The 72089-nt window shown below is 39.0% G+C and overlaps 5 protein-coding genes across 12 annotated transcripts in view; 2 read left to right on the top strand and 3 right to left on the bottom strand.

Moving 5' to 3' along the window:
• The window catches only part of ptenb (phosphatase and tensin homolog B), a 27781-nt gene extending 21904 nt beyond the window's left edge, over positions 1-5877 (bottom strand). Inside the window, exons 1-2 of one of the 2 annotated variants that reach the window (XM_077201214.1) lie at positions 5173-5877; positions 444-528 (exon numbers count right to left, since the gene is read on the bottom strand). In XM_077201214.1, the coding sequence (XP_077057329.1) occupies positions 444-528; positions 5173-5251 (164 nt within the window). In that variant the 5' untranslated portion in view covers positions 5252-5877. The remainder of the gene's footprint in view (positions 1-443; positions 529-5172) is intronic. The other variant, XM_077201215.1, reaches the window with a different exon arrangement.
• A 22242-nt stretch (positions 5878-28119) lies between these two features.
• Positions 28120-34601, top strand: atad1b (ATPase family AAA domain containing 1b). Its single transcript, XM_077201181.1, has 10 exons — positions 28120-28306; positions 29434-29621; positions 29813-29911; positions 30067-30187; positions 30276-30476; positions 31892-31998; positions 32102-32191; positions 32319-32369; positions 32447-32571; positions 33278-34601. The coding sequence occupies exons 2-10, from the start codon at positions 29448-29450 to the stop codon at positions 33396-33398; spliced, it is 1089 nt and encodes a 362-aa protein (XP_077057296.1). The 5' UTR covers positions 28120-28306; positions 29434-29447; the 3' UTR covers positions 33399-34601.
• Positions 34413-43190, bottom strand: papss2b (3'-phosphoadenosine 5'-phosphosulfate synthase 2b). The gene is made up of 12 exons (XM_077201180.1): positions 42975-43190; positions 41623-41737; positions 41143-41378; positions 40896-41034; positions 40316-40434; positions 40062-40175; positions 39656-39767; positions 38481-38686; positions 38244-38379; positions 37892-38160; positions 37536-37765; positions 34413-35361 (listed from the first exon to the last, which is right to left on the bottom strand). Exons 1-12 carry the CDS (start codon positions 42999-43001, stop codon positions 35220-35222), a joined length of 1845 nt encoding a protein of 614 aa, XP_077057295.1. The 5' UTR covers positions 43002-43190; the 3' UTR covers positions 34413-35219.
• Positions 43191-45042: 1852 nt separating this feature from the next.
• minpp1b (multiple inositol-polyphosphate phosphatase 1b) lies at positions 45043-49938 on the bottom strand. Its single transcript, XM_077201179.1, has 5 exons — positions 49218-49938; positions 47168-47362; positions 46938-47035; positions 46587-46717; positions 45043-46466 (listed from the first exon to the last, which is right to left on the bottom strand). The coding sequence occupies exons 1-5, from the start codon at positions 49789-49791 to the stop codon at positions 46088-46090; spliced, it is 1377 nt and encodes a 458-aa protein (XP_077057294.1). The 5' UTR covers positions 49792-49938; the 3' UTR covers positions 45043-46087.
• Positions 49939-53798: 3860 nt separating this feature from the next.
• LOC143710188 (protein IFIT1 homolog B-like) lies at positions 53799-70582 on the top strand. Of its 7 annotated transcripts, none has more exons than XM_077201175.1 (4): positions 53799-53937; positions 57856-58028; positions 67063-69595; positions 69773-70582. In XM_077201175.1, exon 3 carries the CDS (start codon positions 67184-67186, stop codon positions 68495-68497), a length of 1314 nt encoding a protein of 437 aa, XP_077057290.1. In that variant the 5' UTR covers positions 53799-53937; positions 57856-58028; positions 67063-67183; the 3' UTR covers positions 68498-69595; positions 69773-70582. The 7 variants fall into 7 exon arrangements, with proteins under 7 accessions (XP_077057290.1, XP_077057288.1, XP_077057287.1 ...); XM_077201174.1 differs by having other exon boundaries at positions 53801-53937; positions 57856-58077; XM_077201176.1 differs by lacking the exon at positions 69773-70582 and adding an exon at positions 66200-66479 and having other exon boundaries at positions 53801-53937; positions 57856-58077; positions 67063-68898.
• The last annotated feature ends 1507 nt before the right edge of the window (positions 70583-72089 follow it).

Genomic DNA, 72089 nt, shown 5'->3' with positions numbered 1-72089 from the left:
AGACAAATGTCACCGAGCAAATATGGATGACTAGAATAAAATGTCTAATGAACTCAATTGTTGTGACGAATTTATACAAAACCATTATTTAAACCTGAAAAGACTTTTTCTGCACAGACAAGGCTAATATTTACTCTCAACCGATTTACATCACAAATGAATTTATTCAAGACTGTGGAAAGGCATATTTGAATGACACACTGCCTACCATTAGTTCCACATCTTAAAACGTCAATAAATGTGACCACCACATTGCAAACTCATAAAGCAGTGCAAGAGGTTTAAGATACATGGTGGGACAGGCTTAGTCCAACACAGCTGTAAATATCAGCATTAGCTTTTTTTTGCTACAGCATGGGTTGTAAATGTTAAAAGTGACTCACAGACATGGAAAGGTTATACTGACTAAATCTCCAGAGACAAAACACAAAGTGAATACTTACCTCACGACGTCGTCTATGTTATTTCTGTAGACACCCTCAAGTCTTTCAGCCGGAAAACCCATTGCTATAATATTGGGGTATATATCTGGACAACAACGTTAAGGAAATCTAGAGAAGTCTTACTAGGGAAACTGATGTGGACAAGAAAAAAAACGGGGAAAAAAAACATACAATCATCTGACTAAACATGAACCTATTTATAAAGTCCACTGGCTACTTGTCTTACACATTTATAACAACCAGTTAAATTAATAAATTGTATCCAAAACTCTGAGGCTATTTTAGTGAACAATGCAGCAAAATGATGCCACGAGGAGCAAGGAAAATAACAAATATCAAACTCTGGTTTCAGCTGAGAATTTCAGCATTTCCACTAAAGCAGCGCTTTACTTTTTAGTTGTGCAATGAGAGCTCAGATAACAGAATTCTGGGTAATATAGAACAGATGGTTCTCGCTGTAAGAGACCAATGCATAGACCTCTAACCCAGAGGGCCACACAGGGGCACTAAATAAATCACACTGTGCCTCAGCCCAGTCTGGAATCACTTTCCTTCCTCACTTTTCCACAACGAGTGCATCACTTATTCAGTCTGACATACACGTTCAGATCTTTATTAATAAAGACAATCTAATAAGACCCTGATACAGCAGATGAATTACATACCTGATAGTAGCAGAGAAATTCTAATAATATCTATCAAGAAGAGACTCATATTTGTTATATTAATTTCAAAATGTAACTTTGGAAATGCAACTAAAATATTAGTTGTTAGATCATTCATGATCACCATCCGAATTTGTATCTTTCTTTTTTTTACAATTTCTCTCCAATAATAAAATCAATCGATGATTTCTGACAGAATGCTCTTTAAAAACAAACATCTGGTCTGGAGTAGATTACAGTAAGAAACGTCTTCCTGTGTTCTCGGATGCTGTAGCATGTGGTTCTCACTCCTGGGGCCGTATTCACAAAGAATTGTAAGGCTAAAAGTAGCTCCTAACTGGCGAATTTAGGAGCAACTCCTAAAAATAATGGGCGTGTCACTCCTAACTTTAGGACTCCTAATTTTTTTCACTAAGAGTAATTCACGAAGCATTTTAGCCCTAAAGTAGCACCTAAGTCTGGGACGGCTTAAAAGAAGTCGAGAGGACTCCTAACTCACTAAGACCTATTCACAAAGGATTGTAACGCATACCACCGCCTCTCGCAGTCGTCCGGGGTCCGCCACACAAGCGGGAATGCTGCATTGATCTGCAAACAAATCCTCTCCCATGTCTCATGCTTAGTTTTACTTGATATCCCAGTGTCGAATTTCCCTTTTATTTTTTATTTTTTTTCAGCACCAACTGGACCAGCAGCGTCCAGCGTCCAGTTGGGGTTTCTTTTCCGTTTTGGCGAGTTCATAATCCATCGTCATTCAACTATTACATTACTTCAATAGGAGCAACATTTCCTTGCTTTAAGTAGTCTATTTAGGCTATGGAAGCTTGTTTCCGCCATAGAATGAAAAATAAAAAAGGTAATTGCGACTTTTTATCTCACAATTGCGACTTTATTTCTCACAATTCTGACTTCATATCTCGCAATTGTGAGATAAAAAGTTGCAATTATTTTTTATTTATTTTTATTCAGTGGCGGAAACAAGCTTCCATACTAATAGGATGTCAATTAACCAAGCAATTGTTAATGCAAGTGTCGTTTTTCATTATTAGGCAAGTGGTGGTTTCATTAGGGTATTAGGCTACCTTAATTTAATTTAATTTGATGCACCACTTTTCTCTCTCTCTCTGGCTTTTTAGAATTACACTTCACTGGGGCCTGCACAAACATGTCATTATATATGCATTTCGATGACATTACTATTATTATTTTGTGTAGGACACAGACATATTTAGATGTCGTAATTCCATGATTTGTTGCGTCTGTGTTATGTTCCGCATGATGGCCCTGTCATCTAACAACCAATCACCGTGATCATTGCGAGGAAACTCGTGCATGAGAATTGACGTTATCCATAGCAACGAAGACTCACCCTTAGTTTAGGAGTTGTCATTTTTCCTTACTAAGAGTAGGTCTGAAAGGCATTGTGAAAAACTTTTAAGAGAAAACTCCTGGCTAAAATATTTTAGTGTGATTTAGGAGTACTCCTAGTGGTAAAATAAAATTCTTTGTGAATACGGCCCCTGATCTGGCAAACTTGACATTTCAGCAAACAAGAAGAAACATTTTGGATTTGAGCTCAGAAAGGTCTTTAAAAGGCAGTGTTTTAAAATATATATAATGTCCAAATGTCCAATATCCATTAGGTTATAAACAGTAAAATAGTTAGGATGCTAAGAGATTTACATACCCATGACACAGATAATATTATGCATGTTAACTTGTACAATGTGCTATGGGTCTGCATTTTTAATGGTCCAGAAGCCAAAAGGCTTCTTTGAACCAAAGTCTGAAATCCACTGAACAGAAATGCAGGTGTTTAGTAAACATCAGATCTTGTCAAATTCAAGCAATTAGGATATTCATCAATATCACCAATGTGTTTCTCCCTTTTAAAAAGCTTGCTATATACATTTTCAGACCAAAATATGTAGAAACATGCACAACAAAGACGTCTAGCTTACAAAGTTATGTGCACAAAATTATCGAAATTCAAATCAGCATGACCTTTTTCGATCACAGTGAATCTGACCAGATCTCTTAATATACATGCCATGCATAATTGTAAACCAGCTAAAAACAAAATGCACTGAATAAGGAATGCCATGACTGAGTGAGTCTATAGAAATGTAATGTCAATCTATTATTTCAAATGTGTAAGTAATCATTAGGCTATTTAATTATATATTTTTTAATGAAAATTATATATCTATTATAAATGTATAAATGGGTCAGTTGCAGTGGAGTCAGTGAAAATCCTGGCTGGGCAAATAGAAGTTATTTAAAAAATCCTTATTGTTGAGCTCTGTGTACATTTAAATGCAATAGCTGTGCAGCGATCCTAAGGGCAGGTTCTCAACCCAGAGATGCTTTGTGCCGATTTTAATCTAATCTAGATACATTTAAATAAGTCATTGAAAAAAAATGTGTACGTTTAGGTTTAAGTCTGGTAAACATATTTAACGTCTTGCGATCATACACGTTTTATTTTATCAGAGTTGTGGACGGTGTTGCTTTATCAGTAATTATCAATACATTGGGACTGAAGTCATTCATCATATCTATTCTTTGAACAATCCTGTGGGAATTTAGAGGCCTGCACTCCACTTCAACCACGTGTGCGTGCGTGTGTGTGTGTGTGTGTGTGTGTGTGTTAAACGCAATGAGTGCATTCGCATAGCATAATGCAACGCAATGTGTCAATAAAGTGGGACCCAAACACTATCTGAGCGGAGGTGCAAATCAATGTCCATGCAATAAATGCATTCAGTTTACTCATGTAATACATTAAAGCTTAAGCAAAGTAGCATTCTTGTTTAGTGTAAATACACTTAACATTACAGCATTCTTGAAAAAAAACATGCACCAAAGCATGCCAGATTGTTATAGTGCTATAGAAATAATTGCACCTTTTGAATGATTTTATTCTGGCCTCTAACTGTCCTTCCAGCCATATTTCTTAATTTCTTAATGTTTTACACCTGCCTTTCTTGTATATAAAAGGACAACAATGAATAGGACTAGAACTGAACGTTAACGAGCATCTCCAATAACACCGAATCCCGCTTAGATAAAACAAGCTACTAAACCACTTATGCTTTGCACTTCAAAACACCAAATCACAGCCATCACAAAACCAACAATGTATCTGTGCTTTAAAGTCACAGATGACATTGACATATGGCACATAACAGTGAGCAGGCATCAATGACGTTTCTAAAATAAAGCGCAACAGAGGGAGTCTTCTTTAACAGGACTGCACGAATCCCTTCCTGTGATTGCAAAAAAAAGAAAAGAAAAAGACATACTTCACATACAAAAGCGTTTCCTTTTGTTCGCAAGCGGACTGTTTTTTTCTCAATCAAACTAACCCAAGTTGAGCGCGAGATCTATTTTCTGCGAGCAGCTGATGCAATGGCTCTTTGTGTGACACTGCTTGTGCATTTCATCTAACGTTAATCCATCGCATTATATAAGCCAGCAAGACCTCTACGCGACGCATCTTTTGTTTTAAACCCCCAAACTGCAGTTTTCGTTCGAGAAGATTTTAGTTGAAATTAACGCGTTTTGTGAGCAGGATTAACAGATTTGCCGTCAATCGATATATCAGATTACGTAAGAAAGGGGGCAAATGACATCTTACAACCTCGCTGGTGTTGCTTTGATTGTAGTCTACACATGCAACTTGCGGACATGCCTAGAAAAATTGTACTAATGAAATATGTGCGCGTGCAGTCTGTTGATTTTCTGCCTACTCGATAACTTGGTTAAATTGACAACTGACATGAATCTAAAAGGCGCTGACTTAGACTTGATCCAGTTACAAAAACCAATAGATCTAGATCATGTCAAGCTCCAGTTGCCGAGTAGGTGCCAGTACCAATAGTTTGTGCAAAGCAACAAAAAAATCATTTATCATAAAATTTATACTCATTTCCCCTGTATCTTCTGGTGAAAAGTCAGAGATTTCTCGATTTGGATCAAGATGCAAGCCGTTACCTTCATTGCAGACACTGGTTTCTACACAATGGACAGAACAGGGACATTTGATTGATCAAAGAGGATACAAGTTAAGTCCAGGTCAAACCCATCTTCCTGGTATCTCCTTTTGTTTCGACTGACAAATTCCTTTATGATCGCAGCCATTGCTGTGAAAGGAGTCTTGAAGGTGTTTAGTGTGAGAGGGAGTATTGTTGCTTTCCGACGATACGTCGTCTTTATGATCTGCTGGTTTCGCAGTCCCACTGCTAGCTAGAATGGAGTCTGCTGTGGCTCTCTCATCAAGGGCCTCGCTCCAAACCACCACAGGCCCGGCTTCCAAAATGCCCTCCTCGGCTCAGACGAGCCCCGGGTGAAACAATAAGCAACTTCCCACGTCTCGAATTGCAGGATTTCTAGAGCACGACAAGTCTCTGGTCGCACCGTAGCCGCCGTGATTGAGTGCAAAGGCGGAGAGAGGATCCTCTCCGGGCGCTTCACGGTTGTCAGAACCCCGCTCGCACTCAGCTCGCGCTCCGTCTAGCCGCTAGCTTCAACGGCTAGCTCACTAGCTCGTCTACACATCCTTAAAAAATAAAAGCCATCGAACATACAACAATCCACAATGCTCAGGTCCCAACACATATATGAAAGGTGACAGCCTCCACCAAGAAATTAAAAACTCGACTTTTTAAATGTCGCGTAGGGGCGGTCTCCAGTCAGGTCCTTTTCATTCACTTCTCCCCTGTTAAACTCTCAAACTTCCATCATGGCTTCCCATTGAAAAAAGGTGAGGTTCAGACAACATATTCATCCGCTGTGACAAATAGTTCCATTAATGCAGCATTTTATAATTATGCCAATGCCTTTCCTGTATTTCAGAATATAAATACACAAATTATTAGGTACACACCAGTTATGGCATTAAATTAATAAATACGTTAAATATTTCTTATGGGTACAGGGTACAGCAAGCGGAAGAATACAGACAAAGCAGAATCGGACTACTTTTTGTTCCAGGGTCACGTGTGTACAGAAATGAGGGAAGTTTTCAATATTTTATATCGGATTTCAATTCAGTAATGTAGTTATTACGCACCAGCATTCTCGTTTCCTTTGAAATAATTATTTATTGGTTTGGCACATCATGACTTAAAAGAACAACCTGTAGCTGTATTTTTAAAACACTAATGTATAGGGGGAAAATATAAAAATGCGTCTAGTTACCCCCCTCACCATTGCCTCTACTACCCTGCAATAGAAGGCAGGAAATAACTGAAATGCTTACGCCAGCAGAAAAGTAAGTTACTGCATAAAGGCACAAGCACATAATTTGGCAATTATAAATTGAATTATAGAAATTAATTGCGCCAACGTAAGATGCAAATTTAATGTAGCATGTTCCAATTGTGCATTTTGCCCCCAAGGACGGAACGGAGGTGGAAAGTTCTAGCTCCGTTTCACATGGCAAATCGTTATTGTACAGCGCCATCTGTCAGAAAAATCTTGAATGAAAGTCCATGGATATCAAGCTACAATGGCATATTTTTCTTTTCCAGTTCAACTCTTTTTTAAATGGTTTCAAAAGAGCTTCTTACGGAAATGTTAAGTAGCATAAAAAACCTGTATAGATAGCAAGAATTTCCCATTTTTTAATAAAAATAAAAAGAGATCAGTTATTTTAAATAATTAATTTGCTCTCGTATTTTATAGGCCTATGGATGTAGTGAATCTTACAATGTATGAAAACCACTTTTCCCCCTTTTTTTTAAAGATGTTGCGGTATATTAACATTCTCTTCTTACAATAACAGCAACAAAACTGTCAAATTTATTCTCATATTTTGGGTTTATATTTGTATAGTAGCCATTTTGGTGCTGTTTCTGATTTATTTAGACTATGTTTTATTTATTCTCCCTCTGTGTTGGTGCGCAGAGTGACGATGGTTATGTATCTTGAACGTTTGTAACCTAGCTACTGTTTTGTGCATCATGTCACCGTAAAACCGGACTTTGCCTGTCAATGAATATCATCCTCATATGCACCCACATTTTATGTAATTTAGGCTACTTAACCATTCTTCCAACGTAGGTTACTGAAGAGAAAATAAGTTATACTAAAAATAATTCGTATATTTATAAAAGTTCACAATGTTATTGCATAAGAAATAGCCTATAACACAACACCATTAAATAAATGTGTTTTTATTAAATAAACATCTTATCAGTGTTTTTGACCCCAAATGACGTTTTCTGAAATGAAAAGATGGTTTCCCTTCATATAAATGGCATGAAACTTGATGTTGGTTGATATTTGCTAGTTCTACAGACAAAAAAAGGAATTGTAATGCTATCTAGTTGTTAGCTTGAGGGGGAAAGTCCCTCTCAGGCTGTTCTTCCGAAACCCCACAATGTTATTTTGTAACATAATAATCTCTTTTATTTTTAAACAAATGTAATATCATTCACTTTATTAGTGTTTTTACTCTACATTTGTGCAGTGTTGGGGGATTTAAGGTAGCCTATATTTTACATTTATATAAATACAAATATTTTTTTAAATAGGATGAATGGGGAAATTTGTCAAATAAAAAAAAAAGAAATCAGCCAAAACACAGAACACAAATACAAGTGACAACTAGCCTGGAAAACCCAGAAGAACTTCCGGCAAATTTAGATTTGCTCTGCAAGTAAGTCTGGCGAAGAGCCCATTCAAGCTCATTTCCAATCTTTCCAAATCGAGGCACCAATCTCAAACGTTGAGGCGGACTTTACAAGATGACAATTGATCGGATTGGTTTTAAGGTCTATCCAATTGCGCCCAGAGGCATTTAAACGACGTCCGTTGGTGACGCCCCTTTGGAAGTTGTCAATTAACCTTCCCCAGACACTAACTCAGTTACGATTGAGAAGGGTCTGGTTTTAACCAGGCTAAGTGACAACCCTATAGCACATCCACCAGTCTAGTGGAACAAGTTAGTGCGCACACATTAGTGAGTAGGCTAGTGAACACACACACACACACAGCAAACCGTGACACACCCGGAGCAGTGGGCTGCCATTTTGCTGTGGTGCCCAGGGAGTGATTAGGGGTTTGGTGCCTGGCTCAAAGGTGAGTTGTCGGAAGGTGCGTTCAAGTCATCTCGTATATATCGTAATTACGAGTTGAATGCACTTGAACGCCAACACAATGTCGTAAATACCAGTGGGGAGCTGGGGATTTTCTTTAAGCCCCGATCTGTACGAGTTGGGGGCGTGTCAGTGAGAAACATGGCGGAATCAATGGATGCAACGTCTGTAACGTTAGTTGACGTAAATTATAATTGAATTTCAATGTTTACTCGTCCTAGAAACTGTTATTTATCATGATCATCTTTAATCTTATTACAAGCAGCAAGTTAATGAATTACAACAAAACATGCTAACAGTTTAAACATTGGCTTCATAAGTTTATTAAAAACATAAAAAGAAAAACACACCTGATGCGCATTCTTTGTTCTTCATTTCCTATCAGCAGAGTTAACAAACCTTGCTGTATTTTCGTGTAATTAATTAAAAGAAGGTACACCGCCATCTTGCTCTGACCAAACACACCTCACGTCGTAAACACGACATCCCACCTCGTACGTACGAACTTCCCAGGAGGACACGAACGCACCAAGTGGTGGTGACGTTGAAGTCGTGGGACTGTGGTGTGCTTCGTTTTATAGCCTACCTTTAGCTTTTTACGTCTGGCAACAGCATTTTGGCATCAAGATTCATAAAAGTTCTGTTCATCTGTGAAAATGATCTTGATGGACAAAATGTGTGTAAGTATCATAAACTTTTGCTGATCACAGAGCTTTTTTTTTTTTTTTGAAGTATCCTATTGGGTTTTTGTCGAGGGAACCAGTGTGATCTTAACTGTCGGTTAGCCTACAAAGAGACATTGTACCTGCACAACTCTATTCATAGATGCCACCTACGTCACTAGAAATAGAACGCCGCCATATTGACGACCGATCTCGCCCAGTATGGCCGCCCAAACTGCCCATTTGAATGAGAGAGAAAGACAGAGATACATGGATAAAATTTTAATTTTAGGCTCCGATCCTTATTTGTTACCCCCTGTTTTCTTTTGTCCTTTATTATCTGCCCCAGACTTGCCCCAATTTGCCTTCCATGATATATATATTTATCTTGTACATAAACCCTCCCCATACAGTGGGGATCGCTTGATGGCTTTCAAGAGTACATACGCGTATCAATATGCTGTTGCTGAATGGGTAACAAAAGTGCGGCACCTGGCCACCAAGGATTTATATCTAATCATGGGGAATGTAGGTATTATAAAAAAAAATTAAAATGTATGATTTTGGCGGTAGTTTGCTCTGACTAGGTAGTGAGTTGTTAGCTAGCTAAGTGGCTAACAGCTGGTAGCTTGCCAGCTGTTAGTCACGGCTCACGGCTAGCTGTCATTAATCTGGATTAGGCCTGTCGCGATAGTCAATAAATCAATTAATTGAACGATAAAAAAAATGAGCTCAATAATTTTTCCGGCCCCGATAATTTCCATTTGCATGCTTGTTTGTTTTCCTCGTCTCTCTCTCTCTCTACCAAAGAGACTGGATGACAACCCTGTTTAAGACATAACCGACATATTTTACGTGAATACCCTCCAAAACAGACATTTAACCATAATGTTGTGTGTATTTGTCCATTCAGACACGAAACAGAGCTCAATTCATTACTCGCGCACTGTATAGGGGTCTATGGCTGCACGCTTCGGGTCGGGTGTGTGCGCACAGAAATATGAGACATGATACAATATGAGACATTTCTTCTATCATTTTCTATTGGTATAGAATAAAATACCAGTACGGGGTTCCTCTTTCGGCTGTTGTTGCAGCCAACTGCACAACATATTGCAGGCATTACTGAGACCGTTGGTCGTCAAGATAGCGGCGCAAAGCTACAGTGACGTCATGTGACCCGAACGAATAGAACCCTTTTGCGTCAATGGCACAATTACGTCACCGCGTTAGCTGGAGGCAAAACAAAGTGAAAACTGGAGGCGGCCAATACAAACCAGCACAGATTCAGCTATATAATAAGGATTTTAAATTATTATTATTTTTATTAAATGTCACAACATTCTTGCACCCATGTGTTTCTGGGTGCAAGAATCACCTACAGGATCCAATTTGAAATGTCATCGCATAATGTTTTCTAAATTATTGTGATTATTTGTGAATGATCTATGATTGTATACATTGTTGTGACTGATTGTGATAGACTTTTTGAAGAACCTGGTAAGAAAGAATAATCAAATACATAGTTAATTAATATAATGTTAATACATAAAAAATATTTTTATTTCTAGAAAATATTCACATCATTAAAATTGCACTGTAATGTCACTTTACATTATCGTCTTCTGGCCTTGGCGCTGGTCAGGACCGCGCAATGTAACATTGCCACAAGTCATGACCATTCATCACATAGTTATAGGCATCTAAAGATTTATATGCCCTCAGTTTGTCTTTATGCTCGGTTTTTCTATCAGGTAGGTAGGTGTAGAAGGCAGGCCACTCAACCGAGGTAACGTTAATACTGTCAGATCGTCCATCCATTGACTGAGCGTGTATGGCTCGGCCAATCTGGTTCCGTCCGTTAAAATTAAATTTTGCAAACAACAATCGCGGTCCTGGACAGTGAATGACCTTGCACATTAAGATAAAATCAGATTTTCTCCAGTCATTGTTAAAAAACAAGCTAACAAAACTTGCAAACTAGCGTAAGTGAAGCGCCAGAGGGATCGTTCTGCCTCCACCTAAGCTCCGCCCACATAAAAACATCATCATGTTTACAACTGAAAAGGGGTCTATAGAGCAAGATGAATTGCACTTTGGCAATTGTGGTATTTATGTGTGCTGAAAAAAAGGGAGAAATATTGAATATTGACACGGTCATGGCTAGGGAAAAGAGGCCGACTTGGCATGCCAATTTTGCAAATGGAGCTTGAGGTAAGTAATTTTGAGTTTTAGCGCCATGCCGCATTAATCAATACACCATTTCATATTTCATTTTAATTAGGGATGCACAATATATCGGCCTCCATTTTAGTAAATTTAGAAAATTTTATTAAATATCTTCACGATATCTTAAAGCTGATAAACAATATATAAAGCTTCAAGCCCAGATGTTTCCAAGCAACACAGCAGTAATGACTTTATGAACTTTTTACTTGCAAGATTGATAATATCAGGGAGAAAATTATAACTATGCAACTGTCTACAGTATCGCATCAGACAGTGCAGTGTAGTCTCACTGACGAAAAATTTGATTCTTTCATTGCTATAGGAGAGGGTGAATTTTATAAATTCATTAAATTATCTAAATCGACAACATGTATGTTAGACCCTATACTGACTAAACTATTGAAAGAGATGCTTCCTGAGGTCATAGATCCTCTTCTTAATATCATTAATTCAACTTTGTCATTAGGATACGTATCAAAAACCTTTAAGCTGGCTACGATTAAACCGCTTGTTAAAAAAACGCAACTTGATCCTACAGAATTAGTCAATTACAGGCCAATCTCAAATCTACCTTTTCTGTCAAAGATACTAGAAAAGGCAGTATCTTCACAACTATGTTCTTTTTTAGAAAGAAATGGTATCTGTGAGAATTTTCAATCAGGATTTAGACCGTATCATTGTACTGAGATCGCTCTCATTAGAGTCACAAATGATTTGCTCTTATCATCCGATCGTGGTTGTATCTCTCTATTAGTGCTACTCAATCTTAGTGCTGCATTTGACACTATCAACCACAACATTCTTTTAAATAGATTAGAAAATTATGTTGGCAGTAGTGGAATTGCACTAGCATGGTTTAAATCATACTTATCTGACCGTTATCAGTTTTTAGCAATAAATGAAGAGATGTCTTATCGGTCAAAAGTTCAGTATGGTGTACCACAAGGTTCAGTACTAGGACTGTTGCTGTTCACTCTGTACATGCTACCCTTAGGAGATATCATTAGGAAGCATGGCATTCATTTTCACTGTTATGCTGATGATACTCAGCTCTATATTTCTTCACGCCCTGACAAAACTTACCAATCCACAAAATTAACGTAATGCATAGCTGATATAAAATACTGGATGACTAGTAATATCCTACTACTTAATTCTGAAAAAAACAGACAATCTAATTATTGGACAAAAAACTTCCACACGTAATTACTTAGAATACTGTCTAACCCTTGATGGCTGCTCTGTCAAGTTTTTGTCGTCGGTTAGGAACATGGGTGTGCTCTTTGATACCAATCTTTCATTTGAAAGTCACGTGTTTAGTATCTGTAAATTTGCATTTTTTCATCTTAAAAATATATCAAAATTACATCATATGCTCTCAATGAAAAATGCAGAACAATTGGTTCATGCGTTCATGACATCAAGGCTAGATTGTTGTAATGCTCTACTGGGTGGTTGCCCTGCACGTTTAATACATAAACTACAGTTGGTCCAAAATGCAGCCGCTAGAGTTCTTACCAGAACCAGGAAGTATGACCATATTAGCCCTGTTCTGTCAACACTGCATTGGCTCCCTATTAAACATCGTATACATTTTAAAATATTGCTGATTACTTACAAAGCACTAAATGGTTTAGCTCCCCTGTACTCGAGCGAGATCTTAACGCATTATAATCCTTCAAGTCTATTGTGATCTCAAAATTCTGGCCAATTGATAATACCTAGAATATCTAAATCGACTGCTGGCGGTAGATCCTTTTCCTATTTAGCACCAAAACTTTGGAACAATCTTCCTAACATGGTCCAGGAAGCAGACACAGTCTGTCAGTTCAAATATAGACTAAAAACATATGTCTTTGGCTTAGCATACACATAACACATTATAGACTTCTATAATTCAATGTTAGGTTGCATAGTTTTGATCAGCCGGAACCGGGAATACTTCCCATAAATCCTAATGTACTTTGTACATCATAAGAAGGATGGCGTCTACGCTAATATTAGTCTCTCTGTTTATCCCGAGGTTTACCATAAACCACCGGATCCAGGCCATATCCAGATTTGATGAAGGACCATCGCATGGACATGATGACAATGCATCGCTGAAGTGCCAGCCTCATCAACACGGTGAAGGCCTCATGGACACCTCAACAAACTTGTCTCCATACCGGCGTGATGACTCCGACCCCCAACCAGAATAAACTGGATAATTATTGTGAAAGTTCTGATCCCATCTGACTTCTGACCTATAATGCTGCCTAAATCATAATCGTACACTGTTCGTTCATTGGCCAAAAGGAGGACTGGCCCCCTGACTGAGCCTGGGTTCTCCCAAGGTTTTTTCTCCATTCTGTCATTTAATTCTGTATTTAACAATACTATCACATCATTACTTTCCTGTTATCTCTGTAAAGCTGCTTTGAAACAATCTGTATTGTAAAAAGCGCTTTATAAATAAAGGTGACTTGACTTGACGTATCAGAAGACAATGAGCACGCTGCTCAACCTTCAAATACTTAGGCAGCATTTGCCTTAGCAGTGCAGCGCACTTTCAGAAACCCTCCACCTTCCCCAGCTCCACCTGTATAGATCTGCTACGGGAAATTCATGTACGCTATATTGTACAGCAGCAGCATGTCTTACTTGCTTACAGCAGTGTGTCGTGTATGTATTGGCAGAAGCAAGTCCCGTACTTGCTCTGCCACACTAGCAGCAATAACCTACAGCAGCGTCAGCAATGAAAGCAGCAGCAGCAGCAGCATAGCACATATATTCCGCCAAGACCAAACATATAACATTGTCATGCCCATTATCATGCCAATCAATCCGAGTTGTCATGACAGAACTGTGTTTCCTTGTGCCATGTGCTCCTCTGTCTATTGTCTAACCCCACCCGTCTTGTTACCTGATTACTGGTTAATTTGCCCCACATGTCCTCCCTAATTACTTGCCTTGTTTGCCCCCTATTTATTCTCCTTGTGTTCAAAGTCCTGTGTCAGATTGTCATCGAATATACCTCTCATATCTTGCCCTGCTTGTTCCTGGTTTGCCTTTATGCAGTTGCCAGTCATGTTTTGCCCCACTGAGTAGTTTTAGTTTGTTTTTTGTTTTATTTTATAACTAATAAAAGCCCATTACTTCTGCATTACTGAGTCTTCGCTTCATCCCTCAACACCAAATTTGACAGAACGATTTGGCCAGAAGAGGACTCAGCAGAGAATGGGCATCTTCCCATCTCCCAGCCCTGGCCCCTCCGCTCGTCAGTCAATGGAGCATTATGGCAAGCTCCTTTTTCTTCACCAAGGGGCATCTACAGTAAAGGAGTTTGCCCGCCAGTTTGTCATTGCTGCGGAGGGGCTCAAAATTAACACATCGCTTAAAGACATTTTTAATAGCGGCCTAACTGAGCCTGTCAGCGCCTGGGAGATGGGAATGCAGGGGATTTTTTCCTTATGGCAGATTGTGGGATATGTCTACCACAGTGGTGAAGAAGGTGGCCTTCCTCCCCTTGGGGCTCCCCCTTCTGCCTGCTGACTGCCAAGTCCCCGGTCCTCCGACGACCACTACGAGAAGGAGGAAGAATGGGTCCTCCTCATCTGCCATCTGCCCAGAGTGGCTGAGCCCACTGCAGCCTTTCCAGTGACGGCTGTGACCACTGCAGTCTCTCCTGAGGTGCCTGTGATTTCTGCAGCCCCCTAGAGGTGGCTAAAGATGCTGCAGCTTCCCCAGAGGCGGTTCCTCATGCATTGCCTCAATCAAGAAAGAGAAGGAAGTCTTCTTCCGTCACACCAAGTCTGATGGTCCCAGAGCTCCATAGTCCGGTGGTCAGGGAGAACCCAACTTCGGTGGTCCCAAGTCTGGTGGTCCCGGAGGACCTGACTGTGGTGCTCCCAAGCCTGTTTGTCCCAGAGCTGCCCGCTATCTCTGTCAAGGCCACAGAGTTCATTCCTGAGCTGCGCATTCTTCCTGGAGTCCTGGTGACTGGCCATTCTCCATTGCAGTGGATTGCCCGGGCAAATGATACGAATGTCAGGGTGACTTGTTGGTTCCTCGCCCTCCAAGATTTCCATTTTAAGGTGCAACATCGGACCGGGGCAGCAAATGGAAATGAGTGTCCAGAGTGCACTTCAGCATGGCCCTGTAATAACTTCTCATCATTCAATCAGCAGCCAGGAACAAGTGCTGATCGGCCACACCTGTGCTTCATTAATAAGAGAGAATATAAGCAGAACAAGAGAAGGAAAGGTTGAGCTAGTTCTCCACTGCAGGAAATGCTAATAGTGTGTTATCTTTGTCTCAAGTGAGGATTAACCGATCAGCACTGGCCTTTTACTGGAAGTAAAACAATAAAATTTAAATAAATCTGTATTATGCAGGCCACACAAGTAATTTGGTGAGGTTAATGTGTAAATAAAGACTACGCGCCTGCGCACATATATATTCAAATGCTCATACCTAGACTAAACACATATGCATGTGCACGCCATCACCGTTTTCATAGATTCACTTTTTTAAATTTTACACGGAGATGATAACGTTTTTCAAAATATTTCAAAACTTGCACCTTGGAAAATATTTCAAAATTTGTGTTCTCGAGTCACCAAACACCGTTGTTGTGCAAATGAACGGCCAGAACACATTAAAAGTTTTCTGTTTTCAGTTAAAACAGTGTCGTGTAAGCGGCCCCAAAGTTAATAACTAATGATCTTTGCAACGGAAGTGAATCAAAACTAACTTTAGCTGGACAATAACTTTATTCTAGAGCTGCTGTAAAGCCAAAATAATCTCTGTTACTTTAATTTCCTATTATCACTGTAAAGCTGCTTTGAAACAATCTTGTTAAAAGTGCTATATAAATAAAGGTGACTTCACTTGACTGGCCTTCTAACACTGGAAAGCCACAGACCTTTTTTTCACCTTCATCACCTCATCAACCCTTGAGCACAGTACTTCCCACCTTAAGACTTTCTTTTGTTCAGTAAATACCCTCCGGGGATGTGTGCACTGTATTAGTTTGGTCTGTGTCCTCATTCAACCCGCCACACTCTGTTAACAAGAACAGTGCAGGGACAAAATCATTGAGAAACTCCTTATGTGGCAAGTATTGAAAAGCACAGGAAGTAAACATGAGTAAACTTGAAGATGAACAGTGGCAACACTATTATAACAGTGCATAACAGTAAAAGTCTCAGATTGATAAATTAAAGGGGAACTTGGCAACTATTTCAACTTAATAAAACCGTTTATAAATCATTTGGAGGGTTAAATAACCTGTTCTGGTGAGAATGTTGACTTTCCCCACTCCCCCAAGCGTTCCCAGGCAGAAAACCAACCTTGCAACATCGGGACTAACGTTCCGTTAAGTTGGAAATTTGAAGTCTACATTGGAATACTTGATCACTCGAGCGTCACTTAACAGCGTCATCAGCAGCGCTCAAAGGATATGCCCTTCTGTTGTTGAAGTTTGGATACTTAAGAAATTCATAATAAATAATAATAAAGCAAGATACCCTGTTGAAATATGTGAGATGTGTGGATTATATAAAATAAAGTATAAAGTATAAATTAAAATGATTGTGATCGATGTGAAGGGGGAGGAGAATTGATATGTGCGTCACGTTTAGTCGATAAAACACTTCCGCATAGGATACACCTGTGTACCCTCGCTTATGACTCCTCTGGAAGCATCCTCACTCCTCGTTCCTCGACTCCTCGTGGTGCAATTAGAGAATTGAGATGTCCTACATGATGGCTGAGCTCGATCGGTTTCAGGGTCATAGGATGGAGGACGGAGGAGAGAGCAGATGAGGAGGGATATTGAGAAGCACCCGCGGCCTTCCAAGCTGCAGCCTTTGAATTGGGATAGCCTTTGTCGCGCAGCTGTGACGCAATCGGCCTTCAAATGCGGCCAATCGGCCTTCAAATACGTCCTTCGGAGGATGCAGCCTTCACATTGGGACACAGCCCTAGTGACTGTTCAGTAGCCTTATGGCCTGTATAAAAACTGTTCTATATTTTGCATGACAGAATGATTTTTAGTGAGTATGATAAACAATGTTTATGAAACAATTAAAGCGGGATTGTACTGCTGATTTGAAAGTTTTTTTTTTTTTTGAGAACGACATTTTCCCATTCAAGTAGCATTACTGAAAATACTAAAGTAGTAAACTAAATAACTATAAGTGCCAAGATGGCCGCCTAGTGAATTGACGCCTTGAAAAGGGACTTCATCATGTAGACTTTTTATCAAGTCATCACAGTTAAAGGCTATAGTTCATGCTCTTGCACACACTTCTCTACTTCGGTGGAAAATTACATTAACATTTCCTTTATATTAAAAGCGGCATTATGGAAATGTTATCTTTGCTCAGTTTGGATTGACAACAGGTTTTTCCTGTTTGGGGTGAGAGGACAGCTGCTTGCATGATGATTCCTTAACTAATGTTTATTTCCTATAAATATAAAAAAAACTGGAACTCACTACAAGGGTATTTTTGTTTGCAAAATAAAAAAGTGAGGCAAAACTGGCTCTGTATATAAAGTTTCTGTTAAAGTTTTTTTTTTCCTAACCACATACTGTATAGCTTTTTATTAATAATGATAATTTTGCTTTTCTTTTGCAGGTAATTGTGAAAAGATGTTATTAAAAGATTTCAACAGACAATATCACTCACCCTCTCAATATCACTGACTTATTTTACAATAAAATGGATGGTTGATGCTATTGATCCAACAAGAAAAAAATAATAAAGTTGAGGCACAAAAACAGGTATGCAGTTTAATTTCTTTTTTTGATTTCCAGGCATAGAAAAGCAATGTAATTTATCTGTTTAGATGAGGGTCTAAGACTCCAAATATTATACCAAGGAAGGGTTTGGTGAGTTCTGTCAGTTTGTACAAGAACTTCTAAGGTTAAATACAAATATGTGTTGTCCTGCAAAGTTCTGAAATATACCATTAGGTATAAATTGTGCTAAATGAATACAATAACTATAAAATGATCTTTAAAAATCATTATCCAGTAATGATTCAGATTTTTTTTTTAACTAATTACTCAAAGTGTTGGGATCCTCAAATGTAGCCCCTTTTTATTTGATTATTTTCCTTGTCATATCATTCCATTATTTGCCACATGTTTATTACATATAATACAAGTTTTAAAGACTTGTATTTTTTACAGTCATACTTAAGGCTAAGTTTTTTTTCTGTTAATTATGTTTATGCTTCAAATGAGAGATGTTTTGCAAAGTAATTATACATCGCAAAAATTTACTAATGGCGATTAGCCAAATATAATAGTAAAGATGTACGCTCGTATGTGACATTACATTGTTAGAACAGTAGCTGTTAGTATACTAACGGTAGGTATCTGTCATTAACGTAAGTACAAGCACAAGCCTCGGTCACTGTGTGTAATCGATATCAAAGATACAGCTATTCATTTAGCTGACACTATAAGTGAAAGCGACCAGCTGTATTTTTTAACTTACTCTGCAGTACACGTCCATAACGCTAAAATATGTGATGTGAAAGATTACATGTCATTCTATTATTTTTGGCTGTAGAACTTACATGATAAACAAGTAGGTTACAAAATGTTCCAAGTGGGACACATTATTCACATCATAGGCTACAATGTGCTTTTCATTGGTGTTATGGACGTTAGAAAAAGTTATTTTACCGTGGAATTGCGCCTATATTGCTTCCAATTCGATGACCCACCTCCTCCATATGAGCTAACGTAATGTTACTTTGTACGAACATGCATAACTTTGTTCGACTATCATGAATATTTGAAATGTCCATTTACATCAAGTACAAGTCAGCCAAACATAGATGAATCTCACCTGTCCAGAAATTCTTCTCCGTTTTCAGCCGTCTCCATCTTTCAAAGGCATCTCCTATACAGATCCTTGTTTTATTTCGGACTTCGTCACGAAGTATTTCGGATTCATAACGAGTTTATCAATTTATCTGATTCGCAACATTAGACTTTTTTTTATCCGATTCCGACACGTTTGTAGACTTCTATAATTCAATGTTAGGCTGCATATATTAGGTCAGCCGGAACCGGGAACACTTCCCATAAATCCTAAACTTGTTACATTATAAGAAGGATGGCGTCTACTCTAATATTAGTCTCTCTGTTTATCCTGAGGTTTACCGCAGTCAGCCGGATCCAGGCCGTATCCGGATCTGATGAAGGACCTGTGCCTGGACACGACGACAACGCAGTCCTGAAGTGTCAACTAGTCTCTCCCCTGTAAAGGCCTCCTTCCCTTCCCTTTGCCTCTGTACAGATAAAACGTTGCCGGGATAATTCCGGTTCACGTGGCTATGCGAAAGCGATAAAAAATTCTGTATAAGAAATTTTTCAAGGCTTGTACCTTGGAACCTATTTCATGGTTTGCGTTCTCGAGCCACCAGGCACTGTTTTGTGCGGGTGAGTGGCCGGATCGCATTAAGGGTTTTCTGTCAGAACGGTGTCGTGTTAGCGGCCCCTAAGTTAATAACTAATGATCGTTGCGACGGATGTGAATCAATCAAAACTAACTTGAGCTAGACAATAACTTTATTCTAGAGCTGCTGTAAAGCCAAAACAATCTCTATTACTTTAATTTCCTAAATAAATTAAGGTGACTTGACTGGACTTGTTAAGAGAATGTGTGTCCACAGATTACATGGCATGACATTGCAGGTCTGGATGAAGTCAAAACTGAACTGAAGGACACTGTTATACTTCCGATCCAGAAGAAGCATCTGTTTGAAGGATCCAAAAAGCTAACAACTGTGAACATTTTCCTATAAAGTGTTTCTAAGCTCAACTCCAAACTTTATTCTGAGGTGGTTTGCCTATCATCTTCTCAGGTGTGTTGCTGTATGGGCCTCCAGGCTGTGTGAAAACTCTTATAGCCAAAGCTAACGCCAAAGATGCTGGATTCCGCTTCATCAACCTGCAGCCTTCCACTCTCAAATAGTACGGAGAGTCCCAGAAACTAGCCGCAGCCGGCCATCTCTGGCCATCAAGCTACAGCCCTATGTTATCTTCATCGATGAGATTGGTAAATGGTTATGTTGATTTTTATGCTTAGCATTTCCGTCATCCACCCCTAATATTGACATTCCAGTAGTTAGTAATTTTATGCTTTGCTTTTGCTGTTCACTGCAATTAGCTGCTCAACTCTGACTGACGGAGTGACATTTTGCTCCAAAAAAGCTGCTTCTTCCCGGTAGCTGCCAGAACTGATGGTAGTGAGGAACTGCCCCACATTTGATTCTCATTGTTTTCAAATTAAAACAATATTTTTACAAAATGAAATAATTTCTTTGCATTACTGCAAATTTGTTATTGTCTCAATAGCTAAATAAAATAATTAGAACAACAAATAAGAAAATGTGTATGTTCATGAAAATAAGATATTTTGAACATTTTGTCCAAACAAACAGGGACATTTAAGCAGGATGTAACATACTTTGTATTAATTATTTTGAAAAGGAAACCGGATATTAAGTGTGGTTCACTCAATCGAACCACTACAACTGTTGTTGGTCATTTAAAAAACAACAACAACTGGTACTTCCATATCCTTTTTCTAAAAAGTTCTACTTACTGTATCACTTGAGAGGTTCTTTGCCAAAAAACAAGCATATCCGACTTGCCTGGTTTCAGACAGGAGCGATGCTTCGAAACAATATTACCACTAGTGCTAAAAGCTCTCTCTGATGCAGAGCTTGTTGCTTGTATGTTTGTATTTCTGTGCTAGTTTGCATGGCCTAGGGGAGTTTATTTTGTGAAACTTCCACCATTTCAGTGGATCTTCTCCGTGGTCTACACATGGCATGTAAATGTAATCATTGAGTTTAGCAGCCACTGTTTCTCTAAACTGAATCAGCAGGTTTTTCACATCCAGGCTATCCTTCTCCATCGCTGCAGTGCTTTTGGCTTCAGGCTGCTGCTGGTGAATTTCCTGAAACAAATAAAAAATGCACATGTTTTAGAAATCTGTTACATGGAATTCTTACCAGTTAAGTAAACACTGTGGTTTCACTCACTATCAACTCAGAGATAACTCGTTCCTTTAAGGTCTGGGTCTCTTCTGCAGAGTATTGTGTTTGGAACCTTGGGTCTAGGAATGTAGACATGTTTAGAAGGTCCTGCGAGAATTCATATTTCATATTCAGAATTTATGATTTCAGTGATTTGGTCAGGCCAGTGTCCTCTTTCTCTTCAGCCAGAACTGAGGTGTTCAACAGATGCAGAGCAGGCTTCACGCAAGATATGCTCACATAGCGTTCACCTGACAGGCTATCTGTGAAGTCCTGGGCTGGACTGAGTGCCTTGTTCACAGATTTCAGGACCTCCACGTCTTGCCATGAGGGCAGTAGGTGTCTACTTAGCAGTCTGCAGAGAGAACCTTGGACAAAGCATTTTTCTGCTCCAGGACTCTTGCTATCATTTTCTGAGTGGAACCCCTTCGTGTTGAGTAGTCTGTCACCATGGCATGCTCTGGGAGGTTGCCTATACAGCAACATAGTGTTGGCCCAGATCAGGCCCACATCTGGTACTTGTGGAATCCACTCTCTTCGTCCACCTATGGGAGACGTGGCCCACAATTTTCCTGAATATTCCAGTAGCCCTGTTGATGCATTGTGCATTATCTTTCAGAGCATTTCCTGTGAATAAGACAAAACATTTACTTACTACAATGACATTGCAAAGCATTTAATGTTCACACTCTGATTACATGCCCAGTTCCATACTAATAGCTTAAATAAGTAATACAAAATAACAACAAACACAGTTAATATTCATATCATGTTACCACTCTAAGCCTAATGAATGATAGTGCAGTAGTAGATTATAGTAGTAATTATGTTTCATGCTAATAATTACCCCTAAATGAAAAAGGCCACTCTTGATATGCTTTGTGGCACACATAATTCTACACTGTATTTAAAATTGTTATTCTTAAATCGACAGTACAACTACCCCAAAACGCCATGGTTAATTGCTGTCCTCTTAAAAGTACAATAGTATAAAATATTTGCTGCAGCCAAAAGATGAAATCAATTTAACTTACCGATGGCCAGAAGAAGTCTATGCCCACTGGAACCTAGACCACTGATCAAGCTCCACCGCTTTGACAACGTTAGTGTAGTTGTCTGTTGTGATAGCGACCTGACGCTCCTCACAGAGGTCCCATGCAGCCAGTGCCTCTCTCAAGCCTAAGGTTATGTCCTCTCTCGTGTGGTTGTCGGGGAATTAGGATGTTTGCGGCTTTTCAGTTAAAACTCCTCATTGACAAAGTGCACAGTTATGCTAATATAGGGTTCAGTCGTCCAACTTGACCACAGGTTGAAAAGAACGTCACCGTAGCCATTTCCAGTTCAACCTCGCCACGGCATTTGTAGTAAAGCTCAGGGATTGCACAAAATCAACACAAATATTTGTGTTACTGAGCAAAAAATGAAGCTTCTGCCATGGCTGTTCCAGTTTCCTGACCTGAACCTTACAGAAAATGAGTGGGCTGAACTGAAGAGAAGAAGCGCCAACATGGAGCAGGGAATCTAAAGGATCTGGAGAGATTCTGTATTAAGGAATAGTCTCTGATCTCATGTCAGGTGTTCCAACCCCATCAGGCATTATAGAAGAATACTCAGAGCTATTATCTTGGGGAAAGGACATTGCAATAATTGGGTGCCAATAATTGTGGCCAATGTGAACTAGAGAAAAAGAATTAACTTTCAATTGCTTTACCTTAATAATGGGTAAGAATTTTGTGATTTTTTTTAAAATTAAAGATCAAAAGGATAAACACCCTTGAGCTGCCTTTGCTTAAGGGTGGATATATTAGTGCAGGGTTGTTAAGGTCTTCATGCAGAGACATGATCCTCTGTTGTGACATCTCACTGTCTGAAGCACTGTACTAGAGGGTCCCTGTAGAGCTCCTTGTCCTCTGCGCTCAGGAAGCCAAAATACAGGACCTTATACACAGGCAACATTCTCTTTGTTGCAATGCTCACATCATATCCAGAGAGCCAGCGATGGGGCACAAACCTTAGAGGATTGGAAGCAGGGATGTGCATAATGATACAATTCCTAAGGAGCTCCCTGGTTTCTGCTTCCTTCTATTTTGCAGACATCTTTTCGTTCTTTCTTTGTTGATGATGAACACAAACTTTCTTCTAAGAGCAACAAAATACCCTTTTACGGCATTGGTCCTGGCTTTTGTTCACACAGGGCGCGTTCGGGACTGATCCCGGCAATGTTACTAGGTCCCCATCCCAGCATCGATCCCAGGATGTGTTTGCGTTCACACAGAAGGCACGATTTTTGCAGGCAATTCACAGAAATTTAAGCAGAAATTCATATAAACATGCGATTAGTCGACTAATTGCTTAAATAAATTAGGCTACTAGTTGACTAGAAAAATCTTTAGTCTGAGGCAACTCTAATCAATAGGCTACATTTAACTAGTTGACATTAACTCAACTAATTTAATGTAAAGAGCTGGGTTAGTAATTAAATAATTAGTTAATGAACTAATAAAATAATAAAACAAAGATTAAATTAACATGCTAACTATATATTTATATATTGCTTGTTCCACCAAAGGACTGTTTTTAAGGTGACAATCCGTTATACATGTGAACATTGTACAGTCTCTTGAAGATTGTTGTATTGTAGGCTATCTTTGTGACAGTTTGACTCTGTGTTTTCCCCTTTTTTAGTGTTTTGGTTTAGTCCTGTTCCTCAGTTTTCCCGACACTCATCTGTCTCCATATCAACCTTCATTAGTTCATCTGCACCACCTGTGTCCGTTCTCGTCTATGTTATGACGTGTGTTGTGACTCCTACGTTTAGTTTAAATAAATTCCTGATTCCTGTTTCTCCTCGTGATTCCTTTACAACAACGTTACGTGACAATCTTCTGTTATAAAGATGAAGATTTTGTTAATTAAAAAAAAGCACATAATGTTGTAAAAAACAAACAACTTATGTTCTGTTAGATGTTTTGACTACTTTTTGAACTTTGTATAATTATATCTCTAGGTAATGAAGATAAAATAATTGTTTAATATAAATTAGATAATTTAATATTAAATTATAAGATAAGATTAATCAATTATTTTTTTTTATTTTTTTTTAATAGACATGAAAAGGCACATTCCGAACTTAAATGATTGTAAGTCAAGAATGCTTTGCAATATAGACGTAAGATTGGTCTTGTATTAAAGAAGGTGGTCTTGTTTTGGCAGATTTTTGTAAAAGTGAAATAAATTAAGAAAGTGAAACAGAAAAAAAGCCAAATATTTTTATATTCATATTTTACATAAACTATATATTTTCAAAACATGTTGGACTCTTAAACTGCTATATTTTAAACTGGGGATTTTGTTTGGGCGCAGTACCAACCTTTTCCACTAGGTGACAACCAGACTCCATACTGGCTACCCATATAATCGGTGCCTCCATTTCCATATGTGGTATGAGTCACAATTTTATACAATTTATGAAGTAGACATCCTATTCAGAAGTAGTATGGGAAGTTTGGCAGATTTTTATATGAATTCAACCACTAATAAACGCATAAAAAGAACACGTCTGTGCTTTAGTTCACTGCCACATGACAAATGGTGAATCTATTATTTTTTTCTGTATATTTAAAACATTTTCAGACCTTTTTTTTTTCCTAAAAAAACTTGAATGTATGTTATCTTTTGAACTCAAACTGAAGTTTCTACCATTCTTTCCTGATTTTTCATGTTCATCTCTGTTTCAAAATAAAGGTCTGAACACGCCTTAGGAGTATGAAAATATTCTTGCTGCAAATTGATAAATTACGGCTCCTCTGTAATTTATTTTGAAAATCACCAAATATGAAAACTAGAGTTTGTAAGCATTCAAATGATATATAGTTTGTCAAGATTAGTTTAGGTTTAGTAGGACATTATTGTTTGAAATATGTAATGGCTGTGGGCCCACCAGTGGGCCGGTGACACTTAAGTCCAATACTTCTGCGTCGAACTCACGCCGTAGCTACGCCGTAGGCTGTGTGTAGCGCGCGTACCCTTCGGCGTACCCCGACGTGCACCTCTCCAAAAATGTAACAATGCGTCAATTCTACGCGGACGTAAGCGCTGTGATTGGTCTGCTCAAACCGCTTCCTCGGGTTTCACATGCTCCCTCTGCGTGCGTCAACGCGGACAACGACGCAGAAGTATAAATTAAAACCAATGCGTAGTCTACGGCGTAGAGGCTCCGGCGTAGGTCCGACGCAGAAGTATAAATCAGCCTTTAAGGGGAGAAGGCCATAAAACTCTCAAATCTATATAAGCTCAGACCACGTTCCCCAACTATTACAAATACACTCACCTAGACCCACAGGGCTTGTCTATCTGGATGCAATGAACACACATCCCCCGTTCAGGTATGTGTGTTGTCTTGTCGTCCAATAGGCTATTGGAAAAAACTCAAAAGTTTCTGTGTATCCTTGGTCCCTTTACCACGAGGATGCTTTTTCCAAAAGGATGAATAAAGCTGCCAAGTTGTTTTCACCATGAAAGAAACTGCGAAATGTCTTCTTTAATGTTAATTTTACATAAAACGTTGCTACTTTTAATAAACCTGTAGCCTATGTAAATATCATTAATAATTTTGGCAAATAAATCTAAAAAATGCCATATATCCCCTTCAAAACTGCACAACTGTAGAGTAAAACATTAATTAATAAAAGTGAATGCGTCTAAAAAAACTGACGTGATTGTTACAAATCACACTGTCTGGGGCCTCTGGAGAACTCAGAACAACTGTTAGCATAAAGTTTAAGGTAAAAATAACTGCCATTAAATTATATATACTACTATACAATTAGATAAACTGTTCATTCATTACATTACCTCTGTCTTTATCCCCTTTTATCCTCTTCTCTTCCATTTGGCACTGTATCTATTGCAGACTATAATGCTAATTTAAAATATGTCATGTGAATTTGGCCATCCGTCGCAATCAGGTAACTTTCACCCTGTCTAGACCTGGCTCGAGCTGCCAGGCCCGTTTCTACGAGGTGCTTGAGTGTGTTAAGTGCCCTCAAACGAAAGCAATTCTGTCTACATTGGATGCAGCGAGCGGCGACGCTACACAACAAATTACTAGTGATGGCAAAATTAGGCTTCCTGAACCACTGAGACTTCGCAGCCCATTGCTTCACCCAAAGGTTCATTACTCGAAGCTTCTTTCAGCATTGCTCACTAGTGACACCTAGCGACTGTGCAAAGAAGTAGCAGACAAATTAATTTATTCTGGACCAATGACCTGAGCAGACGTATGATGTCCATATAAAGCCACTAGTTTCATTTATTTATTTATTTACTTCTCACTGTTAATGTCTGTAACCTTTCATTTGGGATAATAAAAAGACCTGAGCAGACATTTGTCCATTGCCTGGGTATAAAATAAAATATGTAGCCTATCTTTCTCTGTCTGAATTTACTTGTGCAGAGACAACTCTGTCACACACACAGTTAATTAATTATTCATAAATTGTTTGGATAGTGAACAACAAAAGTGACACTGTGTTGCGTGCAGTGCTTATGGTGGAGGAAGTGTAATAAAGTAAACTGCAACAGACTAGTCTGGGGTGGGAAAAAGTTAAGAATTGTCTCTGGGGGGTTTTGTGCAGTGAACTGTTACTAGATTTAGTGCAGTGTTGTGCTTATGGGACTGGGGATTTAGAGGAGCAAACTGCAGCACTGCAGTTTGGGGTGGGTGAAGGAAGGATTACTATAGATTTTTATTGAGAAACAGAATTTTTTTAAGTGTGTTGGGGTTTAGACGATTCCTCTTCTTGGACAAAACCTCTCCAGCCTTGGAAAATATCCTTTCACAAGGAACAGAGGATGCAGAGGAACATAAAAATGCCAGTGCCAGTTGGTATAAATGAGGATACTGGTGCTTCTTTTGAGCCCAGACAGGGGAGGATCTCCTCTTTCTAGCTAGCTCCATTACCAGGAAAAAGGAAGAGTCACAAAAAGCAAACAAATCCAAAAGGGCGATCCAAAACAAAAAGCAGTCCAGATCCAAAAATCCAAATAATCTTATCTCATTAATATAACAAGACTATAATATAGCTACTATAATTAATAATAATACTATACGTATTCTAACCTGATATAATGTAATAATATACAGCCCTAACACATATATGACTCAATAACAACAACAACAATGAGAGTTCTTTGACTCTCTGACACTACTACAACTGCTTCTACTACTCCTAACAACACCCACAAGCTAGCGCGAGTTTCAAATCCGATTTATCCGTAGCGACACTCAGACCGAGCCGATGAGGTATCCACACAAACCGAGGCCTCGTTTGTCATTGGTCACGTGATTTTCACATTAACAACACAAGCCTCGAATCGCGGCTTCATCTGGCACGCCCATTTTTTCTCGACACAAGCTCCGACGCCTCGGTTCAAATGTCACATCACTACAAATTACCAACAGTAAACTGATCGCATGTGCTCTGTTTCTGACGCACTTCAAGCACTCGCTGGGCGGGGGAAGATTGATGCGCCGGACCGGAGTCGGGGGACTTAGTTAAGTTTTTGTGCAGTTTTTTTTTTTGCTTTATTATGTAGCATTTTGAACTGATGTTTTTAAAATAGTATTAGTAAAAAAAAAATGCACTCGTTCACTCATTTTGGCGCCCCTATTGAGTGGCGCCCCTAGCATTTGCCTATTCTGCCTATGCCACGGGCCGGCCCTGCAGCTAACTATGTCTGAGGTGGTGCAAACCTAGTCCTAGGCTAATGGAATTCATTTCAACAAGTTATTTTGATTAAAGATTTCGAGGGCACGGATAAACCTTTTTTAATAAACACTGCAATATTCCATTAAAAAAACAAGAATTGACCATTTTGATTTCATGGTGACTTTACCAGGCAAGTTTAACGGCGCTCCAGACTCCTATCCCGTTGGTGGCGGTAATGCACCTAAGCTGCTTTGCCAACCGCCATTAAAACTTAGAAGAGGAAGAAGACGGCGTAGAAGAAGAAGAAGGTGGATGAATAGTAGCCTAATATGTGGTAGAAAAAGAGAGAAAAAAAGTCTGATTTCTGGAAGTAAATGAATCATTTTATTCAAAGGAAGCTGCATTTTTAAACTATATTTCCAAGATATAATAATAAAGACGCTTCTGGTAAGTGATCTGTTTGAGATGCAGGAAGGTCATTATCCTCATTTCAGTAACATAAGCTCTTCAATGAAATTGAAAGTAAACTGCGCTGACACATCATCTGATTATTATAACAAGTGAGATTTGACAGAAATGTGCCTACTTCGCCTATAGGATGCGTCAGTTCTGTGTATCTGTGTTCATTTAATACATTCTCCGGACAGAACTTCGTGCCATTTCAAAACATGCGGCTTTTTTTTTTTTTTTTTTTTCAAATAGTGAAGCGATAATTAAGCGCAATAGCGTGCCACGGTGTGAACACTTTATTGAATGTTTTGAGCACGGAGATGACATTTTTGCCTCTGCCATCACACAGGGTGTCCTAATACCCACACTTGCTGTCTTTGCACTTGGCCTCTTGCCTACGTAAATTATGTGTTTCCTGTATTTGGCCTCAGTGTTTGAGTGGGCGTGAAGACCGCAATTGGGTGTATAACTTTTTTGATTTCACGATGGGACAACATTACATCTTAGTTGTGTAAAGATTCAAGTAGTGTTTTACAATGCTTTATTTACACATTTAGATGTTCAATACTTTGCACTTTTAAATGTCTTGTTTAGGAGTCCCTATGTAACAGAAGACACAATTAATTGAGGTGTTTCTAATTAAGTGATAAAAGGCCATTCTGCAAAAATATTATGTGCAAGCACTGCTTTACTGACAAATTATATGTAATATCTAATTAGTTTAACTTCCACTAAAAAAGTGTTGACATCTCGCAATTTCAGAACACACGAGTTCCTTAAAGCGATGAATGATGGCATACGTTTAGCCTTCAATACTTCTCTGATGCAGTATTAGAGATAGTGTTTATTTATGTGTCAATTGCACTGGGTTTTGGCATTTTTCAGAACTGGGGCAGTATTTTTTTCCTGTTGCGTACATGCTCTCAAGTAGCCAAGACTGCATTTATGAGTATTGGTGGGACAGGCCCATATTTTCATCTGAACAGCATTTCCTGTGTGTGTGTTTTTTTGTTTTGTTTTTGTAGATGAAAGTTCATAAGTAACAAGTAAAATAAATCAGTTATTCAAAACCCCTTAGATTGACTATAATACTATAATACTATTTGTATGTATTTCTTTTGCAGGTAAATGTGAGAAGATGGTATTAAAAGAGATTCCAACTGACAATATTACTCGCCCTTTGGGCCGGAATGAGGTCATTGGTTTGCTCTTCCGCCTCACAATATTTGGTGCTGTGACTTATTTTACAATAAAGTGGATGGTTGATGCTATTGATCCAACAAGAAAACAAAAAGTTGAGGCACAAAAACAGGTATGCAGTTTAATTTCAGGGAAATATAAACTTGTGTGATTTCCAGACATGGAAAAGCAATGTAGTGTAACTGTTTAGATGCGATTCCAAGTTTTAAGTATAATTTAAGTGCAGGTTTATAACTTTTGACAATCCTTAGCATCACCAAAGGCTGGAGTTTAATAATGTGAAGTTTTGTTTCCCCCTCACAGGCAGAGAAACTCATGCGGCAGATTGGAGTGCAGAATGTGAAGCTTTCTGAATATGAGATGAGTATTGCAGCTCATCTTGTGGATCCGTTGACTATGCAGGTGAGGAATCATGACATCACCATCTGATCTGACTTTATTTACCAGTAGTTTATTGTCTTTTAAACAGTCTACTTTTGTTTTTTTAAGAGAATGCAAGTTACACAAGTCATTGTAACACATGTTTACATTGTTACACAAATCATGTGTGTCCACAGATTACATGGCATGACATTGCAGGTCTGGATGAAGTCATAACTGAACTGAAAGACACTGTTATACTTCCGATCCAGAAGAGACATCTGTTTGAAGGATCCAGACTTCTTCAACCTCCCAAAGGCAGGCACTAGGATGAAAATGTTTCTAAAGTGCTTTTAAACTCAATTCCAAACTTTATTCTGAGGTGGTTTGCCTATCATCTTCTCAGGTGTATTGCTGTATGGGCCTCCAGGCTGTGGGAAAACTCTTATAGCCAAAGCTACCGCCAAAGAGGCTGGATTCCGCTTCATCAACCTGCAGCCTTCCACTCTCACTGACAAATGGTACGGAGAGTCCCAGAAACTAGCCGCAGCCGTGTTTTCTCTGGCCATCAAGCTACAGCCCTCTGTTATCTTCATCGATGAGATTGGTAAATGCTTATGTTGATTTTTATGCTTTGCATTTCCTTTATCCACTCCCAGGGCCGTGCACAGACATTTTGAGGGGCAGTGGCCTAAACCAAAAAAAGGGGCACTAAGGGGGTGGTTGCTTGTTAACGCAAATTACACATTGTACGTTATATTGTATTTCTTTACATGAGCAGGATCTGATGGATTTTGTAACTGAAGCAAAAACTCAAAGTCTTCCGTCTTTTCTCCCTTGTGTACATGGCTGTGGCTGCCTCAACTCTCCATTTCTTCCTGTTCTGCGTCTGTCTCTTCCCTCTCTGTCTCATTGTATTACCTTTCTTTCTCATTCTGAACTTTTTATGTCTCTGTCTCAGTTCCAAGACCTCCACTTTTACTATGTTGAGTTGATTCTGAGGCAGTTTCATTTTGAAATAGAGAATGAATAACAAACCTGTTACAATCATATTTTAAATACAATTATTAGGCTTAGTGCTAATTCAATTTAAGTTCTTGTATTATAATTACTCTTCCATTCAAATAATGTAATGTCCATCTTTCTTGTTATCAAACTCTAGCATATTCATAATAATTTACTGTCAGCCAGTTTAACAACACTTACTTGTAAGTGTCTGATCTGGCTGATGCTCAATGGGCTCTCCCTCACTCTCTGAACCTGCCTCTGCCTCATCTTCAATGGAATAATAAGTAATAGACATTTAATTGTCTACAAAGTGTGCCAACAACAGAAAATGTAGTTATTTGTAGTAGATCTGATCGAGTGTAGCCTACAATAATTTGATTAGACAAGCAGCTAATTCTAAGAACGTGGATATGTTGTACAAGTTGTTAGCACTAGTAGAATACCAAGAGCAAAACATTACCGACATAAATACAACAACAAAAAATACCAAATGAATAATTTCGCAGATTCAACCACTGTCTTGCATAGCCTACCTGTTAATGCAACAGCTATCATGAACTGTCGTGTTCACTCTCTCAGTTTCAAGAGAGTGATGCGGAGCGAGCGGGAAAACCTGGAGCGGATTAGTGGAATCAGCGGAATGCTTTGAGCGGAGCGGTGGGGATGGGGAAGAGGGGCACCTCAGTCGATGAGGGCAGAGGGGCAGTGGCCCTAGCCACCGGGCCACCCCCCTGTGCACGGCCCTGTCCACTCCTAATATTGACATTCCAGTAGTTAGTAATTTAAGCTAAATCTTTAAAGTAATTTAAAGCTAGATCTCTTTAGTTTAATGGCACATTTAAGAATCACTAGAAGTCTACTTTTGAACCTAACTTGGTTCATTTTGCTACTTTCACGTAATATGGCAATAAGTGGAAGATTTCACGGAATACTTTCACGTAACATGGCAATAAGTGGAAGATTCCGTATACTTGTCATTTTTTTTAAAGAAATTATATTGTCCTAATGTCTTAGATTCCTTCTTGAGGAATCGCTCAAGTTCAGATCATGAGGCCACTGCCATGATGAAGGCTCAGTTCATGAGCTTATGGGACGGGCTGGAAACTGACTACAACTGCCAGGTACAATTCCGCATCTTTGTGAGTTTTACTGGTTTGATCAGTGACAAAAGATCCAAGTCAGTTTCCTTTTCTATCTTATGTGTTGTGACTGTGTTTTACCAAGGTCATAATAATGGGAGCCACCAATCGGCCACAAGATCTTGATTCTGCTATACTCCGAAGGATGCCTACAAGATTCCACATCAATCAGCCGGTAAGTTCACTGATTTTAGCTCAAAAATATGTTTGATGGTTTAAATGAAATGTTCAGTTTTACTGTTGAATCATTAAACTCTGTAGTGATTCTTATAGATGATCATTTGTTATTTGTATGCATTTAGAATATAAAGCAGAGGAAAGACATATTGAAACTGATCCTGGAGAATGAGAATGTAAGTATTTATTAATTGGAATGTTGTTGCTATTGAAAGTTGCAAATGCTGAAAGAATATTTTCTCATTTTCTGAAGGTGGAGTCTGCCGTGGACTTTGGTGAAATTGCAAAAAAGACTGACGGCTTCTCAGGAAGTGACCTCAGAGAGATGTGCCGTGATGCTGCTCTGCTTTGTGTGCGTGACTTTGTGCACCAAGAAAGGTAAACACTTAAAGAGCTTCAAGCCTTGTCCACATTAATACATTTTAATTTGAAAACGCATTTATTTCTCGTTTGAAACCCCGTTTTCAAACGTATCCGGAATAACGTAGACGGATGCTACATGTACAATGTACCTCAGACTCCAAAATAGCACAGAACATAACAGAGGCTCTTTTTTTATCTTCATCTGAAGTTTGAGGCTTGTCACCTTTACATAATGTAGAAAGTCAATCGTTTACATTTAAAACCATTTGAAAATCAAGCATCTTGCTAGTTCAGGCAGGCCACGTCAGCCAAGCTCGCATCAGCTGATAGCCAGCTGTTCCTGACGTGTACCAATCCAGTTTCGACATTATCACAGCGGCCCATTTAAATTCCCATTCCTTCAGCATGTCCTCCATACCATCACTGCTCGCATTCAAACTCCCTCATCCAACCCCCCAACATTGCAAGCATTTTCTATCATGTATTTCCATAGCTCATGTAATTGAGAATTGTAATCATGTATGCATATACTGGTTCTGTTCTCTACCCGAGGGGGTTTGACCAGGCATAGCTGCATGGACAGGCGTGGGAGTTTTGCCCAGAACAGAACCATACTGCCAACAATGCTATAATTGTAATAAATTGTTTACTTGACAAAGTGGTCCTGACTGAACTTGCATTTGCAGTGCTCTCTTATTCATTTTTTTCCATCCCATGACAGTCCAGTGGAAGACTTCATCCGCCCAATCAGGCAGGAAGACATGCAGAGGGCAATTGAGAAGATGAAGAAGTCCAAATCTGCAGGAGTGCAAGAGGCGTTTATGCACGCACCACTGGACTGAATGTGATGCTGCTGTTTTAAAAGAACATGAAACTAAATTTGGTCTGTTTTTCTTTTTTTGTGGCATTTCATGTCATGTTTTGTAAAAGGGGGAACTCAGGATTTATAAATGGTGGAATGGAGGCTTTTTTCTCTAATCATCTTTTTTTTTTGCACTGTAATTTCTTATTCTGTTTTTGCCAATCAATCAATGAGCCTTATTTACACATAAAGAGAAAAGAAAAGAAAAAGTTTGAATTCTGAGTAAACCACTCTTGCTTGGTCACATTTAGTAAATGGTCACATTTGAGTCAATAGGACAGTTTATGAAATATTGAACGATTTACATAAAACTTGTTCTGCTTGTGTTCCAAGAATGAGGTCCATTATGTTTGTCTTCATAGGTTTGGGTGGTGTTTGTTCTTTATGAAGATGGGCAACAGTGTAGTTACTATTTCCAGTTATGCATAAGGCACCTCATTTCCCTTGCAAGAATTATTTTTTACATCAGCGGTATGTAACAATTTAGCTGATCTGTAAGAAGAAAGTGTGTTTAGTAACAATTTTAACAATCTCTCATCAGTTTGTCTTGCCCCAGTGATTGAATGATTTAAATTATAACGCACGACTTGTTGGCCTTTTACATTGAATAAAATATTTAAGTGTTAAATTCAGCCCAGATTGGAGAGTGCGATGGCCTGTTGTATAAATATTTATTTGTGAAACATTAATATTACAAAAAATATTTAGGGCAAGTGACAAGCCACTGCTGCTGTTATTTCTGCAACGGATAATTTAGTAAGTGGAAAGAAACCATTTTCTTCTGGAGAAACGATTATGGATTGATGCACAATTTTAGAATGCTGGAAAAACAATTAACAATTGTACTGTATACAAGGTATTTTTAAGTTATTAAGTTTCCTAATCCACAATAGTACATTGCTCTAAATTAAATTTAAATGTGTTTAGAAGTCAGAATATATTTAAAATATTTTGTTTACACTGTACAAGAATTGGATGACCATCGTATTCTTTTAATTACGTTTATTTGAATTACTGCCCGATGCACATTGTATCAAATATGGTAAGAAATTGCAAGGTGTAAATCTCGCAAATTTGCACATATAGTAGAATGAAGTCCATACATTTCCTGTAAGACAATAAATATGTTTAGGTTGTTCCACTAAGAAAATGGCAAGACAATAAATATGCTTTTGTTCCTTCACATTGGATTCCTCAAGAGTTTCATGTTTTATGCATTCAGCACAAATCTTTATACATCACTCTTTACAGTAACTTGTTCATTTGGGAATATAACAGTAATGCCACTTTTACATTAAGGCACATGGAAGTACAAAGAGATGGAAGTGCAAGACAATACTGTGGTTATACTCTACTGCCAGTACTGAATCATTTAAATTCTTATAAAGAATGTTATAGAATTAAAAAAGAATCTGTGTATACAATGAGAACAAGACGTTCTCCACTGGTGGAAATACTGCCAAGACAAGCACATATCCGAATAAAATTCTAGTTGAGGTAGGCAAAATATTGGTCCCATTACTGTCAGGCATACTTTGATGAGACTATGTATATAACACTTTTGAAACACCAGAAGCTGTATAGTTTGATCCATCTATGCTTTTATACCGAGTGATCTCAGGAACAAAATATACTGTATTTTAAAGAAATTTGCAAGGGATAAATATAGATACCATTTATCTAAAAATGTGGTACATAAGAGTCTAATAAACATGTATTTATTTTTAAAAAAAATCTCACTACAACGTAGGATTGTAGTATATAATGCACCTTTCTATAAACTTAACTGCATGTCTTGTGTTTACTGGTCCTTCTGCAGAGAACTATAGTATTCAACTAGGACTTTCCACGCTTTGGGGGCCATGAAACCATCAGGGGGTTTCTCTCCGCTGCGAGCAAGGCTCCTCATTTTGGTCCCTGAGATGAACTCAAATTCACCATGTCTGAAAAAAAGAAAAGCTTTTGACTTGGGCTGCAGCTGTATATACAAATGTCTATAAATATTGATATTGTAGTGATTTTGATACTTATTCTGATGAACAATAATGCACAAATAAAGTTCAAAATGAATGAAACAGAGCAGTCAAGCGACATGACAGAGGAATATCATTAGATGTCACTTTAAATAAACACAAAGCTAAACGCGACAGTCTTTATAATGGGTTTATGTGATGATTGAGTAACCTTTAACTTTACTGTGTCTTTGCTACATGTTACATGCACTTGCTATAATAGTATATTATGTTATACATCCAGAGTATATTATGCATAAATACATGTAACTAAGCATAAACCAAAACCTAATCCTAATCCTATAGCAGCGTTTCCCAAACGGGGTGCCGCGGCACCCTGGGGTGCCTTCTGGCGAGAGCAGGGGTGCCGTGTAAAAACTCCATTAAACATTTTTAAATTGCTAAAATGTGTAAAAAAAAATTAATTAATGTATCATCAATCTCGCATCGTCGGAAGCGTCTAATAACAACAAATAATGCACACAAATTTATAATAAAAAATGCAAATCATAAGTTTTCTGCGTTCGTTGAATTGCGGGGGTTCCGCATGATTTCATTCTCGTGCTTCATTCCCAGCGTCCACACATAAAGCTGCCTCTTTTTCATGGCTTGTTGCGCTTACGGTCAAATACACACGAAACATTGTCACAACGTCCGTCTTGCCGCATATTCACAAACACATCGGTTATGTCCGTGCTGCTGTCAACGGTAACGCGTGCGATTAATGTTTTAATCCTTTGGCTAGCCTTACATTATATAATCAAGTTCTTATTCATGCAAATGCTTTTAAACCATGCAACCGCGAAAAGACAAAAGAGAACGCGCTGTCTGTGAATGTCCTGCTGACACAGGACGACGCGCATCGCGTGCCAGAATCGACTTCTCTTTCGTGCTTGAACGAATAATAACACACAGTTATGCCAAAATTTCAGTTTTGTTGAGTATCGTCATGAGAGCAGTCTTAAATTAGTTAAAATCTTAAATTAGAGTTGTGAGAAGATGGGACGCATGTGAGATAAACAAGTGCAGCAGTGACAACAGAATAAAAGAACAGGTAAAAGAGAAAATTACTCACTGCTCTTGACTAAAGAACGCTTGTAGCTTTAATAAGGATTCATCTATATTTTATTTATCATTTATGCAGTGAAGACTGTAAAGTGTTTGATAACTTTATTCAATTTCTGTGTATTTCCTGACATCAGTAGCAGTATTGGTATCAGTGATACTGGGCTTCATTCATAAAAAAGATGCCATTAAACAATTATTTAAAATATACTGTCTTTATGTTGTTTATACATTAATTTGGAGATTAACTGTGAAATTATTACATTATAAAATATATTAAAAACAAGCATCTTGTGCAATTATAACAAAATTATCCCAATATAAAAACACAAATAGGCCTACACTGAGTGAGCAAACATTTAGGTGAGATTTGCAATGGTAATTGAGCAATGTTTTACTGAATTATGAATAAAAGCCTTAATTAAATATGTCATCATGTAAAGTGATCTCTGCAGAAGAAATTAATGATTTCCTAGACTTTAAATGGATGGACAAAAAAATTGATAATATTAAAAAATATCTATATGGCAGTAGGCCTATATACGGCAGTTATTCCCTGTGGTATTGAAAATCAATACATTTCAAGGTATAGTATCAAAGTAGTATCGTGACAACACTAGTGTAGGGTGCCACAAATTTTTTAAAATTTTCAAAGGGTGCCTCGACTGAAAAAAGTTTGGGAAACACTGTCCTATAGTAAGTTATTGTTGTTAATTAATATTACTCAGTACTTAATGTATAATTACAATGTGTAACCAAATATCATTGTAGGTTAAATTAAAGTTGTTATATGATTGATCATGTTCTGTAATTATTGTTAAAAAATTACAAACAGAACAGAATTTAAAAATGATGGCTTTCAATACCAATATATTTAAAGTTAAAAAGCTGTGCATTAAATATTATTTAAAATAATGATTCTTGATTTTACATTAATTTGGGAGTTCGATGTATAAATATATTTATTACGGCAAATTTAAACTATTCACAGCCATAATATATAATATAATATAATAATATGAAATGAAATATGTACGCACCTTTCCTTGTCATAGAAGTCCATGGCCTTCTTAACTCTGTTGTATGCAGCTACTCTGAAGGGAATTATCTCAAGAGAGGTGAGGCCTGGTGCTATGGTCAGCACTTTTCCACCATGTGTGGGCTCATACAGGTCCTTCCTTGTCACCGGGTGGAGCAAACCTGCTGGATCTCGCCCTACAATGTAAAAGTTGGCCCCTGCGATCATCCTGGCCCGACAATGCCACTGAACCTATAAGAACATTCAGAATGTTTGCCCTGTGCAGAATTGACTTGACTCACAAATTAAATGATTTAAAAGGTCTTATTAAACAGCCTCTTATTTGTTTCAGTGTAACATGCTCAGGAAGAGTCTGACCTCTGTAGGCCCAGCATACATCATGGGTGAGGGGAAAATGGCCACAATTGTGTTTTCTGGATCCAGGACACCTTCCTCTAGAACAGCAGCATGCTGTCTCATGCGCCAGTCCAGCGGCACGTCATCCTCTTTTGTCCAGCCACCCAGAGGGTGCAGAAGCAGCACGGGCTTCTTGTAGCCTCGCTCGAGCAGACGGCGCTTAGTGTCCTGCATCAGGAGTGCATGGCCGTTGTGCACAGGATTACGCAGCTGGAATGCAAAAATGGCATCTGTGGGGAAAAGACACATTACAGAGGGTTTTGTCACACTAGCAAATACTTATGGGAAGGAACCAACCATGTTTCGCTTTTACCTGCTCTCATTTCTTTAAATTTCTGTCTTAGTTCCCGTGGAGTGAGACGGTACTGGTCAAGACCGTCATTCCACCTAAGTCTCTCAAACACCTCCAGGTCTCCACCAGCCAGCCAATCACCACTCTCCATTACCATCTGTACAAAGCATAAATGGTTTCATTTGATTGGCTGACTGTATTAGGAAGTATAATATACAACTGTTTTAAAAGCAATGTCACAGAGATGTGTCCTCTCACCTTAATGTACGGATGTTGCGGGCATGTTGTGCCCCACTGCCTTGCACATCTTTCTTCCTTACGATGCTCATAAAACTCAGGGTTGCGCATGATTGCCACTTTTTGACCTTTGAACTCCAGGGCAAAAGCAGTGTAACCGTCAAGCCTCTCCTTGTCGTCCTTGGATACGGGCAGCACAATGGGAACAGACAAGTTGATGATCCCACCTAAACATAAAAGATTATTAATATAATTATATAATATAAATATTTATTATTATTATTTAATGTTATGTTGGATATTATTACATTCCCTAAATATGCTAACTGAATAATTAGGTAAATGTAAATTATTAAATATTACTAATTAGATATATATTATTATTAAATTAATATTCAATATTAAATAAACTACAGTTCAAAAGTTTGGGATAAACTTTGGGAAATATTTTTTTGTTTTTGAAAGAAGCCTCATGGTCACTGAGGCTGTATTTATTTATTTAAACAAAAATACAGCAAAAACAGTAATATTGTGAAGTATTACAGTTTTTCTAATTGCTAAAACACAAAATAAAATTATCTGAACCAAATTCTCAAAAGTCTAAACAAATTTGTCACTAAAAAACATTTTGCACTGTGATGCATTTATGTTTCAAAACGTTAAACACAGGCAATTATATATATATACACACATGCATGTATATATTTATAAAAATGTGTTATTTATATATTAAATATTTATATATAATATAAATCATGTATATATATATATATATATATATATATATATATATATATATATATATATACACAGCATAAATTTTTTATATATTTCTTAAATATACAAATGCATATGTGTGTGTATTTATATAAACAAAATAATTACACAGTACACACATTATGTAAACACAAACTTTTATTTTGGATGCGATTAATTGCGATCAATTGTTGCACAGCCCTAATTTATTTAAAATAGAAATATTTTGTAATATTATAAATGTCTTAAAAGTAAGTATAAGTAAGTATGTGTGTGTGTTTGTGTGTATTATATAAATGTACATATTCACACACACACAAACACACACGTAAATATATATAAATGTAATATGTACATTTAAAATTCTCTTTAAAAAACAGTAGAGACACTATAAAACTATACATTTTTGAGGGTGATAATCAGTTTGAAAATGTCTTTACCATCAAGCAAAGTTCCAAAGTGCAAGACTTGCAGGAATTCTCTCTCCCTCATGAATCCCCTCAGTGGAGTCGCCCACCCCTCAGCCAGAACCTGCACCCACTGCAAATCCAGCTACAAGACCAACGAGAAACACACAAACAGTACTTTCGTTTTATCTCAAGACAAGAAAGACAGTTTGCCACAAAATAACAACAATGAATAACAACATTTTTTTCTACAGTAGTTCTTTCAGTAGCTCTTGCAGAACGTAAATTCTGCAGAAGATTTGGGTTTCCGAACACCAGGTTACAGTGAAAAGCTCTATGTTAACTGAACTGTGAGGAAATGCCTGTGGTGTAACAAGCACGGCAGTTGATTTCCACAGCAGTAGAAGGGTATGTGTGTGTTCACGCAGGGTTGCGTTACCTCCGTGATGGTTACAGTGGGGAGTATATTGGCATCACTCAGCACCAGGTCCAGCTTGTTTTCAGGAACAAAGAGCTCATTCACTTCCTCTGTCACACCAGTGGGCACAATATCCTGTGAGAACAAATCATCTGGTCAGTGGCATTTTAACGTCTCTCAAAGAGAATACTGACAGTCTGTCAGCTGGCACAAAGTAAAGGGACAACTGACAAAAACACATCTATTTAATGACCAGAAATTAAAGACTGACCCACCTGTTCCTTCAAGAGTTCCACTAGCTGAAGAATGCAGTCATTGACAGTGAGCTCTCCAGTCTTCAACACAAGCTCAGGGGCTTCAGGTTTCTCATAGTCAGAGTCTATTCCTGTAAAACCTACGTGAAGCAAAATGTAGTTGGAACATTTTCTAGATACTCTCAATTTAATAACATTATTGGCAAATGATTGCTCCGAATTAATAAAGGGATAGTTCACCCAAAAATTAAATTCTGTCATTTACTCACCCTTAAGTAGTTCCAAACCAGTATGAGTTTCATTCTTCTGCTGAATACAAAAGATGATATGTTGAAGAATATGGGTAACCAAACATTTGATGGGCCCCACTGACTTCCATAGTATATAAAAAAAAAATATTATGGAAGTCAATGAGGCCCATCAACTGTTCAGTTACAGACGTTCTTCAAAATATCTTCTTTTGTGTTCAACAGAAGAAAGAAATTCATACAGTTGAGCTTTGTAAATGATGATAGCATTTACATTTTTGGGTGAACTATCCCTTTAAGTCCAAAGAAAATTACTGTGTAATTTATTTTCCTGAAAGAAATCTACAAAATACCTTTAATCTCTCCAGCACGGGCCTTTTTATAAAGTCCTTTGACATCTCTGCTCTCACACACCTCCAGTGAGGCATTTATAAACACCTCAAAGAATGGCAGACCTGCATTCTCATGAATCTTCCTGGCATCGTTTCGATCCTGTTGTGAGCACACATAAAATCATCCTCTTAATGCATCCTGGTCCAGAAATTATTAAAAAATGTCATACAATTTGGGAACTTCTGATATCACTAAATATCACCAAACCTTTGTAAATGGAGAAATGAAACTAGTTATGCAAACCAGTCCGGCATCCGCAAACAGTTTGGCGACCTCAGCAATACGTCGAATGTTCTCTTCTCTGTCTGTGGCTGTGAAGCCCAAGTTCTTATTCAAGCCATGTCGAATATTGTCACCGTCGAGCGAGTAGCAAGGAATGGCATGGGAAACAAGATATTCCTCCAAAGCAAATCCAATTGTAGTCTTTCCAGCACCAGACAGCCCTGTAGCGAAAAAAATTAGAACTAAGCTACCCTCGACTCACATAAATACACTTCTATTGTATGGAAAAAAGTATGCAATATGTTATGTGAATAGAGACTGAGATCATTCAACCTAACATCAAAAAAGTCATACAGATCTGAACATGAGGGGGAGTTAATGATGAATTTTCATTTTTGAGTGAACTATTCTTTTAATTCGATCCATCTAATTTTCTCCTGGAAGTCTCACAGGAGAAATTCCCACCTGTCAGCCAAACAGTACATCCACGAAATCCAGCTCTGGTCCCAACCACTTGGCCACGCTTGCTTCTACTCACATGGTGAGCCTGATAAACAACATTGGTTGCTCGCTGCATGTCCTAAAGTGGATATACACGATATACATGATGTGAAAAGATTGAGAACAATTTGAAATCTGAGCCCAAAGCAACATTTCCATCTTTACTGATAATGACAATGTGTTTCTATAAGGAAAATGGGTCAGATTCACAAAAGTGTTTGTAGGGATAGTAAACCCAAAATACAAATCTGTCATAATTTACTCACCTTAATGCCTAAAAGAAAATATTTTGAGAAATGTATCAATGTTTTTTGTCCATACAATTGAAGTCAATGGTCAGCAAAACTGTTATTTAATATAAATATTTTCTTATATGTTCCACAGCAGAAAGACATACAAGTTTGGAACAACATGAGGGTAAGTACATGATGAAATAAAGTTTATTTTTGAACAAGCGGTCCCTTTAATTTTAACTTCTATTATTAAATCTTAACTTTAAACTTCAGGACTAAGGAGGGAGTGACTTCAGAAAGAGAAATGAAGAAACAAAAAGGGCCATTCATGCAGGACCATGGAGAGTTGGCCAGTTGGATCAGAGCCATCTCTCTCTCTCTCTCTCTCTCTCTCTCTCTCTCTCTACCCAGGCTCCTTGGATACACAGGAAATCCCAGCTTGATGCAAGTAACCCAGAGGTTTGTTAATTCCCATTGGTACACAGTGTCCCTTTGACTGAGGATACCGGTATGCAAAATCTGGCTTCATAGGAACTGTTACAAATAACATTAATCTTACATGGGATTTGTGTAGTTATATTGCAGAACCAGAAAACACTTTATGCAGCATGGTGGAATGCATATTATAGTTCAGTCATGTAAAACAAAGACAGACATTCTAGTATAAAAGACGTGACCCCTAACAAAAAAAAAAAACCTTAACATGCCATTCAAATGAATTTAAGCCTAATGCCAAATCTAGACAAGTTGATGAAAAGGATGAATCATAACATCCTGCCACATCACCAAATATTTTCAATATCCGTTCTGCCGAAAGCAAACATTAATGTTAAGCGACAGACTGTCACTCCATATTTATCCAAGTTCCCTAAGTTACAAGGATCAGTCGAGCAACTCTTACTTTGTATGAATGTAACAGCCTAAAGTCAAAATAAACAGTTTTTTAAATCAAAACTAGTTCTAGTTATACAGAAGACTTCTGATAAGTCTGTTGAAATTTCGTAGCTCGTCTCGAAGCAACTTCTAAAGGTTTAGCAAGAAATAAACAAAAGAAAGAAAAAGGCTGAACTTCAGCAAACGTACCGTTCCCTGTTTTTTCAACCCAGACATGATGTCACAACGCAAATACGCTGGTCAGAGCTTTCTAAAAAGTGACCCTTTAGGGACTAACACAGAATAGAATAAAGTGAAGTTGGTGGAAGTTGGGATAAACTGGACACGTAGCACTCAGCGTTCTTCCTGAAATCCTCCCACCCATCAGCGTGCGCTGCTCACGTCACCATCACGACTACACACACTGACTACATTGATTCTCGATTACTACTCAACATCACAGCACACAGAGAGTAATAGGCTACAACACAAATACATTAAGATAAAAACATGAAGGAAAAAAAGATTATTGAATTATTTCTGCTGCTGTGATCTGGGGTTGACTTCCATCTCAAACTCAGCCCACCCACAGACCCACTAAAAACAAAAGAAAAACTTTAATAACACTAGCAAACATTATTTAAAAATATGAATATTTTTTAAAAAGAAATGTCAGTAACACTTTACAATATGGTTTCATTAGTTAACATTAGTTAACTACATTAGTTCCCTTTTGAGAGGTCTCTCGTAAGTAGCTTACGCTATGGGAAAACTAATTTTCTCGAAACTATTGAACCCAATTTTTTAAAACGCAGGGCAGCTGCACAGCAGAAATACAGCTGAGTGCCTTACCTCGCTCATTGGTTGTGCTGCGGCAACTGCACGAACCTATGGCGAGTCGGCTAGGATGCGCAAACCAATCAAGACACTTCGCGCCCGCCAGAATGGGCATGGCTTATAGCTAAATAAGGCCCAATTTCGCCTTAAAATTCAGATTTAATCTCCTTCAGCAAGTTTTCACTTCGCTGACCTCTGTATAAGAAGCCTCGCCGCCGTCGAAAATCCCCATTGCGACTCACTTTCTAAAAGAGCAAATTACCAGGCGTTGTTTCAAATGCCTCGGGTCATCTGCGGCTGGTGCAGAGGCTCTCTTCAGCGGAGATTGTCACATCTTCTGCACATTTCTGTTCGAGAAAAAAACCCTTCAGTGTGTTTACAAAGTTTGAGTTGAGAGTATTCTATTTTACATATTTGTAATTAAATACTAATATAATACCATTTAATTAATTACAAATTAAATTATCAGCATAACAATTTGAGTGAAAAGTTGAAATATCAACATGTTTCAAAATGTCTCAGTATTTGTGTTGTCCTTTTCTGTTTTACTGTGAACAGCATGAACTCCACAGGTTCTCTTTTAAAATTTTATTTTTACTTTTAGTTTTTTGTTAAAAAAATGTAACCTAGGATCAACTAATCCATCTTACTTTTGGCTGGTTTTGATTTAATTGGATCACTCTGACTAAATAAAAACTATTCCAGAACACCAAATCCGGATTACCAGTTCTTTAAATTAGACTACATAGCTACTATGAAGAACTACCGGTAGAATAGCCAGCGCTTTGGTCACTGTGTTTTGATTTGAAGAGACAGAAAACAGCACAATAAAAGAATGCGTACATCGCCGTCCATTTAAAAAATATTTTAAACAGTCAGATCCCCCATCTGTCCCACATCAAATAAATAATAGAAAACAAATATACATGCAATATGCATTAACATATGATAAACACATTATGTGTTAATTATGATTAACACATAATTAGCAATGTTTTGTTTGACATTGAGCTGTATGCGGGCTTTTTTTATGAGGACAAAATAATTCGTTTTACTTCAAGGCTTTATAGATAGCTGAAGAATCTGAGGATCTGTTCCTGTAGCAAACTGTGTGCAGCTTCAAGAGACCAACCATACAAAATGAAGAAAAGCAACAACAATTGTTTTATTTTGTTTCATTTGATGTTATCATTTATAATTATTAATAATTTATGTAGTTTTTCATTTGATTACTTATAAAAAATGTATTTAATAATTTCTGTCATTTTTATTGTATTTTTAGATGATTGTGGGGTTTCATGGAATGTTTGTCTTGATGAATAAGAGACTAGAGGGAATATCACAATTCAAAGTTTTATGGGATGTTGAAGCAGTTTGGTTGTTGTATTTTTGCTGTTCAAAGTCATTGTACTGGTTAAACAAATCAAGTGCAAAACATAAATGTTTTTTAAAAAGTTTTATTTCTTTTGCTCCTAAAATCCACCCTTCTCCTAGGCCCAGTTGTTCAAAAGTAATCTGATCAGATTTCGTTTATCGGATTGGATCAAATAATGAGCTCAAAAGAAAAGAAAAAAAGGATTCTGAAATCAGATTAGATCACAAAATCCAATCATGTTTTTTTTGGTTTGGATCAAACAATCAGTATGTGTTGTTCAAACCCTTTTATAAGATTGGGATAACTTTGATTTTTTTCATTTATATCTTTTATTTTACTCTTGATTAATGTAACTGTTACAATAATGAAGTAGAAGTAGAAATTAGGATACCTATTCAAATTAAAAGAGATTTTGGCACCATCAAATAATCCACAAAACAGATGTCAATATCAAACAACAATAATATAATTTTAAGGGTTTTTTAATCACTTTATCTAAACTACATTGGCACAATCATCTGAGTTGAACCAGTCAAAAGTAGTTTCTATTAATTCCATACCTTTTGCAAGCTTTTAAAAAGCGCAACAAAAGTAAAATGGATTACCTGATCCTGGATAGCAATAAATGGAATAATTCTGATCTGGATTAAACTTTCTGAACAACTGGACCCTGGAATCAGGATAATCCTGATATTACTAAAAAGTTGTTAACAACATATATTGAAGGTTTGATCCAGATCAAAACCAAGATTTATGTGATGGAATCCAATTTCAGAATACTTTTTTTGGGGGGAACCCATTTTCAAGATAGGATCTAACCTGATAGCCGGAATGACTTTTATAAAGACATAACCGTTTAATTAAAATAAAAAAATTACAAATTTACGAATTATTTGGCACTGTATTTCTTTAGTACTTTGGCAAATAAAACAAGAAAGAACACAGAAAACATTCTTAAAGCACAAATGTACACCCCTTGGTAATTTGGTAGCCTGTATAATAAATAAAACAATATCCAAAGTATGAAAATATTAATAAATCAAAAGTGAAGATACAGTTATTGCAAGTGCACAGTAATTGATCCCTGTAATCCACTATTTAATAACCTGACTCACAATTCAGTGTTCCTGAGGTTTGATTGAGGCACACCACATTCCTTATTAAAATCACAGCCATGAAGGAGCTTTGAGTAATGCTTTCTGACTGTTTCATACAGAGGAGCCGAATGATTCATGCTGGGAAAAGTCATGGGCTTCTCATTGAGAAACAACTGTACTCTAAGTCCATCACTACATTCATACAGAACAAAGACTAAGTTCGCAGCATAAGGTACAATCTGACTGGAGCGGAACATGCGATTGTGCTGTGAAGAAAAATTCTCTGCAGTTAGAGGTTTTTCATCCTTGAAAAAGGCCAACAGAGAGAGCAGAGGCAGCAGGGTCTCACCATGACCAACCTGGATGGTGGCAGTCTTTTTTACCTCTCCAAATCTGTCAGATTACAGGAGACACAAGTGAACACAAACATCTTTAGCATGTTTTATGGAGTATTGTAACTGGACAAATACACCATAACTGACTGAGAACTGTTCTACATCTTAATCTCCTTACCTGTAGTCATTAGCAGCCTTATCAAGACGCCTGAAAATATCATGAAAGAGAGGGCAGCTGGATTTACGGTTGATGTCATGTCCGTATCCCCGCTTCCAGTACTGTTTCAGGTCATTTTTATACTCCAGGACCTAACAAGAGGCCAAAAACATGTTACTGAAAAAGAGAAACATGCATTTGGTCGCCAAGGTAAATCCAGTTGTGAAACAATGAATCAGGGCACTGATTACATTACATGCTTACTAGACATTCTATGACCCCACAAACACCACATCTGACACTTTGAATGCTAACAACATTCATTAAATACACTGAAAATGGAAGTTTTCAATTTCCAACCAACATACGTACTTGAGCGTCAGACTCATCCAGCAGATCGCACCATGGAGAGTTCTCTGACTTGATGGCAAACTCATAGGAGCACAAAAAGAAAGCTGCCTCTGCCATATCTTGGAAGAAAATTTAAATCAATATCTGGAAGGATCTTTGTTATTGACTATTTTAGTCTACAGATTAACATTAAGCAACTTTAGTGAACAGTAAGATAAAATTGTACACCGTAATATAAAAAGCAAAATTACCTGGGGTGATTTGATTGTATGGAATCTGAAGGCGGTTAGATATTTTCTTCCGTACTGCATCCATTTCTGCCGAAGATTTAAAGCGTTCTACCTCCTTCAAAGCTGTTTTATTGTTCTCAACACCTTCAACAAATCTCTCACAATGATCAAAGAATCTCATGAGTGAATCATCCACATAGTGTTTGTAATCCATATCTATAAAACAAGAAGTATGGTTAGTTGAATAACATTGAATGACCAAGGACCACTACTTCAACAATAAAGCTTGCAGGATCATCAACTACAGCTGGCGGAGAGATGTTTACATAGTATGCACAGATAACAAGACACTTTATGGCAGATGTGCTGAGGAAAGAATTCCCTCATGGTGCCAGCTGTTTGGCCTAAAGGTGCTGTAGTTAAAGGGTTAGTTCACCCCAAAATGAAAATTCTGTCATTAATTTTTCAGCCTCATGTCGTTCCAAACCCATAAGTCCTTCGTTCATCTTCGGAACACAAACAAAGATATTTTTGATGTAATCCGAGAGCTTCCTGACCCCCTCCATAGACAGAAAAGCAACGACCACTTTCAAGGCCCAGAAAGGTAGTAAAGACATCATTAAAATAGTTCATGTGACTCCAGTGGTTCAACCTTAATGTTATGAAGCGACAAGAATAGTTTTGGTGCGCAAAAAACAAACAAAAATAACGACTTCATTGAAGAACTTCTTTTTTGTGTCAGTCTCCTACGCTGTTGACGTAGTAAACACACTGCAGCGCCCACGTCAGAATGGCGGCTCAGTATTGACCAGCTCCTGCTTCAGAATCACACGCATGTGTTGTGGTGCTCGCGTGAACAGGATTTAATAAAAAATATCTCCATTTGTGTTCTGAAAATGAACAAAGGTCTTACGTGTTTGGAACGACATGAGGGCCATGAAAGAATTTTCATTTTTGGGTGAACTAACCCTTTAAATGAGAATTCAGATACCTGTCTTTTATTCCTATCAAGATGGAGCTCAAAGAAATTTGATCCCAATGTATCTAAAAAAAAATCGAAATCAAAAAATTCTTATTTAAATCTGGAAATAAACAATGTAGGGTTTTAAAAATTGTGAACGTCATGTACATTTTAAAGGGAAACTTGGCAACTCTAGCTATTTCTTCGCTGATTTTCACTTTTTTTGTCGCATATTGTCTCAACGAGCTCCCGTTATAGATGTGGGGCGTAAATTTCACAACACTGTCGTAAAAAAACTCACTTGCAGGCCCCCTCCTCCCCCTTTCAACCGCTGCTCATGTGCATTTGTTGTTATCGGAGGCGGCCAACTTAATCATGTGGAGTTATGGGTAATACATCATACACAGTTTCATATGGAATGTGTGTTAATGTCGAATTGCCGTAAGGCAGTTCGTGTTTCTCGCTCGTTCTCGCTTCTCATTAGACTTCCTATTTCCAACTTTGTGGGACGTTAGTCCCGATGTTGCAAGGTTGGTTTTCCGCTTGGGAACCCTGGGGGGAGCAGGGAAAGTCACCATTCTCTCCAGAATAGGTTATTTAACCATCCAAATGATTTCTAAACGGTTTTATTAAGTTGAAATAGTTTCCAAGTTGCCCTTTAAATGTCCCCAATGCAAATGTTTGTTATAATCGGAGCTTTATCTTTGAAATATAGGACATATCGCATGTGTGGTATATGATGGGGTCCTGGCAAACTTGGGATGCTGGGGGTTCATGAAACACAGTCTATGTATAAGAGAAGTTAAAAGCATAGTTCTTCTGTCATCATTTACTCACCCTCATGTCATTCCAAACCTGTATGATTTTCTTTCTTCTGTGGGACATAAAAGAAGATGTCTGGTGTTTTTTCTGTCCATACAATTGAAGTCAAAGGTCACCAAAACGGTTTAGTTAGTATGTTTTAAAAATATTGTGTGTTCCACAGAAGAAAGAAAGACATACAGGTTTGGAATGATGAGGGTAATAAGAGAATTTTCATTTCTGGATTAACTTTTCATGAACAATGATTAAGAAGCTAACAAAAAGGCTAGTAAGGGACATTAAGCCTACCCTGAACATCCCAGAGTCTGTGAAGACCCTCTTGGAAAGCTTTTACACTATCAATGCAGCGGTGCTTGGAGCTGGTGATGAACTCAATGCGGTTTGCGCGGAGGAGATCCTCAGAAATCAAGGTGGGGAATGACTGTGCCAGTCTCATCGCCAAATGCCTGTGGTCATCTCGCCCTTTATCCACCAGTCTGCCGTCCATGTCTTCAGTGTACCACATTTTCCATGTTTGAATTTTATTAAGCCAAGACGCTGAACCCGACGCGTCAGACACGACCAGATCAAACAGTCGCGCAATCTTTTTCACATTTTTTGTGGTTGGATAGCGTGTCCCGTGACGTATCACAGACACCATATGAATGGCACGGCAATCTGGAGAGGGGGGAACCAGCCGCGATGTGTTTACAAACAAAATGTCATCTAATAGATGTGGATTCACTTCCTCGTACCTGCCTTTTGTCCCAAAGTAATGCGCTATCGCCGGTATCGTTGGCCTGGCGAGTTTAGAGAATGACAAACCAACCATAACGCTCAAAGAAGTGATAAGAAAGTTAATGAGGAAATAATTTCTTTTCATTTCTGGATGTGTGATACCTGTTTCACCGAGAATACCCGTAGCCTGCTCACCTGTGCATTTCAATGCGTAAAATTAGTATGCACCCTGCTGCCGACTATGATGACGCTCACTACATGTGAAGCCAGCCTCAAAAACGACATACAAAAACTTCCGGGTCAAAACACAGCAGATTCTGGTAAATAATACACCACTCATAACGAGGAAAGCATGTAATAATTGTTTCATTTCAAAATGAGTGCAATGCAACATTTGGGAACTATTATATGTTTTAAAAAATTTCATCAAAAAAGAAGTGTCTTGTGCTACACTAGATACAGCAACCACAAATATATTTTTACTTAAAAATATAATCAAAAGCCAAAGTTTTTTAAGTCATATTTACAGGGTATAGCATAGGCTACAATTAAATCTTTGGAAATTCTCGCAGATAAAGACAACGACAAGCAAAAATTAACAAACAGTGCAAACATAAATCACAGACAATTGACTCACACAAACCACATAAAGTGTGGCTGCATTCACGGGTGGACGTCACACAAAACCCCGCGCACTGTCATTATTCCCCCTCTCCAGGAATTCCTGCACGTAGTTGTGTGGTTTTGCGTTACAGTCGAATGCGAATTACATCGCAAATATACTGAAATGTTTGCCTTCGCACCCTAAAGTTGCAAAATCATTCATTTTCTGTAAAGAATGCGCATTTTCCCCACCACAGCTTAGCGTTCTCGTATATGTTTTTCTGTACAGGTACGGCATTGATCCACATAGGCCTATGGGGGAAATAAGTATTTGACCCCTTGCTGATTTTGCAGGTTTGCCCACTTACAAAGAATGCAACGATCTATAATTTTAATCATATGTACATTCTAACAGTGAAAGACAGAATCCCAAAGAAAATTCCAGAAAATCACATCATATGAATTTATAAAAATTGATAACCATCTGATGAGGAAAAACAAGTATTTGACCCCCTGGACAAACAGCATGTTAATATTTTGTAGAAAAGCCCTTATTGGCCAGCACAGATGTCAAACGCTTTTTATAGTTGGTGACAAGGTTTGTGCACATTTCGGCAGGGATGTTGGCCCACTCCTCCCTGCAGACAGCCTCCAAATCTTTCAGGTTCCGAGGTTGTCGCCTGGCAACTCGAATTTTAAGCTCCCTCCAAAGATTTTCAATTGGATTCAGGTCTGGAGACTGGCTAGGCCACTCCAGAACCTTGATGTGCTTCTTCTTCAGCCACTCTTTTGTTGCTTTGGCGGTGTGCTTAGGGTCGTTGTCGTGCTGAAACACCCATCCTCGAGCCATCTTCAGCTCTCTCACTGAGGGAAGGAGATGTTGGTCCAGAATTCCACGATACATGGCCCCGTCCATCCTCCCCTCAATACGATGGAGTTGTCCCGTCCCCTTGGCTGAAAAGCACCCCCAAAGCATGATGTTGCCACCACCATGTTTGACGGTGGGGATGGTGTTCTTTGGGTTGTACTCGGTGTTCTTTGCCCTCCAAACACGACGAGTTGAGTTGGGGCCAAAAAGTTCTATTTTGGTCTCATCTGACCACATCACCTTCTTCCAGGCCTCTTCTGAGTCGTCCAGGTGGTGAATGGCGAACTTCATGCGGGCCTGTACATGTTTCTTCTTGATCAGGGGGACCTTGCATGCGCTGCAGGATTTCAATCCATGACGGCGTAGTGTGTTACCAACCGTTTCTTTTGTAACTGTGGTCCCAGCTGCCTTCAGTTGATTCATCAGTTCCCCCCTTGTGGTTTTGGGATGATTCCCCGTTCGCATGATCAGGGACACCCCACGAGGCGAGATCTTGTGTGGAGGCCCAGACCGAGGGAGTTTGGCGGTGGTGTGGTGCTTCTTCCATTTCCTGATAACTGCACCGACAGTTGATCTTTTCTCTCCAAGTTGCTTTCCGATTCTCTTGTAGCCCATCCCAGCCTTATGCAGATCAACAATCTTGTCCCTGATGTCCGTAGAAAGCTCTTTGGTCTTGCCCATGGTGGTGATGTTGGATGCTGGTTGTTTGGGTGTTGACAGGTGTCTTTTATACAGGTAACGAGGTGAGGCAGGTGTATTTGATGTAGATAATTGGTTGGGATTGGGGCTGTGTCTTAAAGAAAGACTAACTGGCTTGTAGGAGCCATAATACTTGCTGTTTGGTAGGGGGTCATATACTTGTTTTTCCTCATCAGATGGTTATCAATTTTTATAAATTCATATGATGTGATTTTCTGGAATTTTCTTTGGGATTCTGTCTTTCACTGTTAGAATGTACATATGATTAAAATTATAGATCGTTGCATTCTTTATAAGTGGGCAAACCTGCAAAATCAGCAAGGGGTCAAATACTTATTTCCCCCACTGTACTTGCAGCCTCTTCATGATCTTCATTTTGCGAGATTTGTAAAATGTACCCCGTCTGAAAACTGTTTCTAAAAGAAAATTTTCTTTTAGAAACAGTTTTCACACGGGGTAGCCCAGCAAACACAGAACGTTCCCCTAACGTTCCCGAATGGTCCCATGAGGTTATTTTTTGGGAACCAAACAAGAACGTTATAGGAACGTTCCATGTAGGTTATTTTTAGGTTCCATTTTAATAACGTAAGGAAAACGTTCCGGGAAGGTTCCCCTAACGTTAAGGGAAAGTTCTAGGAACGTTCTGGGAACCAAAAACTAACGTTCCCAGAACGTTCCCAGAACCTAAATTTGTTTGCTGGGAGCCTAGCTACCACTTCAGGTCGACTTTGCACCGGAACCATCCTTTTTTTTTTCTAGCGGGAATGGGACATCCGATCTGTTATCCAGATACAGAAGTCAGGTATAAACGCACCGTGTCCTGATGGCTTGATCCGATCTGCTTGATCGGATCACGGTGATCGCATGTTATGGCAAGTGTAAATGCAGCATGAATTGGGTAAAAGTGACCCAGAATGCTGGCTTCAAATCATGATCATATATTAGCATTTTTAAATTAAAAAAAAAAACATAACTTAATAAGATTTATAAGCCGTCATCATGGGGACAAAAATGTCCCCCAAGGACAAGCATGGGATCAGTTGAAGACTAAAAAAGAAAGAAAGAAGAAAAACCTGACTTCCAAGTTGATTTCATTTCTCTGCTTTCAAACGTTAAACCATTGATATTTTATCTGTTGACAAAAACAGATTTCTAAACGATTCTCATTACGAATTTGGGAGGATGATTTGCGCATGGTGTGTTACCAAATGCAAATTATAAGCGACTCAAACATACAGAGTAGCATTTACTGTGATTTGAGACTGAAAATTAACACAGTGAAACATATGCAGCGCGTCAGACTATAGTCTATAGTATATATATATTTATAATTACAACAGCGATTTGATGATCGCACTAAGCCAAATCACATTCCCACAACCATGCAATGTTAAAATTAATTAAAAAAGGGTGTCGCGCAGATGGCGCCGTTTGCAGTAGGCCTAGTCATAGGCTACCCTCACTTTTCATGCGTTTAATTAAACGGATAATCATATATAGCCCAATCAGAAAGTTCACTTAAAAAATTGAGAGCGAAAGTGCAATCTATTGTAGGCTATATCTCTCTATATAGCCTAAACCATAGCCTATACTTTAGGCTATTTAATCCACAGAAAGACAAAACTATCTATTGTTAAAAAAAAAATAAGTCAATCCGCAGAAAGAGAAAACAAATTGACAACGATTTGGGACAAATACAACGTTACTTGGAAAACTATGAGAGCACTCTGGAGCTGCATAATTTTGAACAGCTCTGCGCTTTTTCAAACTGTGTGAAGATCTTCAATCTTAAAATAGCACGGCACTCAGCGGTCGCACATCAAAATAAATGCTTTTTTCAACAAGAGGTTAAATGTAATTTCACTCAGCATCAAACTGCCAATATATCGAATTCAATTTTGAGGTGACACCCGGGGTGGCCAATCAGATGAGTGGCGCCCAGTGCCACCCGGGACATCCCTTTGCTCTGCCTCCGAAACGGCTCAGACACAAGCAGGAAACTGAACGAGCCTGACGCTTCTTTCAGGAACCGAAAGTGATACGCAGCATACTGAGCTTGTGCGACAGAGCTGTCCCGTATCATTTCCCGCAAGCTACAAGAAAAAGAATGTCAGAGATGAGGTGAATGCTGTTTCTATATATTATTTGTCTTGCTTGATTATGAAACTAAATTACAATGGTTAATGCTATAACAGTCTGGAAAGTTTTGAAATCTGGTCGAGGAGACCGAGGGAGAGATGCATAGACTTTTTTGACTTAAAAATACGATTTACAGGACAAAAAACAAATACGAAATTATAATTTTCTTTCAAGTTTAAAATTATGTTGTTAAATTGGTTAAATAAAAGAATGGTATCATCTGAATCTTATGTTGATATAACCACATAAACTTTTCATCTAGGCTCCATGCAAAAACTGTCCCCCAAAAAAAAAAAAAACATAAAGCAAAAAAAAAGAGAAAAAAAAGGGAAAAAATGTAATGGCTAATCAGACAGACTCTTTACCATTATCAGCAGCTATGTGAATGCAGCTTTCTCTTGGTTTCTACTGAAGATAAGCAGGGCTGGGCCAGGTAAATCAGAGGCTGCTCACTGCAGAGCAAATGGGTGGAGCTTATGTCAAGCTCCCCCTCACTAGATGTCCAGTGAGGAGGAGCAAATATAATTTGGTCCTAAAGGGTGGAGATACAGTATCCAACCACACCCTAACTCTATCCCTCCACCCCATTAGACATCCAGAGAGGTGGTGCTGGGTGACATTTGACTCTGCAGTTAGTGCCACTTGGGTAAATCCCTTGGTGGCAAACTTCTTGCAAAACTAAGGCCACTGCTGGAAGAAATATTAGTAAGGTCAGCAGGGGGTGCACTCTTTGCATCCAAATTCACTACTAAAGTGGTGGGATATACACTGATGAGCCATTATGAGTCTATGACCCGTCACAGATAAAGCGAATATCGTTGATCATCTCCTAACAAGACCACATATTAAGGTCTGTTAGATTAGATTGTAAGCAAACAATCAGTTCTTGTAATCAACATGATGGCTACAGGAGAAATGGGCGGTTAAAGTACTGAGCAAAATTGACACAGGCCAAATTGTTATGGCAAGCTGACTAAGACAGAGTATCTCTGAAACGGCAAGACTTGTGGGTTGCTCCCGGTCAGCAGTGGTGAGAATTTACAACAGTGGTCCGAGGAGGCATAAACCACAAAAAGGCAACAGGGTGTTGTGCGCCCGAGGCTCATCCATGCACAAGGGCAATGACGCCTGTCTGGTCCGAGCCAACAGAAAGTCTACTGTGGCACAAATCACGCAAAATTATATCATTGGTTATGGAAGAAATGTGTCAAAACCATGTACTGTAAAACAATATGGACGTAGTGTCCATGACGTCACCCGTAGGTTTCTGAAGAGCATTTTTGAAGCCCAAAGTGTGCAGGGCCGGCCTTCGCCATCTTGGCAGTACGTCACCGCGAGTCATTCCTGGATAACCGAAAATGGCGGGATTAGCTGAGGTGACGTGACGGCTAACAGACAGCAGACAAACGGCTAGTAGTGACAGCAGCAGCAATCCACCTGTCACTCGAGTGGCCATGCCCTTAATTATGCAGAACTTTAAGGCTTAGTATAATTTAAACAAATGAGTTATAAAAAAAAAATCACCCCCTCACAGTTGTCAGGAAGGGCAAAATTAGTTATAGTCCAAAACCACTTTTTGTACCAGGTTGTAAAAAAAATTTGTGCTGTAATTGACTCTAGCAGCCAGTCGATAAATTGCAGTTTAAGTCACTTCCGTGTTGGATTCAAGAGAGAGACCAGAAGGTTGCCACTTACTTAAAACACACAGTGCATCGCACTCTGCGAGGTATGGGGCTGCGAGGCAGCAGACCAATCAGAGACCCCTGTCCACCTTCAAAAGCACTTCCATTGGGGACACGAGTGTCGCAACTGGACCTTGGAGCAGTGGAAGAAGGTCGCCTGGTCCGATGAGTTCCGGTTTCTTTTATGTCATATGTACGGCCGTGTACTTGGCGTTTACCTGGGGAAGTGATGGCCCCAGGACGCCTTGTGGGATGACGAAAAGCCGGTGGTGGAGACTGTGACGCTCTGGGCAATGTTCTGCTCGGAAACCCTTGGTCCGACCACTCATGTGGCATGTTGACACGTACCAATTACCTAAAAGTTGTTGCTGACCAGGTACACCCCATCATATGACCAGCTTCGTCTCCATATTGGGGTGATGGATCCGATCTTCAAACAAAAGGAACTGGATGAAATATTTGAATGCTATCGATCCACAATCTGATTTCTGACTTGTGATGCAGTCTGAATCAAAAATCATGATGACATCACTGTTTTCTGCAGAACTGCTTTTTAGATGAAATGAACTAATTTAATAATTGATGATCGCTACAACAGAACTGAATCAACACTGAACTGACTTCAGCTGAACAATGACACAATTGAGCTGCTGTACAGATGAAATGAATTGAATAATTTTCCTGTTTTCACTGTAAAGCTGCTTCAAAAAAATCTATATTGTATAAAGCGCTATATAAATAAAGGTGACCTTACTTGAGTTCATGAAAATGGTGTTCCCTGGTGGAAGTGGCCTCTTTCAGCAGGATAATGTGTAAGGATGATAAAAATGATGTAATACTTATACATTGAATGGGTTGATACAAGTTAAAAGATACTTAAATACTGATACAAGTTAAAAGATACTTAATGTGGTTCATAAAAAGGGGTAAGTTAATAATCTTTATTTTATATCTTAATTTTAAAAAGTTAAAATGCTTCAAAAGTCATTGCATTGCTGCACTGTTTGGTTAAGAAATATTTAATTCATTTCTTTATAAAACAGGAGAAAGAAAATACACTTATGGTCGGTAGATCAGTAATCCATTGCTTTTTGGGTAAAGGAGGCTAAAGAGATTAATAGGATAAAAAGATGATATGTGTTTAAAATGCTGTCTTATTTAACTTCTATAACATTTTGGGGAAATGCACCTTAAATTACAATATGCAGTGTTTGCTTGTTTATATAAGTTTCACTTTCTTTTGCCGCAACTTTAAATACCGGTTTGTGATCGGAGGATCTACTAACGATTGCTAATGCCTCGTTCAGCCTGTGTACGGAACGTGCGGCTTACGTTCGTCCATTACAACATTGGACTTGACTGAAGCCACATTGTGTCCGTGTCGTACTTTCTATTTCCCTTTTTACAGGTAAGAAAGTGGGCTGTAGTATGTTTGAACTATTTATATATGTGTTTAATACCATAAGGAACATGCAGGGAGTAAATGTTAGTGATTATAGTAATTGATATATGCACATTTAGTAGGCTAACCGTGAAGTGTTGCTCCAGTGTAGCCTGTATGCTAGCTATGTCATGTGGAACGAGGTTAAAGCGTGGTGGTAATGTAATACCGCCGGCGCGGCCGTTTTCTCTGTGTATTTGTTTTATATCGTAGGGAAAAGGTAAAAGCGCTATTGTTAAAGTTTATTAAAAAAAATAGTGTTTAATGTGAAGAGGCAATGTACTTTCTGTTTAAGTGCAACGCTACTACTGAGGTTAAAATGTTAAGTGTATTCTGAATGAATAACTATAAAACAGCAGTATTTAGCATTACAGAATATTCTATATTGTGCTGTTTATATTTTTCTAAACAATTTACAGGGTAAAGTTAAATCTCTTTTGTTTAAATAGTCTGTTTTATTAATGTACATTTTCAAGGTTATTTGCCAGTGTTGTTTTAAGATGCAGTAAATATATTTTGATATATATTTTTGGTAACTCACTTTAAAAGTTAACTCAGATATTTTGTAATATGGAGTTATAACTGACTAGCTGATATTTTTCCTAATTGTGTAGTTTTAGAGGGACATTATTATGTCATGTAAAGGGAAAATAACATGTTCAATTGTGATACTGAGTAAACATGTTATTATGCTGTTCATGGTAAATGCATTACAACATTGGACTTGACTGAAGCCACATTGTGTCCGTGTCGTACTTTCTATTTCCCTTTTTACAGGGGCGCAACATTTGGAGGCACCGCTGGGATAGTGTGCAGCGTGGTTCAGCGTCTACAAGAGATGTCCCCAGCCGTCACACATCCCTTTTAAATAACCCAGAACATCAGAAGCAGGTGGCGAATCAGCGACAGTGGGATTCCGATCGTCTTGGGCAGCTTGCATGTGATCTGAGGTATTTCTGCATACCAGGGGAGCTGCTACTACTACCCAAAGATTGAAAGGTACCACTTCACTGCTAGCCCACACACTCAGCTGGAAAGATGGAGTCGACAGGGTTAGAGGAGTTACAGCTTGAAATAATAAGGGCATTGTGTCTGTTGCCCCGAGAAAGTTTGGTGGAGTTGTGTGACTATCTAATCATAGCCGGAGCAGAGTTTGAACATGTTATCAACAAGGGCCGAACTGCTCTCATCACACTAATTTCAAATCACATACAGAGAGAGGAGCTAGAAGAGCTTGAGGATAAAGGTATGGCGGACTTACTCCATCTTCAAGACAAAATGTCTGAGCTCCAGATAGCTGGTAAAGCTGGCACATCAATACAAGTAGGCGAACATCAAGACGGGGAGGAAAAAAAAATACTGGAGGGAATTGAGGCCTTGCAGCTTCAGGTAGCAAGCGCACAGAAACAGAATGAGAACAGTAAGCCAGAGAGAAGAGAAACTAAAACCACCAGGCAGTCACCACAGAGTGTAGTTCACAGTCTTGCACCTCACCCATGGCACAAGGACTTTAAGATAGCTGGCCAAATCGGTGAGCTTGGTCAGAAAGACAAGCTGACTTTTTCAAGTTTAGCACGTCAAATTGAACATGGCTTAAGCAAGGGGTTTCCTGAACTTGAGATAGTAGACGCAGTGGTAAGAGCGATATCCCCAGGCATGCAACTTCGCAGCTATTTAGAGGGCAAGACCAACTTGACCTTACCGACACTGAGGCGAATACTCCGATGTCATTATCAAGAGAAAAGTGCTACCGAACTGTATAAGCAGTTGACATCAGAGGTGCAAGGCATCAAAGAAACCCCACAGAACTTCCTTATTCGCACTTTTGACCTGAGACAAAAGATTTTGTTCGCTTCGCAGGAATCGGATTCAGGTCTCCAATATGACCCTGGATTGGTGCAGAGGATGTTTCTACATACTGTGTTGACTGGCCTGCAGAATGACAACATCAGGCGGGATCTTCAGCCTTATCTGGAGCAAGCTGACATCTCTGATGAATTGTTGCTTGAGCGAATGAATACAGCATTTGCTTATGAGACAGAGAGGCAGAACAAGAAAAAATTGTCAGGACAACAAAGACCTGTTACCATCCATTCAGCCCAGTCCAACGATGCTCCTACCGAAAAGAATGAAAACCCACCGACTCAACAAAAGTCTAAAGTTGCCCCAGCTGTTCTTTCCCAGCTTGAGGAAATTAAATCTGAGATGGCTCTGTTGAAAGATCTTAAAGCAGAAGTGTCTCACATTAGGGAGTCCATGCAACAGCCCCAGCACATGCCTAGACAGCCACTGCCAGCAGGGGGGGGGCGATGGCGCATCAGCATTGCAATTCTCAGGTCAGCAGGTGCAGGATCCGGCACAGGGATACTGGTTTAATACGGACCCCAGACCCAGAGGGGGAACTGCTCAGTATCAGCAAAGGTTTGTCCCACAGTACAGCTTCCCCCAATCAAATCGTGGCCAAAGAAGAAAATGTTTTGGTTGTCAACAGAGTGGAGCTGAAGATTATTGCACACACTGTTATAGGTGTGGCAGTAGCGAGCACTTTCTGGCGGGTTGTCGAGCAAGAGGACAGAGACAGTTTGGAGGCGAGTCTTTAAACGGGGGAAGGTCACTCGCACGGGACAGGGAGTGACTAGTAACACAGCAATGTCCCAGAAATGTGTGCATTGTGGACAGAATGGTAAAGGACCAATCCTGAAGCAATGTGCATCCTGTAAGAAAGCGTTTTACTGTTCTAGAGCATGTCAAGTTGATAATTGGGCAGCACACAAAAGAGAATGTGAAGCACTCTCGTGTATGACTACAAACACCACTCCAAAAAGGGCTAGAAGGGCGCCATTGGTAGGGGAAAAGCACATGGTTGATTGCTTCATCCAAGGCCAAAGTGTTCGGGCTTTGTGGGACTCAGGCTCCCAAGTGACCATAATTGATGAACTATGGAAAGAAGAAAACCTGCCAGACGCAAAACTAAGAGACATAATAGAACTTCTGGATATAACACAGACTTTTGACATACAGGCAGCAAATGGGGAGAGCATGCCATACACAGGTTGGGTCGAGGTAACTTTTAGATTAGCTTCAGGGGCTGCATCCAACACCGAAGTAATTGTCCCCACACTTGTGATGAAGGGTGGTAAGCTTGTTCAACCTATCATTGGGTCTAATGTGATTGGGATTATTATAGACAATGAACTGAAACAGTCAAACACTACTGACAGGGAAGAGTTAAGTAGAACAGTAAGGGCAGCATTTCCAGGCCAAGCGGCGGCTTTTGTAGAGCAGGTAACGGCTGTGGTAGAGCAAGTTGGCACCACACCAGTGGATGAGTATATAGTCAAGACAAAAAGGGAGAGGGTTAACATACCAAAACGTACATCAGTCAGAGTTGAGTGTTATGTAAATATGGATTCCCCACATGAAGACAACACACTTCTCTTTGAGCCGGATGTGAACCCCCGCTGGACAGAGGGACTTGAACTATGTGACATGCTCGTAAAAGTAAATAAGGGCAGAAAAAAACCCTCCATTACTGTAAGCGTGGAGAATATTACAGATCATGACATAGTGTTAGCAAGGAAAACTGTAATGGGAACTGTTCAGCAGATCCAAGCAGTCTACCCAGCCTCCATGCTAGAGGGGTCCCGCCCTCCACCTTCAGCTACAACAAATCACATCAGGGCGGTAAAGGATCAGACTACAGGAAATGTTTGGGATCCACCTGTGGATCTGGGCCACCTCAATGAGCCAGAACGAGAGGTAGTTCATAAGATGTTACGAGAGGAGTGTGCCTCCTTTTCAAGAACAGATGATGATATTGGTTGTATAGAAAAACTTCAACTCAGCATCTCCTTGAAAGACACCGAGCCTGTAGCAAAAGCATACCTCTCTGTGCCTAAGCCACTTTATCGGGAAATGAAGGACTACTTGAGTGACCTCATTGCTCAGGGTTGGGTGGAGAAGTCTAACTCACCGTACGCATCACCAGTCGTGTGCGTTCGAAAAAAAGATGGGAGTCTCCGACTCTGTATAGATTTTCGTGAAGTGAACAGAAAGACCCTCCCTGACCGCCAGCCTATCCCCAGAGTGCAAGAGATAATGGATGGCCTAGGAGGAAATTCGTGGTTCTCTCTTTTGGATCAAGGGAAAGCGTACCATCAGGGTTTTATGGCGAAGGAGAGCAGACCCATAACCGCTTTCGTCACACCATGGGGCCTCTACGAGTGGATCAGAATCCCCTTTGGCCTGATGAACGCTCCAGCCGCCTTCCAGCGCTGTATGGAAGAATGCTTGGAGGGGCTGAGGGATGAGATCTGTATCCCATATTTAGACGACACCCTGGTCTTTAGTAGAACCTTCGAGGATCACGTTGAGAATGTGAGGACAGTGCTACAGCGGCTACGGCAGTACGGGATAAAGTTGAAACCAAGTAAGTGTGAAGTGTTCAAACGTGAGGTTCGCTACTTGGGGCGCATCGTGTCTGCTGAGGGCAGCAAGATGGATCCAGCTGATACTGCGGCTGTTAGGGCTTTAAAGGAGAAGAGGCCACGGACTGTGGGAGAATTGAGAGCAGTGATGGGGCTACTGAGCTATTACCGACAGTACATTAGGGACTTCTCCCGCATTGCCAACCCTCTTTATGCCCTAATGGAATTAGACCCTGGCCCAGATAAGCAGAAGGACCGGAATGTAAGGACAAAAAGAGTGAAAGGGAAGTATAAAGGGACACCATCAAACAAGCCAATCAAGTGGGCTGAAAAACATCAACACATATTGGAGGGATTGATTGACTGTCTGGTTGAGCCGCCAATACTTGGATTCCCAGATTTCAACAAATCGTTCATCCTACACACAGACGCTTCACAGCAAGGCCTGGGTGCAGTGCTATATCAAGAGCAGGAGGGGAAGCCTCGTGTAATAGCCTATGCATCCCGCACACTGACCAAAGCAGAAAAAAACTACCATCTGCATTCAGGGAAACTTGAATTTCTGGCTTTGAAGTGGGCCGTTACCGAGCGCTTTTGAGACTATCTAATTAGCTCATCCTGTACTGTATATACGGACAATAATCCACTGACCTACGTGTTGTCGACGGCCAAGCTGAACGCAACAGGACATAGGTGGGTTGCTGAATTAGCAGACTTCGACATAACAATAAAATATCGCCCGGGCAGAGAGAACTGTGATGCTGATGGCCTTTCAAGAATACCCTGTGACATAGAGACCATGATTGAAGAATGTTCAGAGGAAATGTCCTCCCCTTCTGTGCAAACTACAGTACAAGCTGTGGAAATTGTTTCACCCACTGTGTGGTCCATTATGGCTACTGGATGTGCGGAAACGGATGAGGACATGCCTACACCCCTTTCAAGAGCAGCTCTCCGTCAAGCTCAAAAAGATGATCAAGATATTGGCCCCATCTTTACCGGTAAACAGTCAAATGAGAGACCTGTAGGACAGCAGTTAAAATCATTCGGTGCACGAAGCAGGTGTCTCCTCCGTGACTGGGAGAAGCTCAGCTTTGATGGAGATGGGATACTTCACAGGAAGACTGCAACTAGGACACAACTTGTTCTCCCTGAAATATACAAGTCAACAGTTATGAGACAGCTCCACAATGACATGGGACACCAAGGTGTGGAACGCACAACATCACTTGTTCGGGATCGCTTCTTCTGGCCACACATGCAGAGAGAGATTGAACACTATGTCACTCAGACCTGTACCTGCCTTAAACAGAAAAAACCCTGTCGAGAAACAAAAGCTCCACTTACATCGATTGTCACCACTCAGCCATTCGAGCTTGTATCCATTGACTTCCTGCATCTAGACAAGTGTAAAGGGGGATATGAATACATATTGGTAATCGTAGATCATTACACACGCTTTGCACAAGCCTACCCCACCACATCGAAATCTGCCAAAACTGTAGCTGATAAGATATTTAATGATTATGCGCTGAAATTTGGGTTCCCCCTGAGGATCCATCATGATCAGGGAGGGGAATTCGAAAACCAGTTGTTTGCACAGCTGAAGAAGAACTGTGGAGTGATGGGTTCCAGAACAACGCCGTACCACCCCCAAGGTAACGGGCAGGTGGAGCGCCTAAACAGAACACTACTGCAAATGCTGAGAACGCTCACAGAGAGGCAGAAGTCAGATTGGAGAGAGTCGTTGCCCAAGCTTATCTACGCATACAACAGCACTCGATGTGAGGTCACAGGTTTCTCCCCCTTCTACCTCCTGTTTGGAAGATCACCGAGATTACCGGTGGATTTATTGTTTGGCTTGACACCAGAGGCTGGGACTGCTGATCATCAGGAGTATATGAGAAGGTGGAAAGAACAGATGCAAGAGGCATATGAGATCACAACGGCAAACGCAAAAAAAAGTGCTGAAAAGAGTAAGAGAAATTATGACAGCAATGTGAGGAGTTCTGTATTGCACGAGGGTGACCGGGTTCTCGTCAGGAATTTGACTCCCAGGGGTGGAACAGGGAAGCTCCGAAACCACTGGGAAGATTGCATTCACAAAGTTATCCGTCGGGTGGGAAAAGACATGCCTATATATGAAGTGATACCAGAACAAGGCAAAGCGAGAGGACGTAGGATACTGCATCGTAACCTGCTGTTGCCGTGTGACCATTTGCCACTGGAAATACAATTGAAATCAGCTAAACCAAAAAGACAAATCACAGCATGGACCCGCAAAGGAAGGGAGCAACAACACAAAGAAGCAGACGTTGAGGATAGTGATGAAGATGACTATGGATACTATCCGCCCAGGGATCAGCCTCTCTCTGTGATACAGCCCGAAGTAGACACAGACAGTCAAAATGCCGACAGGGAAGTTGAACAACTGTCACAGGATTCTGAGCCTCAGCAACAGGACATTTGCCAGCTCGAGCAGGATAGTGGAGACACACTGACAGAGAGGGACACATCAGGACAACAGGAGATTACTGCTCAAGAGGACATTGCTCTGGAGGAGAGAACGTTTGTAGTGCAGTCACCTGTTCAGAGTGGAACCCACGGTGGACATGAACAGCGATACCAGCGACCAGTAAGAGAGAGACGACCTCCAAGAGTCTTCACATATGATCAGTTGGGCAATCCTTGTTGTTACAGCACTGGACTCACAAGTGACACCATGCAGTGGTACCCACCAGCACCTTATAGAGCCATGCAAGCGGCAAGTGCATGGATGGTTCCAGTACAGCGCTTTGACTACCAGCCTGTTGTTGTACCAGGGTACTGAATGTGGAACACACACACACACACATTCACTATACATTCATTGGTGGACTTTGGACAATCTGAGTGTTAACGCACTCACCCACACACTCATTATACACTCATTGGTGGACTTTTGGACAATCTGACTGTTAACACACTTATGCACATACATCATACACTCACGGATGGACTGTTGAACATACACACATTCATTTTTCACTCATGGATGGACTGTTGAATGAACTGAGTGTTAACAATACACACACACATTCATTCATTACTCAATGATGGACTGATGGACAAGCCGAGTGCTAACATATACACTACACACACTCCTGGACTTTTGAATAAGCTAAGCGCTTGTATACGAACTGTTGCAAAGGTTATCTGGTGACATCATATGTACTGTTTAACTGCATTCATCATTACCCATCTGTTGGTTGGGATGTCGAGGACGACATCTGTGTTGAAGGGGAGTATGTAAGGATGATAAAAATGATGTAATACTTATACATTGAATGGGTTGATACAAGTTAAAAGATACTTAAATACTGATACAAGTTAAAAGATACTTAATGTGGTTCATAAAAAGGGGTAAGTTAATAATCTTTATTTTATATCTTAATTTTAAAAAGTTAAAATGCTTCAAAAGTCATTGCATTGCTGCACTGTTTGGTTAAGAAATATTTAATTCATTTCTTTATAAAACAGGAGAAAGAAAATACACTTATGGTCGGTAGATCAGTAATCCATTGCTTTTTGGGTAAAGGAGGCTAAAGAGATTAATAGGATAAAAAGATGATATGTGTTTAAAATGCTGTCTTATTTAACTTCTATAACATTTTGGGGAAATGCACCTTAAATTACAATATGCAGTGTTTGCTTGTTTATATAAGTTTCACTTTCTTTTGCCGCAACTTTAAATACCGGTTTGTGATCGGAGGATCTACTAACGATTGCTAATGCCTCGTTCAGCCTGTGTACGGAACGTGCGGCTTACGTTCGTCCATTACAACATTGGACTTGACTGAAGCCACATTGTGTCCGTGTCGTACTTTCTATTTCCCTTTTTACAGGTAAGAAAGTGGGCTGTAGTATGTTTGAACTATTTATATATGTGTTTAATACCATAAGGAACATGCAGGGAGTAAATGTTAGTGATTATAGTAATTGATATATGCACATTTAGTAGGCTAACCGTGAAGTGTTGCTCCAGTGTAGCCTGTATGCTAGCTATGTCATGTGGAACGAGGTTAAAGCGTGGTGGTAATGTAATACCGCCGGCGCGGCCGTTTTCTCTGTGTATTTGTTTTATATCGTAGGGAAAAGGTAAAAGCGCTATTGTTAAAGTTTATTAAAAAAAATAGTGTTTAATGTGAAGAGGCAATGTACTTTCTGTTTAAGTGCAACGCTACTACTGAGGTTAAAATGTTAAGTGTATTCTGAATGAATAACTATAAAACAGCAGTATTTAGCATTACAGAATATTCTATATTGTGCTGTTTATATTTTTCTAAACAATTTACAGGGTAAAGTTAAATCTCTTTTGTTTAAATAGTCTGTTTTATTAATGTACATTTTCAAGGTTATTTGCCAGTGTTGTTTTAAGATGCAGTAAATATATTTTGATATATATTTTTGGTAACTCACTTTAAAAGTTAACTCAGATATTTTGTAATATGGAGTTATAACTGACTAGCTGATATTTTTCCTAATTGTGTAGTTTTAGAGGGACATTATTATGTCATGTAAAGGGAAAATAACATGTTCAATTGTGATACTGAGTAAACATGTTATTATGCTGTTCATGGTAAATGCATTACAACATTGGACTTGACTGAAGCCACATTGTGTCCGTGTCGTACTTTCTATTTCCCTTTTTACAGGGGCGCAACAAATGCACTCTCAAGCACTGCACACATTGTTCAGGAATGGTTTGAGGAACATCATGAAGAGTTCAAGGTGTTGCCCTGGCCTCCGAATTCCCCAAATCTCAATCCAATTAAGCATCTGTGGAATGTGCTGGACCATCAAGTTTAACTTAAAGTATCTGCTGCTAACATCTTGATGCCGATACCACAGGACACCTTCAGAGTTTTTGTTGAGTCCGTGCCTCGGTGGGTCAGCGCTGTTTTGGCAGCACGCAAGGGACCAACAGCATATTAGGCAGGTGGTCATAATGTTTTGGCTCATCTGTGTATAACCTACTATAAAAAGCACTGTAACTATAAGAAGTACTGACTCTATTGTGGTTTGTTAAAATCCCAGGGTGTTTCACTACAAGAGTAGGGGTTATCCCTATATGTCCTTGTGGAGTTCAGGAGATTCCCCTCTCACTCTAACGCACTTTGAGTGTGAGAAAAGTGTTTATGTATGTAATTAATTATTGTGGAAAGCTGTGACTTTAAAGCACTGCCACTAAAGCTTATATTATTATAAACAATATTGAATAAACAAACAATACATTTTTGTTATTATATATTTTTTAACGCTAAATGGGTTATGGTTATGGGTATGTGTATGCATGAATGAATGCATAACAATTTTAAAAACTACAATAAATTCACACACAAATTAAAGTTTGAGATGTACTGTATAGCAAAAAAAAAAAAAAAAATCAACAACAACAAACAGAAGCACTCTCCCCTTTCCCTACTTAATTTTAAGGCATTTTGTTAGAAGGAGTAATGATGTTCTAATGTGTTGTTTATTTCATAATGAGTTGCTAATTCATTTGTGTTCTTGTCAGTTCAATTCAGGAGAGTATACAATCAAAACTGGATCAGCTGGAGTGTCACTTCACTTGGGACATTAAAAAAGTTGATCTAGTCTTAACAGATATCCTCCATAGGCTTGAGGAACAGGTCAAGATGGGTCTAGGGGGGGAACTAGGAGTCGCACGAACTCATTGCTCTTTAGGATATGTGGAATTCCTTCTTGAGCACAAAGAAGGGGCCCTTAGCCACCTGTTGAAATCTGAGACACTGATTAAAGAAAACCTTGGAGAGAACTGTGACAAGACTCTAATTGTCACCTATGGAAATTTTGCCTGGATAAACTACCACATGAAGAACTACACAGAGGCTGAAAGTTACCTGATGAAGCTTCAGAAGATTAATGAAACATTTCAAACCCATTCTTCATCTGTTCCAGAGGTGCTTGGTGAGAAAGGATGGGCCTATCTCAAATTCTGTCACAAATATTATGACAGAGCTGTAGAAGTTTTCCAGAAGGCCGTGGAACTGGATCCAGAAAATAGCGAGTGGAACGCTGGTTATGCCAAGGCTCTGTATCGCACTGAACCTGGTACATCTTGCACTGTGGATTCACCTGCGATCAAACAGCTGAGACTGACCATTGGCGAAAACCCAGATGATCATGCCTCAAGAATTCTTCTTGGACTTAAACTTTTGTTATGTTCCAAAAAGTTGATGAAAGAGTCTGAGAAACTAATGGAGACAGCTCTGAATGGCTCTCCAGAAGATCCACATGTCATAAGGTATGTTGGGAAATTCTTCAGGAATCAAGGATCTGTAGACAGGTCCATTGCACTGCTGAAGAAAGCACTTGAAAGTTCACCAGACTCAGGTTTCATACATCATCAGTTGGCAATGTGCTACAAGACCAAGAAAATTAATTTACAGAAAGAAAAACGACTAGACAGAGGAAGCCAGAATGAGGTAAACAATGCACGAAATCAGTGCATTTACTACTTAGAAAAGGCAACTTCTCTGAAAGATTTCTTTATCATTGCCATGTGTGAGCTTGCAGTTCAATACGGAGAGAGACGTGAACTGTCCAAGGCAGACAGTCTGTTCCACAGAGCATTTAACACAGCTAGAGAGAAAAATTATAATGTGCATGTAGTGCATTATTACTATGCTGAGTTCCAGCAGTACAGTAATAGACGTGAGAACTTAGCAATCAGACACTACGAGGACTGTTTGAAAATGAGTCCACATTCTAGTGAGGGGGAAAGAAGTGCAAAGAAACTGATGAACATTGCCCAGAGATGTATCAAAGTTCACCCAGATGATTGGAAGGCCAATGAAATACTGGGATTAATTTATCGAATGAAAGGGGAAAGGTGTGTGGACTCCAAGAGCTATTCGGCCACTTCAGACAATGAAGAGTATGATAGTAATCTTAGTGAGTGCCTTAAAGAATGCACAATTAATGGTTAAAAAAACATGTGCGTAGACACGTAAATCTTCTTACTTTCGTTCTAATGAAATCCCTGTGAGTCCTCATGATGAATCCAGGTGATTCCAACTGAGGGTGTCCCCACAGCTAGTAATTTGCATAAAACATGCCCAAACTATGTCCATATAAGGGCATTCGTATAGTCTCAAATCTCTCTTTTTCTTGCTAGCTTGCTCCCTCTCTCATGCGTGTTCACTTCCGGTTGAGAGGAAGATCTTTGAGTAAAGCGTTGCATTTTCAAAACCAGATAAAGACATAGGGTGAATTCAAGTAAAGTGGACCATTTAACCTTTAGTAATTGTACACAAATTCATTAATAAATTGACATTCACTGATTATTTTATAATTGACTATGTATAATTGACTTATAATTGAAAAAAAATGAAAACAGCAATAAGTGTCCAATCAGAAACTTCAAAGTGAGAGATGACTCCAACTGTAAACTGTGTTTTAAGAAAATGTAGAAAAAAATCTTTAAAATATGGTTAAATTTAAGGTTCAGTTTGCCTTATTAATTTAATTTGTTAGCCTATTTTTTGCATATGTTATAATCCAATTTTTTATATGTTGTAGAGTATGTTCTGTTAGACTTATGCATGTTCTACATTTGTGACCCTGGATCAAAAAACCAGTCTTAAGTAGCACGGGTATATTTGTGGGAATAGCCAAGCCGTCGCTCCCGTCGTCTCGATCGTTAAAGGTGAGGTGATAATCTGCAGTCGGCGACCCGATTTATGCCAGTCTTTCTCTAGTCTTTCATATCAAACATGTTTGATATTATCGCAAGTCTTTAGTCTGAGACTAAAAACTGCGAACCCAAGTCTTTAGATGTGAGCTGATAATCGTATAAAGTCTTTTCTAAATCTTTTCAAAGTCTTTAGGTGTACAGAAAGCATTAGAACGGACAAAGACTGACTGAACAGAAGGGAAATACAAACACAGATTAACATTGATTGACAGAACACAGGTGAAACAGATGATGATGATGGTGATTAACTAGACACAGGTGATACAGATGAACTGATAATGACACGTGACATGAAGCAGTCAAATGAAACTAAACTAAACAGAACACAACTGTGACAATAGGCTTGTTCGACTTGAACCGGCGCTGCAAAGACCGATCGGTTTATGACATCAAAGTACCGGAAGAGCGATTAGAGAGCAGACGGCTCCTTATGCTTTTGAATCGCTCTCGTGGTACTTTGATGTCATAAACCGATCGGTCTTTGCAGCGCCGGTTCAAGTCGAACAAGCCTATTATGTCTTTAGTTCCCTTTCAGTCGCTCACGTTCGACGTGATGTCGACGTGACGACGTAATTGTGATCCCAATTACGTCGTCACGTCTCCTGTTCCCTCCTTCAGGGAACGAGGGTTACATTAGTAACCGAAACCTTTTGTTGAATATGAATTTATGTTAATAATGTCCTTTTCTAATTTCTTATTAAAATGCAGGATCATTTCATAATAAATCAGGGATGGCCCACTTTACCTGAAAAGACCATTTGTCTGTAGTGTACGATGGTCAAAATGTTTATTGGTATGCAAAAATGTTTACCTTCCAAATAACACACTATATGAGCTGAATGAAAATATTACAAATGAATCTCAAATAATTAACAAAGATTATAAATATTTGATCATCAAAATTACACATTTCACAAAACATGGTAAAAACCCTAAGCTGTTTTTATATATAGCCCTAGGATTAGGTCTAAATTTGATCATATTTAAAATGCATTTTTTCGTTTTCTTCCTTTGACAAGTTGTTTCTTGGTCATTATGCTGTTTCATTTGAATGTCATTTGAATGCAATGGTTTTCAGTAATGAGTATTTTAATGTGTCATTGTAGGGAACACATTGTAGGAATGGTGGATGTGTCATTTTAAGTGCAATTATAATTTGTGTTAACATGTGGCTTTAGTTATACATTAAACTTGTATTACTTTTACAAATATACTACAGAAAATATTTGATGCAAAAATCTTTTGTGTGCTTTTTGGGTTTGAAAATGTACATAATGACCTACCTGCATTAATTTTACCAATAAATAATGTCACTTGATGTCATGTCTGATTCTGTAAGATTTTTTGAGCAAAGTGGTTTGTTACCCAGGATACACTGATCACAATCATGTTGGTTGTCAGACTGATCTTGGTATTGTATTATTAAATTAAATTGAACATTGACACATTACTGACCTCAATCACAGTTTATCAGCCAATATCTTTTTTGAGTTACAAAGAATTATTTTCACTGACATCGGGGTATGTTATCTCTGGTACTACCATGCACCATCTAAAGTATCACTGAAGAACTGTTCAAGTGTAGCAAGCTCTTGATCATAACAAAAGGCATTACTGAGCAAAAATACCATACCGTTTTAAAACCCTTTGAAGAACAGGAGCAAAGTCCTCTGGAGGCTTATAGAGTCCTCCTCAGCATTAAACAATATAATTAGGCGATATAGGAGCACATGGCAACGTCATAAATCTTTCCACCCCATCATAATGTCACAAAAATACTATTTATTAATAAAGCCTTTATATTAAAGCTCCAGTAGGTAGCTTTTGTAAACAAATATTTGTTAAAACTGTCATTATGCCCTGAAAGTAGAATATGAGACAGATAATCTGTGAAAAAAATCAAGCTCTGTGGTCCTACTCCCATTTGCAGAAATACACCGCTCCCGGTCAGAAACAACCAATCAGTGCCAGGAGGAATGTCTTAGCAGTCTCAATCACGCTCGTGTACGCGCGGATCACACCTCTCTTGCACAGGGCGAGCGCGTACCGTCGTTCGTGACTCTCCTGTTCAAACTCGTTCATCCAAATGAACGAATCTTTTTTCGAGTCATTTACATCATTCAACGAACGAATGACTCGAAAAAAGATTTGTTCATTTGGATGAACGAGTTCGAACAGGATCACGAACATGCATCACAGAACAGAGCAAGGGAGCATTTGTGCTTATAAAACTTAAAGTTTTTTATTTATTTTTGAAATGACCGATTGTTTCACTAGATAAGACCCTTATTCATCGTCTGGTATCGTTTAAAGCCCTTTGAAGCTGCGCTGAAACTGTCATTTGGTCCTCGAAACGTTTGTGTCCTATTGAAGTCCATTATATGGAGAAAAAGCCTGGAATTTTTTTCTTCAAAAAACTTAATTTCTTTTCGACTGAAGAAAGAAAGACATGGACATGTTGGATGACATGGGCGTGAGTAAATTATCAGCAAAAGTTTTTTTTTAAAGTGAACTAATCATTTAACGTTATCTTAGTAGCTATAACTTATAGAAAGAGTGCAACCTTATAAAGTTACATGTATTGCAAAATACATAATGATTTGAGGACCAAGTTTGTAATCAAAGTATGGGCAGGCCATAGTCAATGTAAAGCATATTGTTGATGTTTCGTCCCTATTAGTGAATGTTCCATAACTGTTTATAATCCGCCGTCATCGGTGGTCCTGCTTACTAGCCTGCGCGTTCACGGCAGGCTCCGCTGTGGGGGAGGAGCTGTGGAGGGAGGGCTGTAGCGTAGCAGAGAGCAAGGGTGTTGGACCTGTAAG

The sequence above is a fragment of the Siphateles boraxobius genome, unplaced genomic scaffold, assembly GCF_051911475.1.
Source record: "Siphateles boraxobius isolate OS27281-9 unplaced genomic scaffold, OSU_SipBor_1 46, whole genome shotgun sequence".
Classification (NCBI taxonomy): domain Eukaryota; kingdom Metazoa; phylum Chordata; class Actinopteri; order Cypriniformes; family Leuciscidae; genus Siphateles; species Siphateles boraxobius.
The sequence above is the reverse complement of the archived record's forward strand: the minus strand, read 5'-3'. Positions and strand labels throughout refer to the sequence as shown.

Excerpts from the sequence above, each read along its gene's own strand:
- minpp1b (XM_077201179.1), bottom strand. The coding sequence starts at position 49,791 with ATGAAAAGAAATTATTTCCTCATTAACTTTCTTATCACTTCTTTGAGC. Across the intron at positions 47,036-47,167 it reads ATACAATCAAATCACCCCAG|ATATGGCAGAGGCAGCTTTC; the intron begins GTAATTTTGCTT and ends TTTTCTTCCAAG. Across the intron at positions 46,467-46,586 it reads AAGGCTGCTAATGACTACAG|ATTTGGAGAGGTAAAAAAGA; the intron begins GTAAGGAGATTA and ends GTAATCTGACAG.
- atad1b (XM_077201181.1), top strand. The coding sequence starts at position 29,448 with ATGGTATTAAAAGAGATTCCAACTGACAATATTACTCGCCCTTTGGGC. Across the intron at positions 29,622-29,812 it reads AAGTTGAGGCACAAAAACAG|GCAGAGAAACTCATGCGGCA; the intron begins GTATGCAGTTTA and ends TCCCCCTCACAG. Across the intron at positions 32,572-33,277 it reads GACTTTGTGCACCAAGAAAG|TCCAGTGGAAGACTTCATCC; the intron begins GTAAACACTTAA and ends ATCCCATGACAG.
- papss2b (XM_077201180.1), bottom strand. The coding sequence starts at position 43,001 with ATGTCTGGGTTGAAAAAACAGGGAACG. Across the intron at positions 39,768-40,061 it reads CCACTGTAACCATCACGGAG|CTGGATTTGCAGTGGGTGCA; the intron begins GTAACGCAACCC and ends TTGGTCTTGTAG. Across the intron at positions 38,380-38,480 it reads CGCAACATCCGTACATTAAG|ATGGTAATGGAGAGTGGTGA; the intron begins GTGAGAGGACAC and ends TGCTTTGTACAG.